The 71,868-nt window shown below is 54.5% G+C and overlaps 1 protein-coding gene and 1 pseudogene across 3 annotated transcripts; both read right to left on the minus strand.

Moving 5' to 3' along the window:
* Positions 1–11,718: 11,718 nt before the first annotated feature.
* LOC133358195 (frizzled-2-like) lies at positions 11,719–33,657 on the minus strand. 3 transcript variants are annotated; one of them, XM_061576418.1, is made up of 2 exons: positions 30,425–31,716; positions 11,719–19,700 (listed from the first exon to the last, which is right to left on the minus strand). In XM_061576418.1, exon 2 carries the CDS (start codon positions 17,195–17,197, stop codon positions 14,129–14,131), a length of 3,069 nt encoding a protein of 1,022 aa, XP_061432402.1. In that variant the 5' UTR covers positions 17,198–19,700; positions 30,425–31,716; the 3' UTR covers positions 11,719–14,128. The 3 variants fall into 3 exon arrangements, with proteins under 3 accessions (XP_061432402.1, XP_061432403.1, XP_061432405.1); XM_061576419.1 differs by lacking the exon at positions 30,425–31,716 and adding an exon at positions 20,360–20,900; XM_061576421.1 differs by lacking the exon at positions 11,719–19,700 and adding an exon at positions 26,206–29,486 and having other exon boundaries at positions 30,425–33,657.
* Positions 33,658–59,124: 25,467 nt separating this feature from the next.
* LOC133358220 (frizzled-2-like) lies at positions 59,125–63,703 on the minus strand (annotated as a pseudogene).
* Between the last annotated feature and the right edge of the window lie 8,165 nt (positions 63,704–71,868).

Consider the following 71,868-nt stretch of genomic DNA (forward strand, 5'->3'; position numbering starts at 1 on the left):
TTCACCCTTCTTTCTCATGTATGGCCGCGAACATGACCCACCTGTTCGGGCACAGCTGCAGATCCCCGCGCCGCTGGGTAAGACAAAATTGGACGAACACGTTAAATGTAACCTTGAAAAACTGACTGAGGCACGGGATGCTGCCATGCTAAATTCCGACAGGCGTCAAAAGGCGAATGAGCGCCTCAGACTGGCACGCGCGCACGTGCTGCAGTGGAAGCCAGGGGACAGGGCATGGCTGCACTGTCCCCAGGCACCACTCGCGACCTCCTCGAAACTGGTGCGGCCGTGGCGGGGCCCCGTCGAGGTGGTCGAGGTTTTGCGACCTCAATGCGTTCATATCAAGTGGGGGAAGCGCCGGTGGTTCGTTCACCCCTCTAGGCTAAAACCCTTCGTTGCGGTGCGAGGCCCTACTCCACACACGCAGGGCCAAACATGTGGGGGGTCGACCGACTCGGAGGGTCCGTCTCTGTTGCTCTCGCCTGACGTCTTGCCGGCTGTTCCGCCCCCAGGTACTTCAGGAATGACGGGCTCGCGCCCAACAACCCACACGGGGGATGCCGAGGGTCTCGCCACTCCAATCGCGGACTCACCTCGAAAGGGACAGCTGCCGCCGGATGGTCCGCCATCTGGGGTTGGCCCATGTGACGGGCTGCGGCAAGGATGCGCGCAAAAATGCGCAGACTCTTGTAATGCACAGAAAGAGGAAGAGAAATTTTTTTTTTCACGTGTTATGGTTACTGTGCGCTGCGTTGGTGGGGTGCTCCTGGCACGTTGTTGTTGTGTGTGGGTGTTGTGTGTGTGTTGTGTGTGTGTTGTGTGTGTGTTGTGTGTGTGTTGTGTGTGCGCTGGGGGTTCCTGGCGAATGTATATACTTTGCTTTTACGGATTTCGTATTTATTCGGGGGGGGGGGGGGGCGCGTTGGTTTATTCTCCCTTCGGGGGTATGGTTATTGTTGTTGTTCAATTCGCGTTCTGTTGAAAAAAATGAGGCACACACGAGGGTCAAGGGGTAAAGGTACCTTTATTGGAATTGTTGCAGCCGGGACGGCTGCGAGCTGTGCAGGGGGGGGTGATGTAGGGCTGTTATAAAGGGGCTGTTTGTACATAGGAGCAAACGGCGAACAAACACAGTGGGCGGAGCTCCGGGAGTAAACGGGGGGGGGGGGGTGCCCGCAACAACGTCCGCATCGGGCTGCCCGGCGGTTGTGATCCGGGAGGGGGTATAAAAGGGGATGACAGAGAGAGCTCGGGGCTCAGTATTAGAACGAAGAAGGGAAGACTGAAGACCCGGGTAGCTAGAGCCCTGGACTCCCCTGAGACGCCGCCCTTGTCAGGGCCGCGCAGGACCGAGCCAGCGGCGTGGTCCCGTGAACCAGAATCAGCACTCTGGGACTCCGGGTACCGTAGCCCGACTCACCAGTGTCGGGCCAGACAGCCTCCCCTAGCCCGTTAGTGGAGGACTCGGGGGTAGGTCAGGGATAGCTAGGGGTGTATCCCCAGTTATACGGGTGAGGGGGCCGATACCCCCTCCAGTGCTGTCCTGTCGTGACGACTTGTAAAATAAATACACGTGTGCCTCAACCTCGGTGTCAAGCGTCCTCACCGGTACTTCACCTGTATAAAATACACCTGTTCACAGAAGCAATCAATCAATCAGATTCCAAACTCTCCACCATGGCCAAGACCAAAGAGCTCTCCAAGGATGTCAGGGACAAGATTGTAGACCTACAGAAGGCTGGAATGGGCTACAAGACCACCGCCAAGCAGCTTGATGAGAAGGTGACAAGAGTTGGTGCAATTATTTGCAAATGGAAGCAACACAAAAGAACTGTTAATCTCCCTCGGCCTGGGGCTCCATGCAAAATCTCACCTCGTGGAGTTGCAATGATCATGAGAACGGTGAGGAATCAGCTCAGAACTACATGGGAGGATCTTGTCAATGATCTCAAGGCAGCTGGGACCATAGTTACCAAGAAAACAATTGGTAACACACTACGCCGTGAAGGACTGAAATCCTGCAGCGCCCGCAAGGCCCCCCTGCTCAAGAAAGCACATATACATGCCCGTCTGAAGTTTGCCAATGAACATCTGAATGATTCAGAGGACAACTGGGTGAAAGTGTTGTGGTCAGATGAGACCAAAATGGAGCTCTATGGCATCAACTCAACTCGCCGTGTTTGGAGGAGGAGGAATGCTGCCTATGACCCCAAGAACACCATCCCCACCGTCAAGCATGGAGGTGGAAACATTACGCTTTGGGGGTGGTTTTCTGCTAAGGGGACAGGACAACTTCACCGCATCAAAGGGATGATGGACAGGGCCATGTACCATGAAATCTTGGGTGAGAATCTCCTTCCCTCAGCAAGGGCATTGAAAATGGGTCGTGGATATGTATTCCAGCATGACAATGACCCAAAAAACACGGCTAAGGCAACAAAGGAGTGGTTCAAGAAGAAGCACATTAAGGTCCTGGAGTGGCCTAGCCAGTCTCCAGACCTTAATCCCATAGAAAATCTGTGGAGAGACCTGAACGTTCGAGTTGCCAAACGTCAGCCTCGAAACCTTAATGACTTGGAGAAGATCTGCAAAGAGGAGTGGGACAAAATCCCTCCTGAGATGTGTGCAAACCTGGTGGCCAACTACTAAAAACGTCTGACCTCTGTTATTGCCAACAAGGGTTTTGCCACCAAGTATTAAGTCATGTTTTGCAGAGGGGTCAAATACTTATTTCCCTCATTAAAATGCAAATCAATTTATAACATTTTTGACATGCGTTTTTCTGGATTTTGTTGTTGTTATTCTGTCTCTCACTGTTCAAATAAACCTACCATTAAAATTATAAACTGATCATTTCTTTGTCAGTGGGCAAACGTACAAAATCAGCAGGGGATCAAATATTTTTTTCCCTCACTGTATGTCTCAATAGCTTTTCGGTGATCGCTTGTCGTGAGGGTTCTCCCTTTGTCGTGATGGTTGTAAGTTGACGCCGAGGAGAGGGCAGGAGGCGCTTCGGCCCCCAATGTGGAGTGACGTCAGCCGCTAATTATTAGGAATGGGGAGGGTGTCCATTTCGAGGACGTCACCTTATAATGATTATTAATGAGGGGGGCTGTTCGATAAGGAGTTACGTCCCCTGCTCATGATTATTAATGAGGGGGGGGGGGTCCATGTGGAGGATGTAACCTGTTCATGATTATTAATGAGGGGGACTTGTCGACGGGGAGTGACGTCACGAGCGGTGCACACAGACATTCTTGGCTCATTATAGTGAATAATAATAATGAAGGGGGGTGTCCATTTGTAGGACGTCACCTGCTCATGATTATTAATGAGGGGGGCTGTTCGATGTTGAGTGACGTCACGAGCGTTAAGGACATTCTTGGGTGTAAGATTTCTCCAAAAATCTGGCGCCTGATGAAGCTAGTTGTAATTACTGGCGAAAGGTCGTACTCAGTTTTTAAATGTTGTGGCTTGGCTCTCCAACACACCGGTGTGCTGTACTAGTGACGACTTGGCATGTTCTGTTTACGTGACAACCCTGACTAGTTGGCTGTGTCAGGTGGTGGCGGGTTTTAACGACACATTTATATATTTACGTGATCTAACCCAAAAACCTCTATTATGGATGTCACGTATTGTTCCATGTGAAGTACCGTTGAGGACGCTTGGACACCGTTGTAAGGCACACGTATTTATTTATACAAGTAGTCGTACAATACTAGAGGGGTGTATCGGCCCCCTCACCCGGATAGCTGGGAATACTCTATTAGCTACCCCTGACCTATCCCTAGTCCTCCACTAACGGGGAGGCTATCTGGCCCGACACTGGTCAGTCGGGCTACGGTACCTGGAGTCCCAGAGTACTAACTCTGGTTCACGGGACCACGCCACTGGCTCGGTCCTGCGCGGCCCTGATAAGGGCGGCGTCCCAGGGGAGTCCAGGGCCTAGCTGGTCGATCTTCCATCTTCCTCCTTTTACTCTAAGACTCAACCCCGAGCTCTCTGGCTCATCCCCTTTTATACCCCCCCAGAGGATCACAACCCCCCCACGGGCAGCCCCCCCAAGCCGCCCGGTGCGGACGTCGTTGCGGGCACCTCCCTGTGTACTGACGGAGCCCCGCCCACTGTGTTTGTTACCCGTTTGATCCTATGCATACAGCCCTACACAAACAGCCCCTCTGTAACAGCCCTACATCACCCCCCCCCTGTACAGCTCGCAGCCGTCCCGGCTGCAACAACTTCAATAAAGGTTTATTAACCCCTTGACCTCCGCGTGTGCCTCAAAAAAACCATTTTAACCATAACGTGAAGAGAACAACAACAAGAACCAACAAACCCCGAAGGGAAAACAACCCGACGCACCCCCCCTGAATAAATACGAATTCCGTAAGAGCGACGTATATACAATTTTAGCAAAGAACCCCTAGCACACACGCAACACAACACAACACAATGTGGCAGGAGCACCCCACCGACGCAGCACCCCGCAACCATACACGAGAGAAATAAATTTCCTTTTAATGCATCACAAGAGTCTGCTCATTTTTGCGCGCGTCCTTGCTGCAGGCCCGTCACACGGGGCAACCCCGGATGGCGGACCGTCCGGTGGCAGCTGTCCATTCTGCAGTGAGTCCGCGCTTGACGTCGCGAGACCCTCGGCATCCCCCGTAGAGGTGGTTGGGTGCGAGCCCGTCAATCCCGGTGCACCTGTGGGCGGGACAGCCGGCAACACGTCAGGCGAGAGCAGCAGAGACGGATCCTTTGAGTCGGCCGACCCCCCACATGTTTGGCCACGCGTGTGTGGAGTGGGGCCTCGCACCGCAACGAATGGTTTAAGTCTCGAGGGGTGCACAAACCACCGGCGCTTCCCCCATTTGATGCGAACGCACTGAGGCCGCAAAACCTCGACCACCTCGACAGGACCCCGCCACGGCCGCACCAGTTTAGAGGATGTCGCGAGTGGTACCTGGGGGCAGTGCAGCCATGCCCTGTCCCCCGGCTTCCACTGCAGCACGTGCGCGCGACCCAGTCTGAGGCGCTCATTTGCTTTCTGACGCCGGTCGGAATTTAGCATGGCAGCATCCCGTGCCTCAGTCAATTTAGCAAGGTTGAATTTAACATGGTCAACCAATCTAGTTTTACCCAGCGGCGTGGGGATCTGCAGCTGCGCCCGAACAGGTGGTTCAGGATCGCGGCCATACATGAGGAAGAAGGGTGAAAATCCCGTTGCAGCATGGGGGGCCAATCTGTATGCTGCCAAGACCCCTTGAATTTGCAAGTCCCAATCGGTCTGTCAGTCCGAAACCTGCTGTGACAACATAGACGAGATGGTGCGATGCAGACGCTCGACCATCCCGTCAGTTTGCGGGTGATAGGGGGAGGTACGAATTTTTTTCGTTCCCAGGAGCTCACAGACCTGTTGGAGGAGTTTTCCGGAAAAAATTTTACCCTGGTCGGTCAGCAGCCGCTCCGGAGCACCTTTGTCCATGACATAACCTTGGACAAAGGCGTCGACGATGGCTGCTGCCGACTGATTGGCCAGGGGCCAGGCCATAGGCCAGCGCGTAAAGTACTCGACCCCGGTTAACAAATATTTATTACCCCTAGGGGTGGCGGGGAATGGGCCCAGAATATCCAGCGCGACAAGTTCGTTCACTCTGGAGACCCTGATAGACTGCAAAGGCGGGTTTGATTCCCGTGCTGGTGGTTTTCGCTGCGCACACCGAGGGCATGAAGCCAACAGATCTGAGACATCCCTTGTCATGCCTTGCCAAAAGAAATCACGCTGGAGCAAGGCGAGGGTCTTTTGGGTACCCAGGTGGAGGAGGCGCTCATGAGCAGCCCACACCACCCTACCCCGTAACCCAGAAGGGACCACCAGCCGGTGTCGGTGGGATTTTCCGTCCCAATGCATCAGCAACCCCGCGTGCATTTCCCATGCGTCGGCATCACCCGACCCCCGCCCCGCCTCCCCGGCGCGACGACGCAACGCGAGGAGGGAGGTATCCTCCATCTGGAGGCGCCCCCATTCCTGAATGTGCAAACCCAGCAGGGAATCTTTCCCCTGTTGTTCAATAGAATTTGGAACAACTGTCTCGCCGTCGGCGGCGGCCGCAAGGACCGGAACCGACATGTCCCCTGCTGGCTTGCAACGTCCCGACCCCAGGAGGCATGCACATTCGGAGGTGGTTGGCATGCGCGACAGAGCATCCGCGTTGGTGTGGCGAACGTCCTTACGGTAGGTGGTTTCGAAATCAAAATCCTGGAGGATCTCCAACCATCGGGACAATTGTCCCGATGGCTGTTGAACTCGCAGGGCGTACTGCAGTCCCGCATGATCTGTGCGGACGGTGAAATGCCGACCGTACAGATATGGGCGATACTGTTGGATGAAATAGACAATTGCCAACAGTTCCATGCGGGTGACACAATATCTTTGCTCCGCTGGAGACAACACCCGACTGCCGTACGCAACCACCCGTTCGACGCCGTCAACCACCTGGGAAAGCACGCCCCCAATACCCGTGTTGCTCGCATCGGTGTCGAGCAGAAACGGTTTTGAAAAATCGGGGTAAATCAAGGGAGGAGCTTTTACCAGGGCGTCCCGAAGGGAGCAAAAAGCAGCCTCCTCCTCCTGACCCCAGTGGAACCGAACCCCTTTAGATGTTAAGGCGTGTAGGGGTTTGGCAATCGTCGCAAAATCAGCGACGAACCGTCGGTAATACGACGCGAAGCCGATGAAACTCCTGACCTCTCCCACCGAGGTGGGAGTCGGCCAGGAGCTGACACACTGCGTTTTGGCGGGATCGGGAGCAATACCCGAGCGCCCTACGATGTGGCCCAAATAACGCACGGAATCGCGTAACAAATGACATTTTTGGGGCTTGAACTTCAAATTAGCAGCCCGCATCTTTAGGAAAACCGCCCGCAACCTCTGGAGATGTTCGTCAAAAGTTTTACCGAAGACGATAACGTCATCCAAATAAATCAGGCACGACTCCCATTGCAATCCAGCCAAAACCAATTCCATCAAACGCTGGAAGGTTGCCGGCGCTGAGTGTAAGCCCATCGGCAACCGGTTGAATTGGAACAGGCCGTGCGGTGTACGGAAAGCAGTTTTAGGTTTCGATTCATCATCCAGAGGAAGCTGCCAGAATCCCGAAAGTAAATCCAGCGTGGAGAAGAATCGCACTCCCGCCAAGGCGTCCAGCGATTCGTCCATCCGTGGGAGCGGGTATTCGTCGGCAACCGAAATTTTGTTAAGGCGCCGAAAATCAACGCAACACCGCAACGAGCCGTCCTGCTTTTTAACCAGGACGATCGGCGCTCCCCAAGGGCTGGTAGAGGGAGAAATAATGTCGGTGGCTAACATGTCATCAATAGCCGATTTGACATGGTCCTTTTCGGCGGGACTCAACCGAAACGGATTCTGGCGTATTGGCGCGCTGTCACCCGTGTCAATATGGTGACGCAGCAGAGGAGTGCAACCCAAATCGTATTTGTTCCGACTGAAAACGTCGGAAAATTCCTGCAGTAGCGCTCTAAGCTGTTGGCGTTCAGAATTTGACAGGTCCGTCGATCCCGCACAAAGCGCGTCGAGCCACCCTTCATCGCTGTCCGAACGTGGGTGCGGCCGGGGAGCAGTGCCGACATGATTTGCAACTGGTTCCTCGCAGGGCACCGGCGTCGCGTGCGCAAGCACCGTCCCTTGAGGAACTACAACAGTTTTCGATCCCACATTGAGGACCGCGATGAAAGGGTCCCCGTCCCCCCTCACGACGGTCAGGGCCGGAATCAAATGCGGTCCACTAACCCCGGCCCTAGACGGTCCTAACAGGATTCCCTGGGCCCCGATGCCCTCAGCGAAGGGCCGACGAAGTCTTAGAGGCACTAACATTTGAGCTCCCGGCGGCACACGAACCGTTTTAACGACGGACGCTGGTATAGTTATGAACGCCGTCCGAGTCGCAGTAGGAGAAGGCAGGAACGCCATGCGCCGTCCCGACGGGAGCTCAATGCATCCCTGGTCTATTAAAATACGAATCGGCATTTTACCCAAGAAGTCCGTCCCCAGCAGGCACGGAATCGCCAGCGAGGAGGAAACAAAAATCGGGCCCGACAATTTGATATCCCCGATACAAATTTGCGCTCGAATCTGTCCAATGATGCCAAGGGAGCCCCCGTTAGCAGCATAGAATGGGACATTAACTGGCAGTAAGGGACGGCTCTGGACAGGTAAAATGTTGTAAATTAGTTCGGAAATGATGGTCGCCGATGCCCCCGTGTCGACCAGGATGCGTACCTCAACCCCGTCAATGTGTCCCACGACGGCCGACGACCCCGACGACGCGGCCACAACGCGATGGGCCAACACGGACCACTGCCCGGGCTCGATTCGAGTCCCCACAGTGGTGCGCGCTGACCCATCGCGATGCAACGTCGGCCCCCCATTCGTTGTGGTGCGAGAGTGTGCGACAGGTATGTGCTTAGGCCAAACGTGTGGTGCCGCGACTCGCCGGATCATGTTGATGGAGCTTGGGAGGATGAGGAGGGTCGGCGTCCTGACGAGGCGTCGTCCCGCGCTGTCGAGGAGAGCGGCACCCCGAGGCGACATGGCCTCGGACGCCGCAGTTGAAGCAACGCGGGAGCGCCGGCGGCGATGACGGACGGTCGAAGCGGCTCGACCCATCCCGGCCCGACCGTGCTCCCGTCCCCTGCTGCCGACGATGGTCGACGGCGAAAACCTCCTCCGCCGGGAGGGTGGCTGCAGCCACCGCACGCCCGGCCGCTGCCCTGCTGGCTTTCCGCCGCTGTGACAGCAGGTTGGCGTGGAGGAGCCGCGCCGCCTGGAGGGAAGTCATCTCCGTGTCCTCCTGTGCAACGACGGCGATGTCCAGGTCGTCTGCCAGCAGGAGGATTTTTTCAGTCACCATGGCGTCGACGCCGTCCTCGTCCATGCGAGGGAAGGCTGTCTTGGCCAACGCCAGGAGACTCGTTCTGTATGCAAGGGGCGACTCCTTCGCGCCCCGCTGGCGGTCGTAAAACTGCTGCCTGCATTCCGCTGAAGGTCCGTAGACCCCGGCCAGCAGCTGCAGCGCCATCGGTAGCGTAGAGCGCTTCTCCCTCGGCGCCGATGTGAGGGCGGCGAGTGCGTCGCCGTCGAGGAGCGCCGGCAGCGCGCAGAGAGCTTCAGCATCCGACCATTTAGCCATTTCTTGGTGGGCGAGGAAGCGTCGCCGGAAGCCGCCCCAGTCGCCCTCTGCGCCAACAAACTCTTTAAGCGGAGGCAGTCTTTGGTGCAGCGCAGCGGTTGCTGTGGAACCCCGCAGGCTGTTGTCTCCACGACTCGGCTGTGTTTCGGCGCGAACGGCAGATGGTATCGCCTGTCGCAGCCGTGATGACGCGCCCTCCTCTGGCGCTGACGCGGCAGCCCCAGCGAGGCCGATGTCGGACCCGAGGTTCAGGCTGGCCACGCCCCGAGCAGTCGCCGCATCGATGGCGGGAAATTCAAAGTTTTAATCTTCGGAAATGGCGGGAAGGCGCTCCGGACGCCGGCTCCCCTCGCCCCGTGGTGGACCACCAGCCCCCAGCCGCGTGATGTTCTCCAGCGTGGCGGCAGCGGCGTAAAGCAGTTCAGCCAGCCTTTCGTGAGCCAGCCTCAACCCGTCTGTCTGCGGGCCCTCTTCATGCCGATGCCCCGGTAAGAACGCGTCCGGCCCTGGCTGCACGATGTCTTGTTGAGCCGTCTCGGGCTCGATAATTTCAGCGGCGTCCTCCATTTGTGGTACTTTGGCCCGAGCTGATTGGCGCGTGTCCATGTTCGTAGTTCTTCTGACACCAGATGAAGTACCGTTGAGGACGCTTGGACACCGTTGTAAGGCACACGTATTTATTTATACAAGTAGTCGTACAATACTAGAGGGGTGTATCGGCCCCCTCACCCGGATAGCTGGGAATACTCTATTAGCTACCCCTGACCTATCCCTAGTCCTCCACTAACGGGGAGGCTATCTGGCCCGACACTGGTCAGTCGGGCTACGGTACCCGGAGTCCCAGAGTACTAACTCTGGTTCACGGGACCACGCCACTGGCTCGGTCCTGCGCGGCCCTGATAAGGGCGGCGTCCCAGGGGAGTCCAGGGCCTAGCTGGTCGATCTTCCGTCTTCCTCCTTTTACTCTAAGACTCAACCCCGAGCTCTCTGGCTCATCCCCTTTTATACCCCCCCAGAGGATCACAACCCCCCCACGGGCAGCCCCCCCAAGCCGCCCGGTGCGGACGTCGTTGCGGGCACCTCCCCGTGTACTGACGGAGCCCCGCCCACTGTGTTTGTTACCCGTTTGATCCTATGCATACAGCCCTACACAAACAGCCCCTCTGTAACAGCCCTACACATGTAACTAGCGTGATGTAGTGTTTTCCATGTGTAATGTGAGCGTATGTGGGGGTTCGCCGCCCCAGCCCCTTAGCCAATCAGGTGCTACGAAGTATCGGGGGCAGGGTCTAAGGGCGGAGCCTGGGGCGTTAAGGGAGGGGTATTATCTGGAAGGTTCTTAAGGGGTGTGGCGAAGGGCGGAGTCTGGGTGATGTGGAAAGGGGATATAAGGGGGAGCCAGAAGGGGCTCGGGGTCAGTTGGTGGCAGCTGGAAGCTGGGCCACGTCGGGAGTCTCCGCGAGCCATCGGCCACGTGGCGGCACGGAGACGACTCCCAGCACGCCGTCTGCCAGCGGTGCGTGGGAGCGAAGGAAAGCGTGAGAGCGGCGCAGGAGCGGGACGTCAGTTCTGCCACGTGCCGCAGAGTGACCGGGAGAGCGGGACGCGAGCTGTCCATAACGAAGAATAAAAGAGATGGAACACAGTCGCTTGTCGTCGACCCGTATTATTACAATTGGGGTCAGAAGTGGAGATGTCCAAGCATCTCAAGAAAAAAATTGCGCCTACGCCGTCTTCTGACGATGACGAGCTCACGCAGGACCTGGCGGTCCCGGGAGCGGGGGGCCCGAACGGGGCGGCTACGGGCGGCTCTGCTAAGGTGCAAGAGGTGGTCGCCGGGGCCGGGCCGACTTCTTCCCCGGGCGTTGACAACGGCTGGCGGCACGTGGCGGAGCAAATCGACTCGCTGCGTGCCGTACTGCTCAACTTGGTGACGCTCATCGCGCCAACGACAGCACCGGGACGTCCGCATGGCGCGCTGCCGAGTGGGGAAGATCACTCGGGCAGGAATCTGCCGCCATTGCGGCCTCTGCTGGGCTGCCCGCCATTGCGGCCACGCGGCAGGATGACGCCATCTTGGGCGGGTCTGCGGGTGCGCGGCGGGAAGCCGCCATTTTGATGGCACCGCGTGAAACGCCAGTGTGGGGGGTTGGACCTGATGGGGGCAGCGGCGCAGGGGCGCAGCCATCGTCTTCCGAACTTGAAAAAATTCAGCGCAGGAGGGGACTGGAGAGTTTTCACGTGGCGCTTTGAGTCCGCTTTTTGCTCCATTCAGAGGACGGAGGGGGAGGCGTTAGAGGCCTTGCCTACATTCCTCGACGATGTTTCTCTCGTGGTGTTCCGCTCCATTCTTGCTGAGAAGAAGGCGATGCTACGGGAGGCATTTGCCGAAATGGCTGAAGTGTACGAGCCTCCGTCCGATACTCATCGAAAGTTCGTCCAGCAGCAGCGTGGGCCGAGTCGTCGAGGGAAAAGACGGCGTTTCGTACGCCTCAGGGGCTGTTCCAATTTAACTGTCTTCCCATGGGACTGAACGCCGCTCCCGCCACGTTCCAGCGGTTAATGGAACTGGTGTTGACCGGGTTACAATGGGACGCGTGCCTGATATACTTAGACGACGTCATTGTGTTCAGTCGTACGTTCGAGGAACACTTTCAGAGATTGCGGGCTGTGTTCGCCAGAATGCGTTCAGCGAATCTCAAGTTCAAACGCAAAAAGTGCCACCTCTTGCAACGCTCCGTGCGCTATTTTGGACATATTGTATCTCGGCCTCACTGTGCGCTGCGTTGCACTGCTAGTCGAGTAGATAACCTTGTGTTCAATAAACCCTCGGAGCCAGGATGAACGTCCAACTCCAATCGTCATTTATTGATTGTAACAAGGTAAAACTGGTGAGAAAACACAGATACAGCATCTGTTATAATCCGGAAACACCAACACAATAAACACCACAGCATCAGAACATTGTCTTATATAACAATAGATCTTGGACGGACCAGGCACCTACATTACCACTGAACAACTAGACAAAAGCACAAGCCGGTGGGTTGCATACAGGCACATCGTGTATTCATCCCACTGTACCCCAAAAGTACAGCATTACACATAACACTAAACTGTGGATGAGATACTTCATCATCTTTACTCTCAGGATCGCAACATAGGCACAAGTCTGACTCGACCTACTAAATCACAAGTAACATCCACAATAAGGAAAGTCGCAGGCTTCGTTACTAACTAGGCCTCGTATTTACTACAACAACTTAACGGCACCATAAAGGCATTTACATCACTATAACGGGCATTCCAACATTACAACAGCATTGTCAATATTATGGGAATATAAACAACTTACAGACAATGCTTCTTAAGCTCCCACAATGGACAAGTACGGCTGTGGTCTCACTGAGATGCGATGCGTGCCGCCATCTTGACTTATCTGTGTAATGGCCGACGCCTGCGTGGTACAGTGGAAATCTAAAATCGTAACTTCCTGGTCACGTGACCAAAATTAGCATAAAAAAACAGGAACTTCCTGTGAACGTACACTCCACATCTGCCATGAGGCAAGACACTCCCCGTCTGGTATCTTGGAGATACCACCATTTATTTCCTATCTCTTAACAACTTCAACGGGTCGACTTATTTGTCCATATCTTTGCGAGAGAGAAGTAGTACTATCTCGACTATGGGCCTGATGAAAGTTCTTGCGACACCTTGCTTCGCAATCATAACCTCGACCTTTCGAACTTTTCCATCGGCACTTAGAATCGACTTGAGGATGCGGCCCATTGGCCACTCATTCCGTTTGGCTTGGTTGTCCTTCAGTAGGACAAGGTCGCCTTCTTGGATGTCTGGTATGTTAGACTGCCACTTGTTGCGCACTTGGAGTGTCGTAAGGTACTCGTTTTTCCAGCGACGCCAGAACGTGTTCACGAAGCTCTGCACTTGTTTCCATTGACGTCTGTAGAGGTCTGCAGTGCTGGCCTCCTCGGGAGGTGCTGTGAGCACATCTGTCTTCTGGGTAAGAAGTGTAGCAGGAGTCAAGATGAATGGTGACTCCGGGTCTGTTGAGACGGGGATCAGGGGTATTGAGTTAATTATGGCTGAGACCTCGGCCATGAGAGTGGTCAAGACCTTGTGAGAGAGCCGTGTGGACCCGACATCACATAGCATGGAGTCGGGAATGCGTCGAGCAATCCCGATCATGCGTTCCCAGGCTCCACCCATATGCGAAGAGTGGAGAGGATTGAAGATCCATGTGCAGCCTTGATCACTAAGGTATTTCCTGACAGAATCATCTTCGACATTCTCCGTATTGATCTTAAGCTCTTTACATGCTGCTATGAAATTGGTTCCACAATCAGAACGGAGTTGCTTGGCTGGCCCTCTGATGGCGAAGAATCTCCGGAGTGCATTTATAAAGCTCGAAGAGTCCATGGACTCGATAACTTCGATGTGCACTGCTCGTGTACTCATACAGGTGAACAGCACTGCCCAACGTTTGCTGTTCGCGAGCCCTCCTCTGGTGCGGCGGGAGATGACTGTCCATGGTCCGAACACGTCGATCCCTACAGAGGTGAAGGGAGGCTCCACACTGAGTCGATCGGCTGGGAGGTCTGCCATTTTCTGTTCTTCCTGTTTTCCACGTAGCTTACGACACCGGATACACTTGTGGATTGTGCTGGCGATGCACCTCTTTGCTCCAACGATCCACAGCCCTGCAGACCGGATTGCTCCTTCTGTGAAGTGCCGACCTTGGTGCTTGACCTTCTCATGGTAGTAGCGCACAAGTAAAATTGCAATGTGGCTCTGGCTCTGGATTATGAGGGGGTTTCGTTCATTCTCATCTAATTTTGCATTCCCTAGCCGACCACCGATCCTGAGCAAGCCGTCTTTGTCCATCCTGGGGTTTAACTTCCTGAAGGAGCTGACCCTAGGAAGGTCCTCTTCCTTGTTGATGGATTGATCTCACTTGCATAAGCTGCCTGTTGCACACAGCAGAATATTGATTTCCTTGCTCTGGAAAGCTCATCTTCAGTACGTGGCACTGTGCAGTGATGCCACCCATTGCAGCTACCAGTGGTGCCTCTCATCGGGCGATGGAAGCAGTCTGCGATATGCGTTAGATGTGCTATCGCTCGCACGAGCGTCGTCCATTTCGAGAAATGTTCAAAATGGTGTGGACTCAGTGGACTTCTTGGTCGCACATTTGTTACGAAAGTTGTCACATGAGGACGAATCTCCTTGTCGGACTCGGGCTCTATGAGTCCAAAGGTCTCCTTGGTAGTACATGGGCTACCGTCACATCGTAACAGGAACGCTGGACCCGTCAGCCAGATGGTTTGATTCAGCAGAAATGCAGGGACAGACCTAGTTGCGAAATCTGCTGGATTCCGGTCAGTTGGAACGTAATTCCATTGCTCCGGCTGCGTCGATCTCCTGATGCGCCCCACCCGGTTGCTGATGTAGGTGTAAAACCTTCTGGTTTGGTTGTTTATGTAGCCTAGTACGACCTTACTCTCCATGTAGAACTTGACCGCGTCCAGTTTGACGTCAAATTCGTCTAAGATCAGTTCCGCCACCTCTGTAGCAAGAACCGCTCCACACAGCTCAAGCCTTGGGATGGTATGGTCCGGTTGTGGGGCCAGTTTGGCTTTGCCCAATATGAACTCAACATGCTGGATCCCTTCTGTGCTTGTGGTTTTTAGGTAAGCTACGGCTGCTACGGGCATCATAGAAGCATCTGCAAACACATGTAACTTCTTCCGTTGGGTTACGGAAAGGGATGTGGGCGTGTAGGAACGTGGAATCTGCAGCTGCTCAAGTGCCCGTAAGGAATTTCTCCAAGTTTCCCATTCTTGTCGCCGTTCCTCCGGCAACGGGCTATCCCAGTCTTGTGTATCAGCACAAAGGTCTCTGAGTATCCAACGGCCTTGAATGGTAACCGGCGCTACAAATCCCAGTGAATCGTACAGGCTGTTTACCATCGACAAGATGCCACGTCGTGTGTAAGGTTTCTCTCCAATTGATACTCGGAACGTGAACGTATCCGCTTTCAGGTCCCAACTCAGTCCAAGGCTGCGTTGGATTGGTGGTGTGTCGACATTAAGGTCCAAGTCTTTCAAGTCTTTTGAGCGATCGTCTGAAGGAAACGCTTTTATCACTTCTACGCTGCTGGACGCTATCTTGTGAAGTCTCAGGTTAGCAGTTGCTAACATTCCTTGCGTCCTTTGGAGCAGATCGATGGCTTTTGAGGCCGTGGGCATTGATTTAAGTGCATCGTCGACATAGAAATCTCGCTCTACAAATCTCTTGGCGTCTTTCCCAAATTCCCCTTCTCCTGCCTGCACGGTCCTCCTAAGTCCATAGGTGGCTACCGCTGGGGATGGGCTGTTGCCGAAGACATGCACCTTAATTCTGTATTCAACAAATCGATCATCGACGTTGTTATTGTGGTACCACAGAAACCTGAGGTAATTTCTGTCGTCTTCTCGGACAATGAAACAGTGGAACATTTGTTGAATGTCGGCTGTTACGGCGATTGACTCCTTTCTGAAACGGATGAGTAATCCTAGGAGACTGTTGTTCAAGTCAGGTCCGGTGAGCATTACATTGTTCAAGAAAATGCCCTTAAATTGAGCACTGGAATCGAACACCACTCTGATCTGATCCGGCTTCTTTGGGTGATACACGCCAAAGATTGGTAAGTACCAGCATTCCTGTCCTTCTTCTAGAGGGGCTGCTTCAGCGTGACCACTGTCAAATATGTTTTTCATGAAGGACGCAAAATTATTCTTCATCTCTGGTTTCTTGTCCAAGGTGCGGCGCAATGAGTTGAGCCGTGAGAGGGCTTGCTCTCTATTGTTGGGTAGTCGGCATCTGGGATTACGAAATGGCAGAGGGGCAACCCAACTGTTTGACTCATCTTGGAAGAACTCTCTGTCCATTATTTTAAAGAATTCTTTATCCTCTAGCGATGGAGCAGATTTGTCGTCGTCCTTCGTTGTCACGAACACCGTATGTCCAACATTCTCTTTCAGCATAGAGGTTTCTTCGTCAGCCTGTATGGTACAGCCTTGACTTCTATCGTCGAATTTTTCTTTCAGCGTGAAGTGGTTGGGGCACGGTTTGAAGAGCGACGTGCGTCCATTCGTGAGCACACTTGTTCTGAATGTGCTAATGCGGTCTGATTTGTGTGTTCCATCGAGACAAACGTCACCTACGATGACCCATCCTAGGTCAAGTCTCTGGGCGTAGGGAGCGTCGTGAGGTCCATTGCGTTGGTCGCGAACCTTGTGGACTCTCAGCATGTCCCTGCCGAGCAGAAGTAAAATCTGTGCCGCGTGATCCAATGGCGGGATGAACTTTGCTATGGGTTCCAGGTGTGGGTGGTGACGTGCAACTTCGGGCGTGGGAATCTCACTCCTGTCGTCCGGTATCTCGTTGCACTCTGTCACCGTAGGAAGGGCTAGCTTCATGGTGCTATCTATGGCTTCCACCATGAGGCCGCTCGCTCTTCTTCCCGCTGTCTCCATCAGTCCTGAGCATGTTCTGAGCGTGTATGGAAAGGAATTCCCACCTACACTTAGCTGATCAAAGAACTCTGACCTTGCCAAAGACCTGTTGCTCTGGTCGTCCATTATGGCGTACATCCTTACTGCCCTTACAGGATGTCCTTTGGGATAGATTCGGACGAGGCATATCTTTGAGCAAGATCTTCCTTTGAAGCCTTCTCCACAGATTTCTGTGCATTTGGTTGTGATTGACGAAGTGAGTGCGATGGTCTCGCCTTGCTCCCCGCCGTGCTCTGCTTCGGGATCGGAAGCCTTAGTGCCACTGGTTTTCGAGTAAAATGTGTGCAGAGCAGTTGCGTGTTTGTCGCTGCCACATTCCTCGCACTTGATATCTGCCTTGCAATTCCTTGCAAGGTGGTTTGTAGAAGCACAGCATTTGAAGCACACTCCTAATTCTTTCAGCATGTTCTTCCGCTCTTCCAATGGCTTCCTCCTGAACTCACGGCATTTCTGGAGGGAGTGAGGTTAATCATGCAATGGGCATTGCTTCTCTGGATCCTCTATCTTTTTCTTTGTGGTGGTTGCCTGGACGGAGTTTGCGAATGTCGCAGGAGAGACCTCAGTCTTGTGTACGGAAATTGGCACTCTCGCTGTTCCTCGTTTCGCTATCATTCTTTCTATTTTTGGGAGATCTGGACTGGAAATCCCCGTGGTACCAAACATGAAACTCGGGTCATTTCTAGTCTTAGCCAGGTTGCGGATAAACATTGAGAAAAAAGAGAATGGGGGGAATGCAATCTGATGCTCTGACTTGTATCTTGAACCCACTGTTCTCCATTTTTCCTGCACGTCAAATGGCAATTTCTCTACGATGGGGTTCACGCCATGGTAGGTATTCAAGAAAATGAGACCTGGTAAGTAGGGGTCAGCCTGGGCTGATTCAAGCTCCATGAAAAGATCTCCAAGCTCCCGTAACCTTTTATTGTCTCGACCAGAGATTTTTGGAAAGTTCTGCAACTTCTTGAAGAGAGCCTTCTCAATGGTTTCTTGACTACCATAGCACTCCTCGAGCCTCTCCCACACCGCATGCAGGCTTGAGGTGGGGTCGTCAATGTTTGCTGACCGGATCCTCTCTGCGTACTCTGCAGATTCAATTCCTAACTATTTCACCAACAGGTCGAGTTCTTCACTTGCAGAGATGTCTGCATTTAGGATTGCATTCCTGAAGGTATATCTCCAGGCTCGATAGTTCTCAGAGTGGTCATCAAACGTAACGAGTCCTGTGTTGATTAGTTCGCGGTGAGCCAGGTACCTAGCAAAGTCCCCTAGTCCTGCTGATCCAGGGTGTGTCCATACTGGCGCTTGTGAGGTGGCATTATTGTCTGTATTGTCTTGCATGCCGTCATTTGCGATGGCGTTAGACTGTGGGCCCAAAGGGTTTCGATCACGTTGGCCGGATCCCCTTATGTGACTGTCTGGAATGTGGGTCTGACTTGGTGCATCCACGTCTGACCCCACGTGTGCGACGCTGAGTCGGCGACTAACTGCCAGGGCAGGATATGCATTTCCACCATTCCTGTAGACAGCATTCATGTTCATTCGGTGTGGAGATGGCGATGCCTGAACGTCCACCCTTTGTTCAGTATCGTTTGGTGGAGGAGCATTGATGCATTGTTCAGACCAGTCCAAAATATTTTTTCTGGTGAGTTGATCACGGTCCTTGACAGGTATGAGTGCCAAACTCACTCCAATTCTCTTCCTTATCCAGGTTGGCTGCTGCCTCGAGCACCTCTGCCTGGGCCATTGCAGCAGCTGCTTCCCTTTTGAGTTGTAGGGTGCTTAACTTAGCATCCAGCTCAATTTTCTTCCGTGTAGCAGTAGCCTCTAATATACTCTCGTGCGGCAGCAGTTGCTAATATACTTTCTTGCTCTGCTTTCTTCCGTGCGGCAGCAGTTGCTATGGTTGCTTCTTCTTGTATGCGAGCCTTTTCAATTAGCATGGCTTCCTCTTCAGCCATGTAGGCGATACGGGCGTTTGCTGCTTCTGCTGCGGCGCGTGCCTGAGCTGCTGTCATACTAGCAGATGATATATGTGAGTGTGCTGAGGCTTTAGGTCTTGTGGTGGACCTGGATGAGACAGAGTGCTGAGATCGTGTCTCTCTTAAGCTCTCAACACGGTCCATTGCATCTTGTATCACTGCCTGCACATTATCATCGAGCAGTTCGAGGAAGTGCTCTTGTCTGCGCACTCCCTCAATGCCCTCATCTGTTTTCACCTTCATCAGGAGGGAGATGTATTTATTTGCCAGGAGCTTGTAGCTTGAGCTGCTCACCTTCACTCGCTGGATGGCCCGCTGAATTGAGGCCATTGTGTCTGAGGCGTTTGAAGCTTCAGATATATCTGCTTCAACCCGGTCCCATGCCCGTTGTATCCTGGCATCAAGGTCCTGTTTCTCAGCATCATAGCTTTCCAAGGCCCGTTGTGTCAACCTGACCTCTCTTTGGGGCCTTGAACTCCCTTGGTCCTCTTGAGGCAGGATGGGAGGTCTTGGATTGCTTAAATCATCTTCTTCAGCATCTCTCCCTGCTGAACTGTGGCTGTCCATGCTGCGATGCTTGCAACACGATTTTAATGTAGACTCTTTGCCGAGCTGGTTGCTTGCTGCAGGCTGACTGCTTGAGAGCGCCTTTGCTTGCTGCAGGCTGACTGCTTGAGAGCGCCTTTGCTTGCTGCAGGCTGACTGCTTGAGAGCGCCTTTGCTTGCTGCAGGCTGACTGCTTGAGAGCTTCTTGCTTGCTGCAGGCTGACTGCTTGAGAGCTCCAAGAAGAGTGTCTTTTACTATCTCGGCCTCGCTGTGCGCTGCGTTGCACCGCTAGTTGAGTAGATAACCTTGCCTTCAATAAACCCTCGGCGCCAGGATGAACGTCCAACTCCAATCGTCATTTATTGATTGTAACAAGGTAAAACTGGTGAGAAAACACAGATACAGCATCTGTTATAATCCGGAAACACCAACACAATGAACACCACAGCATCAGAACATTGTCTTATATAACAATAGATCCTGGACGGACTAGGCCCCTACATTACCACTGAACAACTAGACAAAAGCACAAGCCGGTGCGTTGCATACAGGCACATCGTGTATTCATCCCACTTCACCCCAAAAGTACAGCATTACACATGACACTAAACTGTGGATGAGATACTTCGTCATCTTTACTCTCAGGATCGCAACATAGGCACAAGTCTGACTCGACCTACTAAATCAAAAGTAACATCCACAATAAGGAAAGTCGCAGGCTTCGTTACTAACTAGGCCTCGTATTTACTACAACAACTTAACGGCACCATAAAGGCATTTACATCACTATAACGGTCATTCCAACATTACAACAGCATTGCCAATATTATAGGAATATAAAGAACTTACAGACAATGCTTCTTAAGCTCCCACAATGGACAAGTGCGACTGTGGTCTCACTGATATGCGATGCGTGCCGCCATCTTGACTTATCTGTGTAATGGCCGACGCCCGCGTGGTACAGTAGAAATCTAAAATCGTAACTTTCTGGTCACGTGACCAAAATTAGCATACAAAAACAGGAACTTCCTGTGAACGTACGCTCCACATCTGCCGTGAGGCAAGACATTGTCAGCTCAGACGGTGTAGCCACGGACCCGGACAAGACGTCGTGCGTCCGGGACAGGCCGGCCGCCACCTCGGTGGGGGAGGTGCGTCGGTTTGTCGAGTTCTCGTCCTACTACCGTCGATTCGTACCTAATTTCGCCACCATCGCAAGACCGCTGCACCTCCTCACGACAAAAAAATCAGTGCATTTCATGCAGCTATTATAATTTGACGAATTGCGTTCCATGCAGCTATTATAACGTAACGTATTCTTCCACGTAGCTATTATAACGTAACGTAGTGAGTTCCATGCAGCTATTATAACGTAACGTATTGCGTTCCATGCAGCTATTATAACGTAACGTATTGCGTTCCATGCAGCTATTATATCATGTAGCTATTTTATTTAACGTGTTGTTTCCATGTAGCTATTATAACGTAGCATATTATTATTTGGTTCTTTCGGTAGTCACGTAGAAAAAAAAATAATAATAAAATACGACGTTTCCATTGCAACACAAGCAATCGTCATCAGGTAGAATGCATTTGAGAGAGAGACAAAACACAAACACGGAGACACACAGACAGACACACAAGCAGAGATAGACCACAGAGACAGAGAGACACAGATTACATATTGTGTGTCTATGTTGTATCTCTCTCTGCTTGTGTGTCTGTCTGTGTGTCTCCGTGTTTTTTTGTCTCTCTCTCAAATGTGTAGGGGTGTTAAAGAGAGGGCCCGTTATGCAGGCAGCCTATGGAAAACAAACACAGTGGGCGGGGCTACGTAAGTGCACGAGGAGGTGCCCTCTACGACGTCCGAGCCAGACACCCTGGGGGGGGCTGGTTCGAACGTTATGATCCCCCGGGGCCCCACCCCTCAGGGAGGGGTTGGGTATAAAAGGGGATGTTCAAAGGGCTCGAGTCAGTTATGTTTAAGCTAAGGGAAGAAGACTGAAGACGTCTTAGATAGAGCCCTGGACTCCCCTAGTTCGATGTCCTTTTCAGGGCCGGACAGGACTGAGCCAGCGGCGTGGTCCCGAAAGCCAGAGCCGGTGCTCTTGTAAGAGCTGGTCTGGAACTCCGGGTACCGGGCCCGACTTACCAGTGTCGGGCCAGTTAGCCTCCCCTAGCCCATTAGTGGAGGATTCGGGGCTAGGACAGAGTTAGCTAGGGGTGTATCCCGAGTTATACGAGTGAGGGGGCCGATACCCCCTCGAGTGTGTATATGCCCACTGTCGTATTGTGAAATAAATATACGTGTGCCTCAACCTCGGCGTCAAGCGTCTTCACTGGTACTTCAACTGGTGTCAGAAGTAATTCGAACATGGACACGCGGAAAACAGCGCGGGCCAAAGTACCGCAGGAGGAAGACACTGCCGAGATCGTCGAGCCCGAGACGGCTCCACAAGACAAGGTGCAGCCGGGGCCTGACGCCTCCTTACCGGGGCATCGAAATGAAGAGGGGCCGCAGCCAGACGCGTTACGGCTGGCTCACGGGAGGCTGGCGGAGCTGCTGTATGCCGCTGCCGCCACGCTGGAGACCATCACGCGACTAGGGGCCGGTGATCCAACACGGGGCGAGGCGAGCCAACGACCAGGGCGCCTTCCCGCCATTTCGGAGCAGTCCGAATTTGAAATTCCCGCCATCGACGCTACAGCTGTTCGGGGCGTGGCCAGCCTAGACATCTGCTCCGACATCGCTGTCGCTGAAGCTGCAACGTCATCACAAGCGCGACAGGCGATCCCATCGGCCGTTCGCACCGACGCACAGCCGAGTGGTGGTGACATCAGCCTGCGGGAGTCCACAACGACTGCTGCGCTTCATCAGAGACTGCCCCCGCTGAAGGAGTTCATCGGCGCGGAGGGGGACTGGGCCGGTTTTCGCCGACGTTTCCTCGCCCATCAGGAGATGGTGAAATGGTCCGATGAGGAGGCTCTCTGCGCGCTGCCGGCGCTCCTCGACGGCGATGCGCTCGCCGCCCTCACATCGGCGCCGAGAGAGAAGCGGTCTACGTTACCGATGGCACTACAGCTGCTGGGCGGGGTCTATGGACCATCGGCTGAATGCCGACAGCGATTTTACGACCGCAAGCGGGGTGAGAAGGAGTCGCCCCTAGCATATCGGACGAGCCTCCTGGCGATGGCTAAGTCGGCCTTCCCTCGTATGAACGACGACGGCGTGGACGCGATGGTCACGGAGAAGATCCTCCTCCTGGCAGACGACCTTGACATCGCGGTCGTCGCCCGGGAGGACGAGGAGATGACATCGCTCCAGGCGGCGCGGCTCCTCCACGCCAACCTCCTGTCACTGCGGCGGAAAGCCAGCAGGGCATCGGCGGGGCGTGCGGTGGCTGCAGCCACCATTCCGATGGAGGAGCTCTACGCCGTCGACCACCGACCGCAACAGGCGACAGGAGCACGGTCGGGCCGGGACGGGCCGGGCCGTTTCAACCATCCGTCTCCTCCAACGGCGCTCCCGCGGTGTTTCAACTGCGGCGTCCGGGGCCACGTCGCCTCGGGGTGCCGCGCTCCTCGACAGCGCGGGACGACACCTCAACGGGACGACGGGCCTCATCACAAGCTCCACCATCATAACCCGGCGAGTCGCGGCACCCCACATGTTTGGCCCACGCACACACCCGTCACGCACTCAAACACCGCAACGAGAGGGGGGGCCGATATCGCGCACCATCGCACCATCACGCACCACCCCGGGTACTCATATCGAACCCGGCCAGTGGTCCGTGCTGGCCGATCGTGTGGTAGCCGCATCGTCGGGGTCGTCGGCCGTTGTGGGGCACATCGACGGGGTTGAAGTGCGCATCCTGGTCGATACGGGAGCATCGGCGACCATTATTTCGGAGTTGATTTACAATATTCTCCCTGTCCGGAGTCGTCCTTTGATGCCTGTTAACGTACCATTCTATGCGGCTAACGGGGGCTCACTTGGCATCATCGGACAAATTCGTGCCCAAATTTGTATTGGGGATATTAAATTGTCTGGGCCGATTTTTGTTTCCTCCTCGCTGGCGGTTCCGTGCCTGCTGGGGACGGACTTCCTGGCCAAAATGCCGATTAGGATATTGATCGACCAGGGATGTATTGAGCTCCCGTCGGGCAGACGCATGGCGTTTCTGCCATCGCCTGTTACGACTCGGACGGCGTTCGCGACGGTGCCGGCATTCGTAGAGAGAACGGTGCGCGTACCTCCGGGGGCGCAAATGTTGATTCCCTTGAAACTTCGGCGGCCCTTCGCTAAGGGTGTTGGGGCCCAAGGGGTTCTGCTGGGGCCGTCTAGGGCCGGGGTTAGTGGACCTCATTTACTTCCGGCCCAGACCATAGTAAGAGGGGACGGTGAACCCTTCATCGCGGTCCTCAATGTGGGCTCGCAGACGGTGGTGGTCCCACAGGGGACCGTGCTTGCTCACGCAACGCCGGTGCCATGTGAGGAACCCGTCGCAAATCACGTCAGCGTTGTCCCTGCGCCGCGACCGCATTCGGACAGCGATGAAGGGTGGCTCGAGGCGCTTTGTGCGGGATCGACGGACCTGTCAGATTCAGAGCATCAACAACTTAAAACACTACTGCGGGAATTTTCCGACGTTTTTAGTCGGAATAAATACGATTTGGGTTGTACTCACCTGCTGCGTCACCATATTGACACGGGTGACAGCGCGCCAATTCGCCAAAATCCGTTTCGGTTGAGTCCCGCCGAAAAGGACCATGTCAAATCGGCTGTTGATGACATGTTGGCCGCCGACATCATTTCTCCTTCCACCAGCCCTTGGGGAGCGCCGATCGTCCTGGTTAAAAAGCAGGACGGTTCGTTGCGGTTTTGCGTTGATTTCCGGCGTCTTAACAAAATTTCGGTTGCCGACGCATACCCGCTTCCTCGGATGGATGAATCGCTGGACGCCTTGGCGGGAGCGCGATTCTTTTCCACACTGGATTTACTTTCGGGATTCTGGCAGCTTCCTCTGGACGATGATTCAAAGCCTAAAACTGCTTTCCGTACACCGCATGGCCTGTTCCAATTCAACCGGTTGCCGATGGGCTTACACTCAGCGCCGGCAACTTTCCAGCGTTTGATGGAATTGGGTTTGGCTGGATTGCAATGGGAGTCGTGCCTCATTTATTTGGATGACGTTATCGTCTTTAGTAAAACTTTTGACGAACATCTCCAGAGGTTGCGGGCGGTTTTCCTAAAGATGCGGGCTGCTAATTTGAAATTCAAGCCCCAAAAATGCCATTTGTTGCGCGATTCGGTGCGTTATTTGGGGCACATCGTGGGACGCTCAGGTATTGCTACCGATCCCGCCAAAACGCAGTGTGTCAGCTCCTGGCCGACTCCCACCTCGGTGGGAGAGGTCAGGAGTTTCATTGGGTTCGCGTCGTATTACCGACGGTTCGTCGCTGATTTTGCGACAATTGCAAAACCCCTGCACGCTTTAACATCTAAAGGGGTTCGGTTCCACTGGGGTCAAGAGGAGGAGGCTGCTTTCTGCTCCCTTCGGGACGCCCTGGTAAAAGCCCCTCCCTTGATTTACCCAGATTTTTCTAAGCCCTTTTTGCTCGACACCGATGCGAGCAACACGGGTATTGGGGGTGTGCTTTCCCAGGTGGTTGATGGCGTGGAACGGGTGGTCGCGTACGGTAGTCGGGTGTTGTCTCCTGCGGAGCAAAGATATTGTGTCACCCGTAGGGAACTGTTGGCAATTGTCTATTTCATCCAACAGTATCGCCCATATCTGTACGGTCGGCATTTCACCGTCCGCACAGATCATGCGGCACTACAGTATGCCCTGCGAGTTCAACAACCATCGGGACAGTTGTCTCGATGGTTGGAGGTTCTCCAGGACTTTGATTTTGAAACCACCTACCGTAAGGGCGTTCGCCATACGAATGCGGACGCTCTGTCGCGCATGCCAACCACCTCCAAATGTGCATGCCTCCTGGGGTCGGGACGTTGCAGGCCTTCAGGGGACGCATCGGTTCCGATCTTGGCAGCCACCGACGACGACGAACCATTGGTTACTAATTCGATCGAACAACAGGGAAGAGATTCCCTGTTGGGGTTGCCCGTCACTGAATGGGGGCGCCTCCAAATGGAGGATACCTCCCTCCTCGGGTGGCGTCGTCGCGTCGGGGGTGCTGGGCGTGTGAAGGGTGATTCGGATGCATGGGAAATGGTGCAAGATCTGCTGATGCATTGGGACGGCAAATCCCAGCGACATCGGCTGGTGGTCCCTTCTGGGTTGCGAGGCAAGGTGGTGTGGGCCGCGCATGAGCGCCTATTACACCTGGGGACCCAAAAGACTCTTGCACTGCTACAACTTGATTTTTTTTGGCCTGGCATGACGAGGGATGTTGGGGATCTATTGGGATCATGCCCTCGGTGTGCGCAACGGAAACCGCCGGCGCGGGAGTCTAACCCGCCCTTGCAATCGATCAAAGTGTCCAGAATAAATGAGCTTGTCGCGCTGGACATTTTGGGCCCATTTCCCGCCACCCCCAGGGGCAATAGGTATTTGTTGACTGGTGTCGAGTATTTTACACGCTGGCCTATGGCCTGGCCCCTGGCCAACCAGTCGGCAGCAGCCATCGTGGAGGCCTTTGTTCAGGGATACGTCCTGGACAAAGGTGCTCCGGAGCGGCTGCTGACCGACCAGGGCAGAAATGTTTCCGGTAAATTACTCAAACAAGTCTGTGACCTCCTAGGCACGAAGAAAATGCGTACCTCCCCGTATCACCCGCAAACTGACGGGATGGTCGAGCGCCTGCATCGCACCATTACGTCAATGATGTCACAGCAGGTCTTGGACTCACAGACTGACTGGGACCTGCATATTCAAGGGGTCTTGGCGGCATACCGGATGGCACCCCATGCAGCTACGGGATTTTCCCCCTTTTACCTCATGTACGGTCGCGAACCCGACCCGCCTGTTCGCGCCCAGCTGCAGATCCCCGAGCCGCAAGGGAAAACTAAATTGGCTGACCACGTCAAATTTAATCTGGCCAAATTAACAGAGGCGCGGGATGCTGCAATGCTAAACTCGGACCTCCGTCAAAAGGCGAATGAGCGCCTCAGGCTGGGTCGGGCGCACATGATACAGTGGAAGCCGGGGGACAAGGCATGGCTGCACTGTCCCCAAGTGCCACTGGCTACCTCCTCTAAGCTGGTGCGGCCGTGGCGGGGCCCTGTGGAGGTGGTCGAAGTTTTGCGACCACAGTGCGTGCGCATTAAATGGGGGAAGCGGCGATGGTTCGTGCACCCCTCTAGTTTAAAAACCCTTCGTTGCGGTACACAAACCCACTTCACACATGCGTGGCCAAACGTGTGGGGGGTCGACCGACTCATTGGGTCCGTCTCCGTCGTTCTCACCTAATGCCTTGCCGGCCGTGCCACCTCCAGGTGCATCAGGACTGACGGGCTCACGCCCGACCACCCCTCCTGGGGATACCGACGGTCGCGCGGCATCGGATGAGGACTCACTCCGGGACGGACAATTGCCACCTGACGGTCCGCCACCCGGGGTTACCCCGTGTGAGGGGCCCGCTGCAAGGACGCGCGCAAAAATGCGCAGACTGTTATGAGGCCGGAAGATGTGTACATAGGTTGTGTTCATCGTGTGTTGTGTGGGTGGTGTGTTCCCTGCCCATTGAATGTACATACGTTGGGTTCACCTGGTGTTGTGTGTATGGTGGGTTCCCTGCAAATTGTATATAGGTTGTTTTTTTTTACGGAATTCGTATTTATTCAAGGGGGGGTGCGTCGGGTTGTTTTCTCTTCTTGCTGTTGCATTTTGTTGTGTTCTTGTTGCTGTTCTTGTTATTGTTGAAAAATAGTGAGGCACACGCGCGGTCAAGGTGTAAATGCACTTTTATTGTCATTTTTGTATGTTGGCAGCCGGGACGGCTGCAAGCTATGCGGGGGGGGGGGGGGTGATGTAGGGGTGTTAAAGAGAGGGCCCGTTATGCATGGCAGCCTATGGAAAACAAACACAGTGGGCGGGGCTACGTAAGTGCACGAGGAGGTGCCCTCTACGACGTCCGAGCCAGACACCCTGGGGGGGGCTGGTTCGAACGTTATGATCCCCCGGGGCCCCACCCCTCAGGGAGGGGTTGGGTATAAAAGGGGATGTTCAAAGGGCTCGAGTCAGTTATGTTTAAGCTAAGGGAAGAAGACTGAAGACGTCTTAGATAGAGCCCTGGACTCCCCTAGTTCGATGTCCTTTTCAGGGCCGGACAGGACTGAGCCAGCGGCGTGGTCCCGAAAGCCAGAGCCGGTGCTCTTGTAAGAGCTGGTCTAGAACTCCGGGTACCGGGCCCGACTTACCAGTGTCGGGCCAGTTAGCCTCCCCTAGCCCATTAGTGGAGGATTCGGGGCTAGGACAGAGTTAGCTAGGGGTGTATCCCGAGTTATACGGGTGAGGGGGCCGATACCCCCTCGAGTGTGTATATGCCCACTGTCGTATTGTGAAATAAATATACGTGTGCCTCAACCTCGGCGTCAAGCGTCTTCACCGGTACTTCAAATGTATTCGCCATGTTGACGATTGCTTGTGTTGCAATCGAAATGTCGTATTATATTATTAAATTTATTTTATTTCTACGTAACTTTACCGAAAGAACCAAAGAGTAATTCCTGCAGTCACGAAAGCTTAAAATCAAGTTCATAACGTATTATGTCCCATGTAACTGTTATAACGTAACGTATTCCGTGTAGCTATTACAGACTGCCACACACTCCCACTCACGATCAGAGAGACAGAATGCCACACACTCCCACTCACGACCAGAGAAACAGACTGCCACACACTCCCACTCACGTCTAGAGAGACAGACTGTCACACACTCCCACTCTCAGAACGCGACTCGCACGAAGTAGCTCGGGTCTATTTGAGTAACTTCTATCAGCGGATCCGCTCGCTCCCGTTGTCATGAACGTTTACAAAAATAGGCAGGTAGAGTCTTATCGTTCATCATCACCATTACTTGGTGTCCACGAAAAGCGACGTATTATCATCTTACCTAGGTATAAATTGTTGTAGTTGATAAGGTACCGACAAGCAGCGTGTACGGGAAAGTCCGTGACACCGCTGCAAGCTCTATGAGCATACCAACAATCTTTATAGCACGAGGGGGTGGTGGGGGGCGTGTAGACACTTCCCGACCGGCCTGAGGCGCTTTCGCACCGCCAGTGGCAGACGGGTTGGGGTGGTAGCCACTGCGTGAACCACAGCCCCGCGTGCTCGTCACAAGCACGCAGCTCGCACATGGCTCGGAGCCGCCCCGTGCACGACTCACACACGGATGAGCGCGTACACACGGCTCGTAGACGCCCGCGTCTCCAGCCAGGACCACGAGATGACAGCTCCTGCTGCTCCTCATCTTGATGCCCGCGTGCACGGTGCAGCAGGGGCCCACTTGTAAACCATCGAGATTGAAATCGAATGTCTTTAGAACTGCTTTTTGCGTTTTTAGTTTTTTGTCCTTCACCCCGCACCTCCGATTAGCACGGTTGGTTACGTACGATGCGAAAGAAGTTCAGCACAAGTACACAGAGGTTGTGCACACCGCGCGCAGACGTGGAGAGGCGTGCGTCCAAGGCTCTCTGCGCAATTAATGTACAAATAACAACAAAACAAACGTTTCAATAACACTGCCGACGTGTCGGACAACGGCCCTTCTAAATGATAGCTCCATGAATAAAGACTGTTGCCCAAAACATCGCTTAAAATGTATAATTGTCCTTGTTAAGCCCACACACTGTTATGGACAAACGCGTATGTATGTTGAACTTGTTTCGCACCTCATATGCCAGGGCTCCCGACAACCCCAGTCCGCGCTCACCAGCAACCTCACCTCCACCGTCCGACGATCAATATAGTCCTTGCACGCTGCACGTGCCGCATGATTGCTAAACGCGTCCAACTGGACGTACGGTGCTCCCGATGGAAATTGAATAGCGCTCTATACGTCACACGGGGAACGCGTGTGGTGCACACACCGGAATCTTAACTTACACATTCCTGCGGAGGGAGCTGATAAGAACGTTGGGTTGCTCGGTCAATGGCAGGGTCAACGGCGGCGTGGTGTATTCCGCAAATATGGCCGACTGAGGGAATGCACAAGCCGGCGTGAGTAGGTTAAACGTTGCGTTTTATAAAGGCACCACGGGGTGACTAGCCCCTCCCCACCCAGCCCCACCCCTCCCACCCCCCACCCAGCCCCACCCTCCCTACCCTGCCCCTCCCCACCCCACCCAGCCCCTCCCCACCCTCCCCTCCCCACCCAGCTCCTTCCCACCCTCCCCTCCCAGCCCCTCCCCACCCTCCCCACCCAGCCCCTCCCCACCTTCCCCTCTCCACCCAGCCCTACCCCTCCCATTTTTGGATGCACGACGGACACAATAATCCCGGGGGCTGGTGTAACCAGGAGGTTCCTACCAGTATCAAGAAACTCAACACATTTGTCAATAACACTGCCTTAAAAGGGAAGAAAAAAAATTGCGACGTTTCGAGAAAATTTTTCTTTTTGAGCCGGGAAGGGCCATTTCCCGAATCGTCGCCCTTGTTTCCCATCAAGGCCACAGTGGTATTGACGAATCTGTTGAGTTATGTTATTTGTGCTCCATGCGTAACGGAGCAGCAGCAGCATCAGGAAATGATCATATTTAATTTCAATCACGGCTCCCTCTCTCTCTAGGACACGCGAGGCGTGTTTACCAATCATCAGCCAGTGCAGCGCGAAACGAATCTGATTAGCACGGGCACAAAGGGTTCGGGCTGGTTTGGGGGGGACGCACAGCGGAGGGTTCCGAGCGCTGGAGCGTGGGGAAACTCAATCCGTGAGCCCCCCCCCGGGGCGAGACATCTCACTCCTCGGTACCACCCCCACACCCAGAGGGTAGCGTCACATTAGAGATTCCAATTTCTCTATGCGGCCAATCACTGCCCTGGAGGGTGTGGTGGCTACCGCTGCTGCCTGTCAACCCAGTGATGTGGAGGCAGCAGCGAAGGGTTGGTGGATCACCGCAGATGTCATGAAACTTACCTATCCGTGGGGTGTCTACGAGGTTCCGTATCCGCCACCCCCATCCATCCGTCTCAGCAGAAGGCAGTACAGCGAGTGGATTAATCTCCATCTGATGCAATTTTCACGATGAAAACCACACGTTTTATTTTACAAGATAAGGCCCACTGAGCTCTTTTTAAGAAGCGACCTGGCCATCACAAATGACACCTCTCTTTCCCGTGTGGCCAGGCCGAGTCGGCAGCTCACTTCCAATCGTGCAGGGATACGATAAAGACAAAGATGCCCCCCGTGTAGCCTTCAACATGTTACGGTTGAAGGCCTGTACGTCACCACCACGCCCTTGCCACCTTTTACCGCTACAATGCTGATGTTGACACACGCAGCACCAGGTACAGTGCTCATTTGAGGCTGAGTCGACCTAGGGGAGGCCCGGCACCGGTTACAAGATATTCGTCACCAGTGTTGGTGGCCGTAAGCAAACTAGGGTTTTCTTAGCGCGGCCGTGCTAACCGCTGCGCCATCGCTCCCCTCCACGCGTGTGCATCGCATACGGCACACAGTATACCGCCACCAATACCACCACCAACACCATCAACAACACGGCAACACGCCTACACGCGGATGACACATCGCGATGCGCGTGCACAACGACCAGCGAACACCGATCCGCCTGCGTTTCTGTTTGTCTCTGTGTTCGTCTCTGTTTGTCTCTGTGTTTGTGTGTTTGATGGGGAGTGGTAGTGTAGTGGTTATTGCACTGCGCTGCGACGCCGACCACTCGAGTTCGATTCCCGTTCACGGCCAACACCAGTGACGATTACATGAACAGGGTCATGGGCCTCTCCTAGGTCGACTCCGCCTCAAATGAGTACCTAGTGCGGTGTGTAAATATTGCCACTGTGGAGACAAAGGCGGTCGGGCGTGGTGCTGGTCACCCACCCGCTCGTATGCCGTTCCGACCTTCATAGGTGTTACTCGTTTGCAGCACGTGCCCCAACAGTCCGTTCAGGTTACACGGGCGAACTTTGTTTGTATATGTCTGTATGGATGTGTGTCTCTCTACGATGCGTGTCTCTCTACGATGTGTGCGTATGCGCGCCTGTTTGTTTGTGTGTGTGTGGCACTTTATAAGTGCTCGCGAACAGCACTTGCCCCAACAGTCAAAGTCTATGGATGGGAGGGGGATAACTTTTGTGTGTTGTGTGCAAGCCTCTCTGTAGGAACACATCCGCGTGTCTGTGTGTGATGCTGTCTCTCAACAGTTCATGCTGGCGGTGATCTGTCTTCTGCCTGTGTGTGTGCGGGCACGCGTGGGAAACTTCTCTCCGACGTGCGCTCAAACCGGGGTCTCCTCGCCCCCGCCGCGTCTGCAGACCCTCGTGTAGAAGTTGCGCCACGACTGCGTCTTGCCCGACCAGATCCAGAAGCCCGAGGTGATGCCCACCACGAGCGTCATCAGGTACTTGATCATGAGCACCGCGAAGTGGGGCTTCATCGGCGGGTACGGGCGCAGGGGGCACGCGACGCCCAACTCGTGGCAGCTGCAAGCCGCCCAGCTGCGCTCCCACTGCGCGCGGAACGCCAGCTCGTAGAAGTAGCAGGCGATGAGGACGGTGGCGGGCATCGTGTAGAGCACGCTGAACACCCCGATGCGCACCATCAGCTTCTCGCGCTTGCCGTCGTCGTCGTCGTCCTTCATGACGGTGCGGGTGCGGAAGAGGCACACGAAGCCCGCCAGCAGGAACGCGGTGCCCACGAGGAGGTAGACGAAGAGGGGCGCCAGGACGAAGCCGCGCAGCGCGTCCACGCTATTGAGGCCCGCGAAGCAGACGCCCGTCAGCACGTCGCCGTCCACGTGGCCCGTGGCCAGGACGGTGATGGTCTTGACGGCGGGCACGACCCACGCGGCCAGGTGGAAGTACTGCGAGTTGGCCTCGATCGCCTCGTGGCCCCACTTCATGCCCGCGGCGAGGAACCACGTGAGCGAGAGGATGACCCACCAGATAGAGCTGGCCATGCTGAAGAAGTAGAGCACCATGAAGAGAATGGTGCAGCCCTCCTTCTTGGTGCCTTGCACCACCGTGCGGTAGCCGCCCTCGTGGAACCGCTCGTTGCACACCACGGCGTCCTCGAGCACGTAGCCCGCGATGTAGGCCACCGAGACGGCGCAGTAGCACCCCGACAGGAAGGCGATGGGCCGCTCCGGGTAGCGGAACCTCTGCAGGTCCACGAGATAGGTGAGCACCGTGAAGAGGGACGATGCGCAGCACAGCATGGACCACACGCCCACCCAGACGCGCGCGAAGCGCAGCTCCTGCTGCCCGAAGAACATGAGGCCGTGCGGGGTGGCGGACGTCTCGCAGGGCGCGCCGCAGTCCGCCTCGCCCAGGAAGCGGTAGTTGAGGTAGCTGGGCACCGCCAGCGCGGCGGGGCACGCGAAGCCCGGGGAGTCGCCCGGGCGCGTCGAGGCGCCGCCGTGCGGGGTCGCGCTCGGCTGCTCCTTGTGGCCCGCGCGCGCCGTGGCGGACGGCTCCGTGGCGGACGGCTCCGTGGGGTGTGCGGCGCCGTCGCTGTAGATCGGATGGACGCACAGCTGCTCGGTGCCCTGCACGGGGAAGTTCTCGCAACGGAGCCGCTCGGGCCACTGGAAGCCGAACTTGTTCATGAGCGTCTCGCAGCCGTGGCGCGCCCTGTCGCAGAGCGAGCGGCACGGCGGGATGGCCCTCTCGAGCACGGTGCACACGGGCGCGTACATGGAGCACAGGAAGAACTTGAGGTCGGCCGAGCACTGCACCTTGACGAGCGGGTAGAACTGCTGCATCTCCAGCCCCGCGTCCTCCTGGTTGGTGTGGCCCAGTAGGTTGGGCAGGATGGTCTGGTTGTAATTGATGTCCGCGCACAGTGGGATTGAGATGGGCTGGCAGGACTCGGGGTCGGGGAAGGTGATGCCCCGTTGGTCAATCGTGCCTGGCTGCTGCTGTTGGTTCTGCTGCTGCTGGTGCTGGTTCGGCTTCTGCTGCTGGTTCTGCTGCTGGGGGTACTGAGCAAAACTCTGCCGAGTAGCGAGGGCGAGGGTCGCGGCTGTCGCCAGGATGAGGAGAAACGCCGAGCGGCGCGGAGAGAATCGGCGCCAGATCGCGTGCCCACCGCTGCCCCGGGCGCGTCTATTCCTCGCCATCGCGTTCACCAGGGGAACTTTTCACTCACCCTCTCACTCACTCGATCACCAACCCACCGACGAACTCACCCACCCGCCCACTCACTAACTCATCCACCCACCCGCCCACTCATTAACTCACCCACCCACCCGCCCACTCACTAACTCACCCACCCACCCGCCCACTCACTAACTCACCCACCCACCCGCCCACTCACTAACTCACCCACCCACCCGCCCACTCACTAACTCACCCACCCACCCGCCCACTCACTAACTCACCCACCCACCCGCCCACTCACTAACTCACCCACCCACCCGCCCACTCACTAACTCACCCACCCACCCGCCCACTCACTAACTCACCCACCCACCCGCCCACTCACTAACTCACCCACCCACCCGCCCACTCACTAACTCACCCACCCACCCGCCCACTCACTAACTCACCCACCCACCCGCCCACTCACTAACTTACAGCGTGGAGTGTGAGTGTCACAATGTGCAATGTGAGTGTAAGAGCGTGGGGTGTGAGTGTCAGCGTGGAGTGTGGGTGTCACAGAGTGCAGAGGCGGTCTAGCAGGGCTCGCGGTGAGCAGAGCACTGAGAGAAAGTTTGGCGATCTGTCTCCCGTGCTCCCAGCGCCTCCTCCTCCTCCCTCTTCAAGAGCAGCGCTGGGCGCGAGGCTACAGCGCCGCAACCCCACTCAGCTTCACCACCTCCAACCCTCACCACCCCCACCCGCCCCGCCCCTCTCCACCCCCACTCCTCACCACCCCCACTCCTCACCACCCCCACTCCTCACCACCCCCACTCTTCACCACCCCCGCCCCGCCCCGCACCACCCCAACCCTCACTACCCCCGCCCTGCCCCGCACCACCCCCAACCCTCACCACCTCCACCCCTCACCACCGCCACCCTCACCACCCCCGCCCCTCACCACCTCCACCCCTCACCACTCCGCCTCTCACCACCCCCGCCCCTAACCACCTCCACCCCTCACCACCGCCACCCTCACCACCCTCACCACCCCGCCTCTCACCACCCCCGCCCCTCACCACCTCTACCCCTCACCACCCCCGCCCGTCACTACCCATACCCCTCAATCCACACACAACGCAAACAGTGCAACCGCACCCTCTGCATCTCACTGCATCGCGTGTTTGGCTGCTGCTTGCTCATCCCGGACAGAGCTCGCTCGCAGGGTGAACATGGGGGAGCGGCAGAGTGCGATGTCACAATTGTTAATTTATTTTCCCGATATTTAAAACAGATGCGGTGGTCATGCTGGGACACGCGCGCGCCAAGCCACGGTACTTACCGGGACGCGGTGGTTGTGTTACCCCCGTCTCGAACCCGCCGAGGGGAGGGGGCTGTAGGGTGTGTGTATGATCAAACAGAACCCCGACCCTCGATGGAGAGCGGTATAAACTGGTGCGGACCAGTTGGGTTATGTGGCACATGAGGAATGGATCACTCTTTTAATTATATCCTTGTGCAGCAAGGGAGTAAAGTGTGGTTCTGTGAAAGTGTGTGCTGTGCAGTGCACCAATGCATGTGTGTGTAGTGCTGAACTTTACGCGGACATCTTATTTTTTTTCCGTCGTCACTTTATTTTATCTACTCAGCACATTCTGCCACCCACTCTCCAGCGCGTTCTCCGCTCGCTCGCCGCACTCCGCCGGCCTCACTCGCTCCGTTCGTCCCTCTCTCTCTCCGTCTCTCCTTCCCCCGACTCTCCTCTCTGCTTCGCCCGTCTCGGCTTCGATCGTCTCGCTCTGCCTCGGCTTCTCCGTCTCACTCCAGCTGTCGCTCTCTCTCGGCTTCTCCGTCTCACTCTGACTGTCTCTCCCATTCCCGTTCCACTGCTAGTCTATCCTTTCTCTCGTCTCCTCTTCTTTTCCTGCTCCACCGCTACCCTATTCTATCTCTCATATCTTCTTCGTCTCCGTCTATACTTCTACCTTCTGCTCCACTGCTACCCCATACTTCTTCTTCTGCTCCACTGCTACCCTATTATATCTCTCATTTCGTCTTCTTCTGCTCCGACCGTCTCCGTCCAGCTCCCAGCACAACTCCCTGTCTCACTCTTATGCTCCCGTATTTTTCCCCGTCCGTATTAATTTCCAATTAATTAACCGACGTCCCCCCGACGCCCTGCGCCCGCGGCCCCCGCCGCCACCTGCTCCCATTCCCAGACTTACTGGCGCCACCTCGTCCCTGACAACAACAACCGGCCAATCACTGTGTAATAATCTTCCAGGAGACGGCTTCGGAATCAGTCCTTTTATTTCCACTCCACCATACACTTTTCTTACTCACTCTCCGTTGCTGGCAGACAACGGAGAGAGAGGACAGACTCCACACGCAGTTCCCTTCGCGCACGTGGCAACCCGAGGCTCCGTCCGCACGTGACCCTGCTTCTGTTATTTTCCGTCTGCCCTCGATCGTTCCCTCTCGCTCGCTCTTAAGACCCCCGTCACGTGGTTCCCCCAGCCAATCATGTATGGACAGCTCACACCATTCTCGATGGTTCCCTGTCAATCCCGGGACCACGCCCCTCATCCGGCTCCCCATTCGCTGGGGCCCGAATGGCTAGGCCAATCACTTCCGATGACCTGTCGTGATGACGCATGGGCCATGGTCCCAATCTCAACCCTTATTGGCTACGAGCAGGACCGGCAAGCCAATCCCCACGTGAACCCTCTATGGCTGTTATTACATCACCCCCCCCCCCCCGGTGAAAAAATTTGAGCCGTCTCGGCTGGGAAAGGGGTGAAGAACCAATTCCGTAACATCTTATTAGGGCACCAAGGTGCGTTTAACAATCAGAGGGTGAACAGGCGTTCCCGCGCCTAACAACATATAAAACAGTCACCCATAACAATTTTTTAAGAAAATCACAACATACATTAGGGCGCCCCTGCAGCGCGGTAATGACAGGACCTAAGCAACCGATCAAACGTTAGCGAAACGGAAGAGATTTCGACCGCGTACGCGACGCGGGACCCTCTCCGCTCCCAGCGCAAGGTCGCTTCGCTTCCGGACGAATAGGAGGTGGCAGGCTTGAAGGAGAGGTTGGTTGTTGGTGCACGGTCACGTCCAGGGCGGGCCCCGTTCGAGGGGGGGCAGCGGGGGCTTCCTCAGCCCTCAGAACCTGTTCATCTGCAGGAGGCACAACACAGTCCCCCTTGGGATCAACGGGCATGTCAAGCGGCGCGGTCGGCTCGGCAGAACCCGGCAGGTCAGCTATTGGGGATGAAGGACCGACACGCGCGTCAACATAGGGTTTTAGTCGTGAGGAATGAACATACCAACGACGTTTGCCGTATTGAACACGGATACTCTGCAAGTTCCGAACATCCACGAGCGTCACGGGCCCCCGCCATGGCCTGTGCAGCTTAGGGGATGTGCCCGCCGGTACATGGGGGCAGTGGAGCCACGCCCGGTCTCCCACTGACCAAGGCATGCGGGAATGCGATCGACGCGCGTACCGTTCGTTCCTCGCCTGAGCACGGGCCGTCGCACACCGGGCAGCCTCTCGCGCCTCCGTTACCCATTCAAGCGAGTCACGCACGTGGTCGGGCAGGGAGCGGGACGGTTGTTTACTCGGCGTACCCAGTTGCACATCGATGGGTGGGACATTTTCACGGCCATACATAAAAAAAAAACGGTGAGTATCCCGTGGACGTGTGCGGAACCATGCGGTATGCCGCCAAGATGCCTGGTATGTGCAAGTCCCAATCGGTTTGCTTTTCACTGACCGTGTGACAAAGCATAGCGGAAAGGGTACGGTTGAATCGTTCCACCATACCATCTGTTTGTGGATGGTATGGGGAGGTGCGAATTTTCTTTGTACCTAGTGCATCACAAACTTCCCTAAGCAATTTGGAGGAGAAATTTCGGCCCTGATCTGTGAGCAGCCTTTCAGGTGCTCCCTTATCCATGACGTACCCGTTCAAGAAAGCGTCGGTGATAGACGCTGCCGTTTGGTCGGGCAGAGGCCAGGCCATCGGCCATCGAGAAAAATATTCCACCCCGACCAGAAGGTATTTATTGCCCCTAGCCGACGGGGGAAACGGGCCCAGAATGTCGAGAGCAACTTATTCGTTGATACGGGACACTTCAATGGAACGCAACGGTGGAACATAGTGGTTCCGAGGTGGCTTCCTTTTCGCACAGTCATTGCAGGAGCGGACGAAAAAATCCTTTTGCATTGCGGCAACAGTCTTTTGGACGCCGAGATGCATCAACTTATCAGCGTGCAAAGCACGGAGCAGGTCGTAGCGAAGCGAAGTAGGTACCACCAAGCGTGGTCGGTCAGACACCCCGTCGGTACACATTAGCAATCCCGACTTACCCCGGAGCATCTGCCACTTCCAGCCCGCCAATTGCGATTTCTGTTTTCCAATCAATTTACGTAGAAGAGACAGCGAGGCATCAGCCTCCTGCTCGCGCAACCAGACCGCGTGCGGCAGCCGTAAGGTATCATCGGTGTCCACCGACACCTGCTGGTCATCCTCTTTTGCTTTCGCCCCTGCGTCGTCCTCATTCGCTATCGCCCCCATAACTGGGCAGGGCGACGTAGGCGGTGCGGCGCAGCGGTGCGTGCCCTTCAGGCAAGTGCACGGAGGAACGGGCGGCAGCCTTGAGAGCGCATCAGCGTTCGCATGACGGGCCCCCTTTCGGTATGTTATATCGAAGGAAAATTCCTGTAATGATTCCAACCACCGGGCCAATTGGCCTGACGGCTGATCCAATTTGAGGGAATATTGCAACGCCGCGTGATCAGTGCGGACCAAGAATTTCCGTCCATACAGGTACGGTCGGTATAATCGAACAAAATGGACAATGGCCAAAAGTTCCCGCCTTGTCACGCAATATCGCGTTTCCGCAGGGGATAGAACCCTGCTGCCGTACGCCACCACCCTCTCAACACCGTCCTTACGCTGCGACAAAACGGCCCCAATGCCGATATCACTAGCGTCCGTATCGAGGATGAACGGCTGCGAAAAATCTGGGTAATCTAACGTAGGCGCCGTGGCGAGGTGGTCCCGAAGTGCCATGAAGGAACTTTCTTCCTCCGTCCCCCATTTAAACCTCTGATTTTTGCCAGTCAGAACGTGTAATGGTTTAGCCAACGTCGCAAAGTTCTTAACGAAGCGGTGATAATAAGAAGCGAATCCAATAAACCGCCGGACATCACCCACCGAAGTGGGTGTGGGCCACTCGCGTACACACTTCGTTTTCAGAGGGTCAGTGGATACGCCGTCCGAACTGACAATATGACCCAGGTAACGGACGGAGTGTTGCAGGAGGTGGCATTTCCTCGGTTTAAACTTAAGGTCAGCCGCACGCATCCTTTGAAAAACTGTCTCAAGACGTAGGAGATGTTCCTCGAACGTGCGGCTGAAGACAATTATATCGTCCAGATATATGAGGCACGTTTCCCACTGCAGTCCCGTCAATACCAGTTCCATGAGCCGCTGAAACGTGGCCGGAGCCGCGTTCAGGCCCATCGGCAACCGATTAAATTCAAAGAGGCCTTGCGGCGTGCGGAATGCCGTTTTGGGTTTCGACTCATCATTGAGGGGAAGCTGCCAAAAGCCCGAGGATAGGTCGAGGGTGGAAAAGAATTTAGCACCCGATAAAGCATCCAAAGAGTCATCCATCCTTGGTAAGGGGTACGCGTCCGCTACCGAGATTTTGTTCAGCCGACGGAAATCAACACAAAACCTCGTACCACCATCCTCTTTCTTAACCAGAACGACGGGTGCGCCCCACGGACTATTGGATGGTGAGATAATATCCGCCGCCAGCAATTCATCTACAGCGCCACGCACGTGTTCCCTTTCCGCCGGGCTCAAGCGGTGAGGGTGCATACAGACAGGCGGCGACGCACCCGTTTCAATATGGTGCGACAAAAGCGATGTGCGTCCGAGATCCAAATCACTTTTGCTGAACACATCAGTGTACTGCAGCAGCAACGAACGCAATGCGTTCCTATGTTCATTTGACAAGGAAGAATTCTCTCCGCATAAATCGGCGATCCAGCGTTCTTGTGAACGATCATGCGGAGGCCCAACCGCGGCCATCCGAGCACGCGGCGGTTTTTCACAAGAGGCGAAATCGGTAGTGGCGTGAGCCAGCACCGATCCCTCCGGGACAACGACTCGATCAGGTCCCCCATTCAAGACCTGTATGAAAGGTGCCTGACCCGGGCGCACAATCGTTTGTGCCGCCGCCAAAGAAAAAGATTTCGACACGGAATTCGACGGGGATAATAGCACACCCTCCGCATCCCTTCCCACTTGGAGTGGTTTTCGGTAACATAGCGGGATAAGCATTTGTGCTCCCGATGGAACCTCCACCGTAGCTGCAACTACAGCAGTAACTGCGTTACCTGTAGGCGCTTTGGCCAGCAGGGAAGGCAGGAATGCCATCCTACGACCCCCCGGCATTTCTAAACAGTCCTGGTCGACCCGTATCCGCAACGGCATCCGACGCAGAAAATCAGTACCCAACAAGCATGGAACAGCTAGCGAGCGAGAAATTAACACTGGGCCTGCGGCGGTAATATTTCCGATAGTGATGCTCACATCCACCTGTCCGCAGATACCCATGTTCCCCCCATTGGCGGCCACACAAGCATCATTAACTTTGCGTATCTTCGACGCAGGAATGGACAACAAATGAAAAATGACATCCGAAATGATGGTAGCCGATGCGCCAGTGTCCACCAAAATACGGACGTCGACGCCGTCGATGGTACCACGTACCGTCGACGAGCCCGACGCCGCGGCCACCACCCTGCGAGCCAATTTCTTCCACTGAGTAGCAGAGCGTGTCAATGGAGCAGGAGAAGTAAAATTACCCTGAGGAGTGTAAGAATGAGTGCGAGTGGATGAGTGATGTGGCACGACCTGCCGGGTGTCCGATTTGTGCCGACTCGCCCGAGGTTGTTGCAGCTCCGCGACAGGTAGAGGAGATAGAGGTCCCCTCGGCGGAGCAGGCGACAGCAGAGGTCGGCAGCGGCAGTCACGGGCGAAGTGGCCCCGTCTGCCGCACTTGAAACACGCGGCCGACGTCGGCCGGTGGTCGGACGACCCGGCCCTTGCACGCGGTCGGCCCGTGTAGTCGCCCCGTTGGTCGCGCAGCCACCGGCCCGGAGCTCTATGCGGGACAGCAGCAGCCAGCATGTCGTCGTCGCCCGAGTCGTCGGAGCAGTGGACCACCAGTCGCGGAGACCACCCCAGAGGCGGCCCGTCGATCTCAGGTTTCGCCGTCCACGCCGCCATCTGGTCCCACCGCTTGATATTAAACTTACCGTCCAGGCAGCGCGCCACCCGACGAAAGCGGTTCGTGGCCGCACACCGGTAGAGAGATGTTGAGCTCCTGAGACAACTCCAGCATGCGGGAAAGGATGAGAGGATCCAAATGCTCGGCCGTCGCGTCGGGGTAGGCGGCCATGGCCATAGCCATCAGTGCCCCCCGATAGGCCAACGGCGATTCCTCCGGTGCCCGGCGACGCGACATGAATTTTCTGGTGGCCGATGTCGGCGGGTCGTAAAATTCCGCCATTTCAGTGAACGCCTCCCGCAGTGTCTTCTTCTTGGACGCCGGGATGGAGCGGAAGACACCTAGAGACACATCGTCGAGCAGCGTAGGCAGCGCTTTCAGCGCTTCTTCCTCCGTCCAGTTGACAGATCTGAAAGCTGACTCGAAACGCCACGTGAAAGCACTCCAATCGCCCCCAGCGATAAATTCTTTCATTTGCGGAAGGCGATGCCCGCGATGGCAGGCACGCGCCGCGGGCGTCTCCGGCCCTCGTTCCCGCTCTCCGCCCGGTGCAGACAAAATGGCGTCCGGCGGCCGCGTGGTGGCAGGCGCGCCCAAAATGGCGGCCGGCGCCTCCGGCGCAGCCGCCTCTCCCAAGACGACGCCGTCCATCCGTGTGGCAGGAGCAATGGCGGGTCCTGCTTCCATAGCAGGACCCTTTCCCGCGGCGTCTAGCTGATCAGCGATCTGGCGACCCACGGCTGGTGAGGATGCCACCGCGGTCACCAGGCTGAGCAGAATCGCGCGCAACGACTCAATCTGCTCCGCCATCAGCCGCCATTCGTCTCTCGGTCCTGCGGTGTTCGCGTCCTCTCCCGGTCGATGCTGAGAGGCGTCGAGGCGGGCGCCGTCAGCCGGCGGCACCAGGGCTGTAGCTCCCAATAGCTCATCTTCATCCGTCTCGACCTCTTCCTCCGACAGAGGCACGGGCAGGTTCTTTTTTCTGAGGTGCTTGGACATCTTGACGATCGTCCAAACAGTCGCAGAATGACTTCTGACACCAATGTAATAATCTTCCAGGAGACGGCTTCGGAATCAGTCCTTTTATTTCCACTCCACCATACACTTTTCTTACTCACTCTCCATTGCTGGCAGACAACGGAGAGAGAGGACAGACTCCACACGCAGTTCCCTTCGCGCACGTGGCAACCCGAGGCTCCGTCCGCACGTGACCCTGCTTCTGTTATTTTCCGTCTGCCCTCGATCGTTCCCTCTCGCTCGCTCTTAAGACCCCCGTCACGTGGTTCCCCCAGCCAATCATGTATGGACAGCTCACACCATTCTCGATGGTTCCCTGTCAATCCCGGGACCACGCCCCTCATCCGGCTCCCCATTCGCTGGGGCCCGAATGGCTAGGCCAATCACTTCCGATGACCTGTCGTGATGACGCATGGGCCATGGTCCCAATCTCAACCCTTATTGGCTACGAGCAGGACCGGCAAGCCAATCCCCACGTGAACCCTCTATGGCTGTTATTACAACTGCCCTGCATCCCATAATTACCTAACAAGCCATCTCCGTTCGGCCGTTGTCCCCCAGCAACACCTGCTTGTCCTGATACGACCCCACTGTCCACAACCCACACGTGTTTACAATTCCCCCCCTTGGCGTGCGTTAAACCACTACATCACCCCCCCCCGCCCCCCCGTGATAAAGAATTAGCCATCCCGGCTGAGCACAAGCAACGTAACGCGTGACCAGTGAACGGGTGACAACCTGCAACAACCAACAACACATTTATAAGAGTCCCACCAAGGAAAGATTCAGTACAATAGCGCTTCAGTCGAATTCAATGGAAAGTCCTTCCTCAAGAGCGGGTTCTAGCAGCCGGTCCATCACCTCTGCCTGGATGGACAGGGGACGAGGGTGGGGAACGCTCCCTTGTTGACACGGGGCTGCGTTCCGCCATCGATGCGTGCCTGCCCTCGTGACAGCGGTTATCAGCTGGCGTGACCGCATCCCGCTCCCATGTGTCCCGGCTCACGAGGTCGCGGCTGGCCAACCGGCACGCGGCCAGAGAGCCTGCCAGAAAGCCTCTCGCGAGTCAATAGCGACGGTCCTGTAGGCGTGTCCAACGAGCCAGCGACAACCCCAGTAAGCCAGACCCCTCGGCGGGGACCCCATCAGCTGAGCCCAAATCGGCTGCGGCGGCCATAGCCGGAACGCCCTCAGAACGGGGGAAATCCGCGGTTGTAGTCGCTTGGCGCCCTTGGAAAAGCGCCCTTGCATCGCCAGCAGTCCGGTGCTAAATGTCCTCGCCGCCTGTATTCGTAGCACGTCCGCTGCGCGCCACCTCCAAACATCTCGGGGCGACGGGGCAGGCTCGCGAGCGGCAATCCAGCTGCTGCTGCAAGCGACTCCGGCTCCTCCAACTCCGCCGGGCACCCGGCCGTGCCGGCGCACACCACCAGAGGCTGCGCCATCACCACTGTCGGTTCGTCGCGAAGATCCAGGCTGGTTTGAATGTTTCTGACTATCTGCAAAGACGACATGTCATTGTTGCTGTTGCTGGGAAGAGAAAGAACGACCCGCAGCTCCTTTGCCATCAGCAGCAGCTTCTCCTGGGCCAGAGAGTAAAGAGTGGCTTGGTCCATTGCCGGGTAGGCAGCCTGGCCGAGCACCAACAGTGCGCTGCGGTAAGCGAGGGGAGACTCCGTGTCCGCCCGCTTTCTTAACTGAAATTTCTGCTTGGCAACTGACCGTGGCTCGTAAATGTCCTGCATTGCTGCAAATGCCCCCGCCAGCGATGAGCGGTCATTAGCAGGGATGACGTAGAATGCCGCCAGCGCGTCGTCATCCAGGGTCGTTGGCAGGGTCCGTAGCGCGTCGCTCTCCACCCAGGTGAGCGATTGATACGCCGTTCAGAAGCGCCGCGTAAATGCCGTCCAGTCGTCGACTTTTGCCTTGAAGCGCTCCACATGTAGCCAGCGCCGTGAACCCGAGGGTGGCTACCCCGGCGCCTCAGCGGCGTCCGGCTCCGTCCGCGGCGTGGTGGTAGTCGTGGCCGTGTCGTCGACCACCACCGGTGGCACAGGAGCGGGCGGGAACTGGCCCGACACCGTCGGCGACACTTGTTCCATCACCGTGAAGCAGTCGAATGCCTCCGCGAGCATCTCCTGCTTGGCCTCCCACTGGGCCATGACGTCCCTCCATTCTTGAGCTGGGCACGGGGGTCTCTGCATCGCCTGGTTCGCCCTCCTGCCCCAGAGGCAATCAATCGTCCAGGTCCACTGGGGAAGCGGCAACCTCTTGCCCCGACGGCGGCACCACGTCTGAATCGCTGCTGTCGTCCGACAAGTCCGCCGGTACATTTCTCCGTTTAGCCAATTTCTTTGACTTGTCGGCACAGTTCAGCAATCACTCCTGACACCAGATGTAGTGCTGAACTTTACGCGGACAACTTCTTCTTTTTCCGTCGTCACTTTATTTTATCAACTCAGCTCATTCCGCCACCCACTCTCCAGCGCATTCTCCGCTCCCTCGCCGCACTTCGCCGGCCTCGTTCACTCCGTTCCTCCCTCTCTCTCTCCGTCTCTCTCTCCCCCGACTCTCCTCTTTGTTTCGGCCATCTTGGCTTCGATCGTCTTGCTCTCCCTCGGTTTCTCTGTCTCACTCCAGCTGTCGCTCTGTCTCGGCTTCTCTGTCTCACTCCGACTGTCTCTCTCTCACCTCCGTCTCACTCCAGCTGTCGCTCTCTCTCGGCTTCTCCGTCTCACTCCAACTGTCTCTCCCGTTCCCGTTCCACTGCTAGTCTATCCTTCCTCTCGTCTCTTCTTCTTTTCCTGCTCCACCGCTACCCTATTCTATCTCTCATATCTTCTTCGTCTCCGTCTCTACTGCTACCCTATACTTCTACCTTCTCGTTCAGTGCTACCCCATACTTCTTCTTCTGCTCCACTGCTACCCTATTCTATCTCTCATATCGTCTTCTTCTGCTCCGAACGTCTCTGTCCAGCTCCCAGCACAACTCCCCATCTCACTCTCACGCTGCCATATTTATCCCCATCCCTATAGAAACCTGTGGATCCCTCAGCCCGACGTCCTTTTAAGGGCCATGTCTGGATGGACCAGTGGTCAGGGACCCACCAAGCCAGTGGTGGGTCAGCCTCCCCTAGGTCCAGCTAGCTGGAGGGCCATAGGAGCAGTTAGCCCGGTGGCTAGGGTACGTTAGCCCAGAGGCTGTACCTCCCTAGGTTGTGGGTGGAAGGGACCATTACCCCTTCATGTTAGGGACCTAGTTGTGTTACTGTGATAATTATAAATAAACGTGCTGCCTCCTATGACGATTCTGTCTCCATACAAGACTAATACAACTGGTGACAGAAGTGGCCAAGTACTTCACCTATATGGAGACCAGACAGAAAGCGCTCACCAGGGCTTCGGACAAGGAGGCCGATGAAGATGCAGCTCCAGAGGTGGCGGCGCCGCCCCAGGAAGGCGGTTCTTTCACGGCGGACCTGTAATCTCCTGGGCCGTCAAGGAGCTCACCACCAGCGGGAGGGGTGCTCCAGTCAGCACACTCCCACCTCGCCGACCTCCTGCATGCCGCCGCTGCCATCCTCGATGAAATCATATGGGGTGGACCGGCAGTGGAGGGTGTGGGGCCGGACCGGCTGGCGGGTACCACTCCCACCATCGCCCCGGGGTTCCCGCGCTTATTTTTGAAGATTCCGCCAGTAGTGACGTCACTTCCGGCTGAGATCACGTCACTGCCGCTGGAAGCGCCATAACCAGAAGTGACGTTACTTCCGCCAAAGGTTTCGTCACTTCCACCGGAGATGACGTCATCCGCACCGGAAGTCACGTGCGCCATGGCCCGCACGTCAATCAGACGTGGCCGCATCATCAGCGATGCGACCGCCGTTTCTGGCGTACATTCCTGCGTCCGGCGCTCCTGAAAACGCCGCAGCTCATACGCAAATAAATTCTACTGAGGACTGGATACCTGCTCTACAACAGCACTTGCCGGCCCTTCAAGTATTCTCGGCTAGAGGTGGAGACTCGGCAGCTTTCGCTTGTCGATTCGTCTCCAACAGCGAGACGCCGCCCTGGCTACCTTCCTCACGATTCTACGGGGAGACTGCTCCACGTTGCATCAAGCCCTCAACCAGATGGCTATGGTGTACGGGCCCCCGTCGGAAACCAGGCATCGCTTCACAACCCGGAAGAGAGAGGCTGATGAACCCCCCTCGCCTTCCGAAGCGCGCTGCTGGTGTTGGCCAAAGCGGCCTACTTTCGTATGGACGACGTGGGCATCGACGCCGTTGTACTTGAAAAACTATTGGCGCTGGTATGTGAGTTGCGCATTGCTATTCACGTCACGGATGAAGGCGATCTCTCCTCACTGCGCAGTGTACGTTACCTGCATACGGAGCTGCTCCTCCAACGCAACAAGCCGGTGGCGGCATGTGCTGCACACGCTGATGGTTCGGTGGACGAGGCCCTGGACAACCAGGCCTTTGAATTGCACCACGCTTTGAGCTGGAGGGCGAAATGCTTCCCCGCGGACTGGAGACCGCGTCACATGCTACAACTGTGGACAGCAAGGACATCTGTCATCAGGCTGTCCAGCTCCTCGATGCCGCGCTCGGGTCATCCGCCACCATCTCACCGCATGTCTACAGCTTCACAAAAGCCGCAGGCGAGTCGCGACACCTCACGCATTCGGCCCCTGCCCTCATCTCATACTCCTCATTCAGCTGCACTGTTCGATCACGTTGCTTCAGGGGTTCAGGGCCGGAATGTTGTGGATCCTGGATGGCCACTCCGACTGGGTCAATGGTCGGAATTGGCTCATAGGTTCGTCCCCGCGACCACGGGCTCCTCCGTTATCATCGGCACCATTGAAGGGATTGAATTTCGATTACTGGTCGATATATGGGCATCAGCAACCATAATTTCGGACCTCATCTACAACGTGCTGCCCCAAAAGTGTCAGTCACTGACCCCTGTCACAATTCCTTGCTTCGCTATGAACGGTGGTTCCCTGGGAATAATTGGTCAAATTAATGCCCAAATTTGTATTAGCGATATTAAATTGACGGGTCTTATTTTGGTTTCCGTGACCCTTGCCGTTCCATGTCTACTGGGTACAGATTTCCTTGGTAAAATGCCCATTAAAATTGTGATCGACAAAGACTGTATTGAGCTTCCTTCTGGCCGCCGTATGTCGTTCCTGCTTCGGCTGTGTAAACCATTCGAGTCAGGGGCGTCGTCGGGAATTTTGCTGGCTCCATCCAACACTGGGGTATGGGGATTGGAGCTGGTGGGCGCACAGACAATCATGCCTAGTGACGGCCAACCCTTCATCCAGGTGTTGAATGCGGGGTTGCGAATGAGGGTCGTGCCCCAGGGGGCCGTGATTGCTCATGCGTCACTGGTGCTCCGCGGTGACTATGTTGTGGGTCATGTGGATGATACGCCTCAGTCCGACACGCATTTTGAACTCAATGAGGATTGGATGGATTCCCTTTGTTCAGCGGCTGGCAAACTCTCTGATTCCCAGCGATCTCAATTGCGCGTGTTGCTCCGTGAATTCGCCGATGTTTTCAGTAAGCACAAATTTGATATGGGATGCACTAACCTGTTGAACCATCACATTGATATGGGCAATTCCGCTCCAATTCGGCAGAATCCATTTCGGTTGAGCCCGGCTGAGAAGGAACATGTCCGGTTGGCTGTCAACGACATGCTGGCCGCAGGACATCATCTCTCCATCCACCAGCCCATGGGGAGCCTCAATTGTACTTGTCAAAAAACATGATGGCAGTTTACGCTTTTGCGTTGATTTTCGGAAACTCAACAAATTTAGCTTTCAGACGCATATCCACTTTCTCGGATGGACGAGTCACTGCCTGCCTTGGTGGGGGCGCGGTACTTTTCCACCTTGGATCTTTTGTCCGGATTTTAGCAACTGCCCTTGGACGAGGCGTCCAAACCAAAGACCGCGTTCCGCACGCCATAGGGCTTTTTCGAGTTTAATCGGTTTCCCATGGGCCTGCACTCGGCCCCAGCGACGTTCCAGCGACTCACAGAGCTGGTCCTCGCTGAGCTCCAGTGGGACTCATGTCTCATTTATCTTGACGACGTAATTGTTTTCAGTCGTACATTTGAAGAACACTTGCATAGGTTGAGGGCTGTGTTTTTCAAAATGCGTGCTGCTAATCTCAAATTTAAACCCAAAAAGTGTTTTCTCTTGCGTGAATCGGTACGGTATCTCGGACACATTGTCAGCCATTCGGGCATCGCCACCGACCCCGAAAAAAACGATTACGTGAAAACATGGCCAACGCCTACGTCTGTGGGCAAGGTCCGCAGCTTCATAGGATTCGCGTCCTATTATCGCTAATTCGTTGAGGGCTTTGCGTCAATAGCCAAACCCCTTCATGCTTTGATGGCTAAAGGTGCTAAGTTTCAGTGGGGGGAAGTCGAGAACGGGGCCTTCAAGGCTCGCAATGCTTTTGTCAACGCCCCTCCCTTGTGCTACCCTAACTTCACCTTGCCGTTCATTCTAGACATTGATGCCAGTAACACAGGCATTGGTGGGGTGCTTTCATAGGTCATTGATGGCGTCGAATGCGTAGTCGCCTATGGCAGTAGGGTGCTGTCCCTGGCGGATGCAGCGCTATTGAGTTTCCTGCCATGAGCTGCTGTCTATTGTTTTCTTTGTACAGCAGTACCAGGCCGTACCTGTATGGTAGGCACTTCACTGTTCGCTCCGATCATGCAGCATTACAGTACGCACTGAAAATAGACCAGCCGTAGGTCCTACAGGACTATTAATTCACGGTGATCTACAGTAAGGGCATGCGGCATTCAAACGCGGATTGTCTGTCGCGCCTTCCCCCACGGGAGGGATGCGTGTGTTCTACGGGCTCTGGGAGGTGCAAGTTGACCACTGTGGCTGCACCTACCTCTCCCCTTGTGGCAACAGCTGAGGTTATCAACCCGGAGAATGTCTCCCCTGAGGGACCGCATGATTTGGTTGCCCATGACTCACTGCTCGAGCTGGCCCTTGACGAATAGGGACGCCTCCAGATGGAGGATGCCTCCTTCTTCAGGCTACGCCGCCGTGCCGAAGGTGCTGGGAATTGCCGGGAAAGTGTTGTGGCAGTCATTTTGCGCAATGGTCTCCTCATGTCATGGGACGCCAGCTCTCGCCGTTACAAGATTGTTGTCCCTACTGCTCTGCGGGGCAGGGCCATGTGGGCCGCACACGAATGGCTCTTACACTTGGGTATTCATAAAATGCTCAGCACTCTGCAGTTGGATTTCTTTTGGCCAGGGATGGCAATTTTTTAAAAAGCTGCACACAGTGTGCACTGGCAGAAGCACCCAGCTAGGCCAGCATGTCCGCCACTACAGTCGATTCGGGTTTCCCTCGTCAATGAGCTCGTGGCGCTGGACATCCTCGGACCTTTTACGGTCATCGCCCACAGTAATAAGTACCTACTGGTTGGGGTGGAGTATTTTACCAGCTAGCCTATGGCCTGGCCCCACCCCCAACCAGTCGGCAGCAGCTGTTGCGGAGGCCTTTCTCACGGGCTATGTCCTGGATAAGGGCGCTCCGGAACGACTGCTGACCGACCAGGGAAATAACTTTTCATCTACCCTTCTGCGGAAGGTCTGTGACCTTCGAGGTACTCAGAAGGTGTGCACCTCCCCGTACCATCCACAAACCGATGGTATGGTTGAGCGCCTGTGTAGTGGGTTCTCAGCGAGACAGACGAAGGAGTTGAGGCACACTCGTTTACTTAACCCAAGGGCGGTAACACAACACTGAAGGGGTAACGGCCCCTTCACCCGTACACAATGGGAACACCCCTAGCTCTAACCCCTGACTGTCCTAGTCCCAGTCCTCCACTTAGAGTGCTAGGGGAGGCTATCTGATCCGGCCCTGGTTAGCACGGATCCCGGCACCCAGTCAACCAGTCCGTGCTCTTACAAGAGCATCGTTCCTGGAGCTCTTGGGGCCGCGCCACTGGCTTGCCCTGCTCGGTCCTGAGAAGGACGGCGAGCCAGGGGAGTTCCAGGGCCTATTCTGCCGGTCTTCAGTCTTCACTGGTAAAGCTTCTAACACTGGCCTCGAGCCCACTGGCTCCCCGCCTTTTATAAGAATCCTCTCCGAGGGGTGGGGCTATGGGGGATCACAGCGCCACCCATGGCCCCTCCAGGGTTAACCGATGCGGACGTAGATGTCGACACCCGTGTGTGGGTGTAGACACCCTTGTGTTTCTGTCCGCCTTCCTTCCTGTAACCACCCCTACATCACCCCCCCCCCCCCCCTGTATAGCCCGCAGCCGTCCTGGCTGCAAAAAAAAACCAACAACAATAAAGATGTAATGCAGTCAACATGTGTGTGCCTCATAACAATAACAAGGGTAACAAAAACAACCGACGGTCCCCTATGAATACCCCAACCCCAACATGCAAAAAAAACATATGTACAGAGGGAGTGAGCTCCATGGCAGCGGAACTCGTGCAATAAGCAACTCACAACAACCGGCGCGTTTTGGCACGTGTCCGTGCAGCGGGCCCGTCACAAGGGCCCGACCCGGTCGGGCCGGCGGTGGGTGTTAACAGTTCAGGTGCACGGCCGCCCGGCTTCTTGGACGAGCCTGCGCTGACCCCCTCGGGGGAGGCTGTGGCAGAGAGGGCGTCAGTCTCTGGACACCTGAAGGTGGAACAGTTAGCGGCAGATCAGTGGCTGGCGGTGAACCCGCCCTCCAGGAGTTAGTGGACCCCCCATATGTTCGGCCATAGTTGTGAGGAGAGGAAGCATGTGGTGCAAAGAACGGCTTCAACCGTGAAGGGTGGACGAACCACCGGCGCTTCCCCCACTTAATGCGAACACATTGGGGCCGAACAACCCGCACAATTTCCATGGGGCCCCTCCATGGTCGCAACAGCTTAGACAAGGTAGCCAATGGCACCTGGGGACAGTGTAGCCGCGCTCTGTCGATATTCGTGCATGTGCGCCCGGCGCAATCTCAACATTTCATTCGCCTTCTGGCGAGAGTCAGAGTTTTGAATAGCCACCTCCCGTGCCTCAGCCAACTTGAGGATATTACATTTAACATGGTCAGCCAACTTAGACTTAGCATGTGGTGTGGAAACTCACAGCTGGGTCACGACAGGCGGGTCAATTTCGCGGCCATACATTTAAAAAAATGGTGAGAATGCGGAGCCATCCTGTAGGCTGACAGAACCCCCGGGATCTGAAGGTCCCAATAGGTTTGGGACTCAGATACCTGGTGGGACAGCATGTATGTAATAGTCCTATGTAGGCGTTCTACCATCCCATCCGTTTGTGGGTGGTATGGGGAGGTACGAATTTTCTTTGTACCAAGGAGCTCGCACACCTCGTGTAAAAGGGAACTAGTGAAGTTCTTTCCCTGATCGGTCAACAACCATTCCGGAGCGCCCTTGTCGAGGACATAGCCCTGGACAAAAGCCTCAGCAACGGCTGCTGCCGACTGGTTGGTGAGGGGCCAAGCCATAGGCCATCGCGTGAAATATTCCACGCCAACCAGTAGGCATTTATTACCCCTAGGCGTGGAAGGAAACGGCCCTAAAATATCAAGAGCGACGAGCTCATTAACCCGGGTGACAGAAATAGACTGAAGCGGCGGGCTGGCTCCCCTTGCTGGTGGCTTCCGTTGAGTACACTGGGTACAGGACTTCAAAAGATCGTCCACATCCCTTGCCATGCCCGGCCAAAAGAAATTAAGCTGGAGCATGGCAAGGGTTTTGTGGGTGCCCAGGTGCAGGAGCTGCTCATGAGCAGCCCACACAGCTTTACCCCTCAACGTGGAAGGCACCACCAGCCTGTGGCGGCAGATCATCCCATCCCAATGCATGAGGAGGCCCTGGTACAACCCCATGAGTCAACGCCCGACCTCCCCTGACCGGATTCCCCTGCGCGACGCCGTAGCGCCAGGAGGGAAGTGTCCTCCATTTGGAGGCGCCCCAACTCCGCACCCGACAACCCCAGTAGGGAATCCTTCCCTTCCATTTCAATAGGGCCAACGCTCGAAGGGGCCTCAGTGGCGGCAGCAAGGACTAGATCATGGCCGTCGCTCGTAGATTTGCAGTGCCCCGAGCCCAGGAGACAAGTGCAATACGAAGTGGCTGGCAGACGCGACAGAGCATCGGCATTAGTTTGGTGAATCCCCTTGCGATATGTTGTTTCAAAATCGAAATCTTGAATGATCTCCAGCCATCGGGACAATTGCCCCGATGGCTGTTCAACACGCAAGGCATACTGCAATGCCGCATGATCTGTACGGACGGTGAAAGGGCGACCGTACAGATATGGCCGGTACTGTTGAATAAAGAACACAATAGCCAACAGTTCACGGCGGGTGACGCAGTAGCTTTGCTCGGCAGGAGACAATACTCTACTGCCGTAAGCCACTACACGCTCCACGTCTCCAACAACTTGGGAAAGCACACCCCCAATGCCCGTATTGCTCGCGTCCGTGTCGAGCAAGAAAGGTTTAGAAAAATCGGGGTAACTCAACGGCGGGGCCCCCACCAAGGCGTCCTGAAGAGAGTTAAAGGCGGCCTCCTCTTCCGGCCCCCAATGAAACTTCACCCCCTTTGCCGTTAGAGCATGTAACGGCTTAGCGTTGGAAGCGAAATCTGTGACAAACCGCCGGTAATATGACGCAAAACCGATGAAATTCCTAACCTCCCCCACCGAGGTGGGAGTCGGCTAGGAGCTGACACAACGTGTTTTGGCGGGATCGGTTGAGATACCTGACCGTCCGACGATGTGACCCAAATATCTCACAGATTCGCGGAGCAAATGGCACTTTTGTGGTTTAAACTTCAAATTAGCGGTGTGCATTTTGAGAAAGACGGCCCGAAGCCTATCAAGATGTTCCTCGAATGTCCTACTAAATACGATCACGTCGTTTAGGTAAATCAAACAGACGTCCCATTGCAAGCCAGCGAAAACCAATTCCATTAGGCGCTGGAAAGTTGCAGGAGCTGAGTGGAGCCCCATAGGCAAACGATTAAATTGGAAGAGGCCGTGCAGGCGTTCGAAAGCCGTTTTCGGCTTCGATTCGTCATCCAAATGGAGTTGCCAAAACCCTGAGAGCAAATCCAAGGTGGAGAAGAATCGTGATCCAGCCAGGGCATCCAGAGATTCATCCATTCGAGGAAGCGGGTAAGCATCGGCCACCAAGATTTTATTTAAGCGCCGAAAATCAACGCAGAACCTTAAGGACCCATCGTGCTTTTTGACTAACACTATGGGTGCACCCCAAGGGCTGGTCGAGGGCGAAATAATGTCAGCAGCCAGCATGTCATCTACAGCTAATTTGACATGATCCTTTTCGGCGGAACTTAACCGAAAAGGATTTTGGCGGATAGGAGCGTTGTCACCGGTGTCAATATGGTGGCGCAGCAGATTTGTACATCCCTCGGATGCCACAGGTGTGAGTTCACCGAGGGTAGCTACGCCGACGGATCACTGTGCTGCTCGACCACCCGTACAGCAGGCCGGTAAACTAAAAACTGAACTTTTTTATTTTAGTTTACTAGGTAAACCCCCCCACCCCCCCTCCAACAACAACGGAGGGCAGAGGAGCGACGCTCACAACAACGAGCGGAGCGCTGTGTGGATCGTATACAGTGCATTGGCACAGTATGGGACACAGCTGGTGCATTTGCCAGTTATCTCAGTCAACCCATGGCACCTGGATCTGGACCGCGACCTCCTGTCAGCAGCGAGCCATTCGACACTTCACGTGGCCTCAAAGTGCACCTCGCCTGGCACGGGTGCCATGGTGACGTGACCGTCGCTTAGTGGCGAACGGTGGCTGCATTGGTATGTATGTTGAGCTTCTTTCGCACCGTACGCGGTCAACCGTGCCCATCGGAGGTGATGCTGATGTAGAGCGAGGGGGATTCTGGCGTCGCGCGTCGTTGTTCACGGGGCGACGGTGTCCGCGGAGGCAGTGAGCCCAGTAGCAACCTCCTGGGGGCATCGCCGCAGGAGCGCGTGCCCTGTCGGGAGTAGCGAACGCCACCCATAGACTAACTCCCTCGGCCACCCACTCCCTCAGTCATCCACGAACCACCCCCCCTGGCTCTCCTTCGCGTGGCCACCCAGGGGTATGGCACCTCCTCGACGCCCACCCACGGTGTAGGGGAGTTTCGCAATATATTGTTTTATTTCACCAGGCAAGGCCCCACCGAGCGATATAATGTATAAGCTCTTTGTCAGAAGCGACCTGGCCATCACAAATGATGAAAGCTCAACGGAGTGGGCTGATATCATTGTGCGGAAATTTATAACAGCTGCCAAATATTGCAAACGCGTGGTGATGTTGATTCTAAATTTGGAGGGGGGAAGCCCGGAAGACCCGGAGAAAAAAATCAACGCGACCACGGGAAGAGAGAGAGAGACACGCAAACTCCAAATATACAGCAGCAGGCATCAGGGTCGAAATCAATCCCACAACTTCCTGCATACCAGGCGAGGGAGTTAACATCTCCTAGCCCACGTGATGATGATGACAGAAAGAGACACGCACACTCCAAATATACAGCAGCAGGCGTCAGGGTCGAAATCAATCCCACGACTTCCTGCAAACCAGGCGAGGGAGTTAACATCTCCTAGCCATCGTGATGATGATTAGAGCGAGAGACACGCAAGCACCAAATATACAGCAGCAGGCGTCGGGTTCGAAATCAATCCCAAGACTTCCTGCATACCAGGCGAGGAAGATATAACAAAAACAAGAACCATTTTTTTTCGAATTCGGTAAAAAAAAGCTCTTTCAAGAGCCGCAATGCCTTATAAAAAACGTCACGAAGCAGTTCCTTAAAGAGCCGCGGGTGACCGGCCACTGCCCCAAGACCACGAGAGGCGCATCAGGGCTGTTGAGAAAATCCTGACCGCGTGCGTGCCGAGCTCTCGGCGGTTTCAATTTAAATCTCCTCGCCGCACCATGAACAGATGCTGAGCTCAGGACCAGAAAGACAGACTGCCACACACTCCCACTCACGACCAGAGAGACAGACTGTCACACACTCCCACTCTCAGAACGCGACTCGCACAAAGTAGCGCGGGTCTATTTGAGTAACTTCCATCAGCGGATCCTCTCGCTCCCGTTGTCATGAACGTTTACAAAAATAGGCAGGTCGAGTCTTATCGTTCATCATCACCATTACTTGGTGTCCATAAAAAGCGACGTATTATCATCTTACCTAGCTATAAATTGCTGTAGTGTGGACGGGAAAGTCCGTGACCCAGCTGCAACCTCTATGAGCATACCAACAATCTTTATAGCACTAGGGGGTGGTGGGGGGGGCGTGTAGACACTTCCCGACCGGCCTGAGGCGCTTTCGCACCGCCATTGGCAGACGGGTTGGGGTGGTAGCCACTGCGTGAACCACAGCCCCGCGTGCTCGTCACAAGCACGCAGCTCGCACATGGCTCGGAGCCGCCCCGTGCACGACTCACACACGGATGAGTGCGTACACACGGCTCGTAGACGCCCGCGTCTCCAGCCAGGACCACGAGATGACAGCTCCTGCTGCTCCTCATCTTGATGCCCGCGTGCACGGTGCAGCAGGGGCCCACTTGTAAACCATCGAGATTGAAATCGAATGTTTTTAAAACTGCTTTTTGCGTTTTTAGTTTGTTGTCCTTCACCTCGCACCTCTGATTAGCACAGTTGGTTACGTACGGTGTGAAAGAAGTTCAACACAAGTACACAGAGGTTGTGCACACAGCGCGCAGACGTGGAGAGGCGTGCGTCCAAGGCTCTCTGCGCAATTAATGTACAAATAACAACAAAACAAAAGTTTCAATAACACTGCCTTCACGTTTTAAAAACACTGCCGACGTGTCGGACAACGGCCCTTATAAATGATAGGTCCATGAGTAAAGACTGTTGCCCAAAACATCGCTTAAAATGTATAATTGTCCTTGTTAACCCCAACACTGTTATGGACGAACGCGCCGAGTTGTATGTACAATGAGGGAAAAAAGTATTTGATCCCCTGCTGATTTTGTACGTTTGACCACTGACAAATAAATGATCAATCTATAATTTTAATGGTAGGTTTATTTGAACAGTGAGAGACAGAATAACAACAACAAAATCCAGAAAACGCATGTCAAAAATGTTATAAATTAATTTGCATTTTAATGAGGGAAATACGTATTTGACCCCCTCTCAATCAGAAAGATGTCTGGATCCCAGGTGTCTTTTATACAGGTAACGAGCTGAGATTAAGAGCACACTCTTTAAGGGAGTGCTCCTAATCTCAGCGTGTTACCTGTATAAAAGACACCTGTTCACAGAAGCAATCAATCAGATTCCAAATTCTCCACCATGGCCAAGACCAACGAGCTTTCCAAGGATATCAGGGACAAGATTGTAGACCTACACAAGGCTGGAATGAGCTACAAGACCATCGCCAAGCAGCTTGGTAATGAGGTGACAATAGTTGGTGCGATTATTCGCAAATGGAAGAAACACAAAGAACTGTCAATCTCCCACGGCCTGGGGCTCCATGCAAGATCTCACCTCGTGGAGTTGCAATGATCATGAGAATGGTGAGGAATCAGCCCAGAACTACACGGGAGGATCTTGTCAATGATCTCAAGGCAGCTGGGACCATAGTCACCAAGAAAACGTTGGTAACACACGACGCCGTGAAGGACTGAATCCTGCAGCACCCGCAAGGTCCCCCTGCTCAAGAAAGCACATATACATGCCCGTCTGAAGTTTGCCAATGAACATCTGAATGATTCAGAGGACAACTGGGTGAAAGTGTTGTCGTCAGATGAGACCAAAATGGAGCTCTTTGGCATCAACTCAACTCGCCGTGTTTGGAGGAGGAGGACTGCTGCCTATGACCCCAAGAACACCATCCCCACGGTCAAACATGGAGGTGGAAACATTATGCTTTGGGGGTGTCTTTCTGCTAAGGGGACAGGACAACTTCACCGCATCAAAGGGACGATGGACGGGGCCATGTACCGTCAAATCTTGGGTGAGAACCTCCTTCCCTCAGCCAGGGCATTGAAAATGGGTCGTGGATGGGTATTCCAGCATGACAATGACCCAAAACACACGACCAAGGCAACAAAGGACTGGCTCAAGAAGAAGCACATTAAGGTCCTGGAGTGGCCTAGCCAGTCTCCAGACCTTAATCCCATAGAAAATTTGTGTAGGGAGCTGAAGGTTTCTAGTTGCCAAACGTCAGCCTCGAAACCTTAATGACTTAGAGAAGATCTGCAAAGAGGAGTGAGACAAAATCCCTCCTGAGATGTGTGCAAATCTAGTGGCCAACTACAAAAAATGTCTGACCTCTGTGATTGCCAACAAGGGTTTTGCCACCAAGTACTAAGTCATGTTTTGCAGAGGGGTCAAATACTTATTTCCCTCATTAAAATGCAAATCAATTTGTAACATTTTTAACATGCGTTTTTCTGGATTTTTTTGTTGTCATTCTGTCTCTCATTGTTCAAATAAACCTACCATTAAAATGATAGACTGATCATTTCTTTGTCAGTGGGCAAACGTACGAAATCAGCAGGGGATCAAATACTTTTTCCTCACTGTATGTTGAACTTGTTTCGCACCGTATATGTCAGGGCTACGCCAACCCTAGTCCGCGCTCACCAGCAACCTCACCTCCACCGTCCGACGATCAATATAGTCATTGCACGCTGCACGTGCCGAATGATTGCTAAACGCGTCCAACTGGACGTACGGTGCTCCCGATGGAAATTGAATAGCGCTCTATACGTCACACGGGGAACGCGTGTGGTGCACACACCGGAATCTTAACTTACACATTCCTGCGGAGGGAGCTGGTAGGAACGTTGGGTTGCTCAGTCAATGGCAGGGTAAACGGTGGCGTGGTGTATTCCGCAAATATGGCCGACTGTGAGGGCGTGCACAAGCCGGCGTGAGTAGGTTAAACGTTGCGTTTTATAAAGGCACCACGGGGTGACTAGCCCCTCCCCACCCAGCCCCACCCCTCCCACCCCCTACCCAGCCCCACCCTCCCACCCAGCCCCTCCCCACCCTCCCCTCCCCACCCAGCCCTTCCCCAGCCTCCCCACCCAGCCCTCCCCACCCAGCCCCTCCCCACCCTCCCCTCTCCACGCAGCCCCACCCCTCCCATTTTTGGATGCACGACGGACGGACGGACACAATAATCCACTGTGGGCTGGTGTAACCAGGAGGTTCCTACCAGTACCAAGAAACTCAACACATGTTTCAATAACACTGCCTTAAAAGGGAAGAAAAAAATTGCGACGTTTTTCGAAAATTTTACTTTTTGAGCCGGAAAGGGCCATTGCCCGAATCGTCGCCCTTGTTTCCCATCAAGGCCACAGTGGTATTGATGAATCTGTTGAGTTAAGTTATTTGTGCTCCATGCCTAGCGGAGCAGCAGCAGCAGCATCAGGAAATTGTCATATTTAATTTCAATCACGGCTCACTCTCTCTCTAGGACACGCGAGGCGTGTTTACCAATCATCAGCCAGTGCAGCGCGAAACGAATCTGATTAGCACGGGCACAAAGGGTTCGGGCTGGTTTGGGGAGCACGCACAGCGGAGGGTTCCGAGCGCTGGAGCGTGGGGAAACTCAATCCGTGAGCCCCCCCCCGGGGCGAGACATCTCACTCCTCGGTACCACCCCCACACCCAGAGGGTAGCGTCACATTCGAGATTCCAATTTCTCTATGCGGCCAATCACTGCCCTGGTGGGTGTGGTGGCTACCGCTGCTGCCTGTCAACCCAGTGCTGTGGAGGCAGCAGCGAAGGGTTAGTGGATCACCGCAGATGTCATGAAACTAACCTATCCGTGGGGTTCATATTCTTAGGTTTTTTCGGTAAAGTCACGTAGGTAAAACATTAAAATTAATGAAAGTAAAATAAAATAAAAATCACGACGTTTCGGAGGCAACACAAATCTCCGTCATCAGGTGGGACCGTTACAGCCAGATTTGCTGCATCAAGTGAGGCAATGATTCAAGATGTAATCCCTTAATAGCAAGTTGAGGTGGGGGAGGAGAGGGGGGCGGAGCTCATCAGAATGTGGTAGCCAATGAATGGAACGTATCGGGAGGGAGGGGGGCGGGGCTCAAAGACGGCACGACGTGCCACGTAGAACGCATCAGGAGGGGGAGGGGGGGCGGGGCCAAAAGAATGGACGACGTGGTACACGTCGGCGGCGTGGACGTGGTTGTGCGCAAGCAACTACTGCTGCACACGCCAACGCACTTGATGCAGCAAATCTGGCTGTGACGGTCCCACCTGATGACGGAGACTTGTGTTGCCTCCGAAACGTCGTGATTTTTATTTTATTTTACTTTCATTAATTTTAATGTTTTACCTACGTGACTTTACCGAAAAAAACCTAAGAATATGAATCCTTGCAGTCACGAAAGCTTCAAATCTAGAAATATCCGTGGGGTGTCTACGAGGTTCCGTATCCGCCACCCCCATCCATCCGTCTCAGCAGAAGGCAGTACAGCGAGTGGATTAATCTCCATCTGATGCAATTTGTACGATGAAAACCACACATTTTATTTTACAAGATAAGGCCCACTGAGCTCTTTTAAAGAAGCGACCTGACCATCACAAATGACACCACAAATAGGTGGCTTGTCGCGTGGAAATGTACTGCAGCAAAGTACTCTAAACGCGTGTTTAAAAACGTGGAGGACTCGGAGATAAATCCACGCGACTACGGGGAGAGAGACACGCAAACTCCCAATATAGAGTAGACGTCAGGGTCGGGATCGAACCCACGACCTCCTGTATAACAGGCGAGGTAGTTAACATCTCGCCACAATTATTTTTAGTGCCACTCATTGGAGTGCCATGGTGGCGAGATGTTAACTACTTCGCGCGTTATACAGGAGGTCGAGAGTTCGATCCCAACCCTAACGCCTGCTGTGTATTTGGAGTTTGCGTGTCTCTCCCCGTGGCCGCGTGGATTTATCTCCGGTAATCAACATGCGTTTAGAGTATTTGGCTGAAATAAATGTCCACGTGGTAAGCCACTTCGTTGAGCTACCAGGTCGCTTAAAAAAATAACTATATAGCTCAGTGGGCCTTAACTGGTATAATACAAATTAGTTTCCAGAGTATAATAAAAAATTCGATGCAAGAGCCGAATGGCTCACAGGGCTATACCTAATAAATGAAACTTAAAACTGAAATTAGTGTGGCTAAATAAGTAAAGTTCGCCCTACTCAACTTGTTTTTCAGAAAATGTATATTGATAACCATTTTCAATGAGTGATGCTCTCAAAGACATCACTCTGCAGTCTTATTATCCGTATAAATAGATCTGTATGGATAAAAAAGAGGCTTTGCTGTCTTAGGGGGGGGGGGGGTAACCAATTGTTGTTACTCTGGCCTGGGGGGGGGGGGCGGCTTGCCCGCGCCTCTCTTCCCCGTGTGGCCAGGCCGAGTCGGCAGCTCACTTCCAATCGTGCAGGGATAAGATAAAGACAAAGATGCCCCCCGTGTAGCCTTCAACAGGTTACGATTGAAGGCCTGCACGTCACCACCACGCCCTTGCCACCTTTTACCGCTACAATGCTGATGTTGACACACGCAGCACCAGATACAGTGCTCATTTGAGGCTGAGTCGACCTAGGGGAGGCTCGGCACCGGTTACAAGATATTCGTCACCAGTGTTGGTGGCCGTAAGCCGGAATCGAACTCAGGTCACCGGGTTTTCGTAGCGCGGCCGTGCTAACTGTTAACACCACCACCAACAACGCGGCGACACCTGCACGCGGATGACACATCGCGACACGCGTGCACAACGCCCAGCGAACACCGATCCGCCTGCGTCTCTGTGCCTCTCTGTGCTTGTCTCTGTGTTTATGTGTTTGATGGGGAGTGGTAGTGTAGTGGTTAGCGCACTGCGCTGCAACGCCGACTACTCGAGTTCGATTCCCGCTCATAGCCAACGCCACGGTGACGATTATCTGAACAGGGTCCTGGGCCTCCCCTAGGTCGACTCCGCCTCAAATGAGTATCTAGTGCAGTGTGTAAATATCGCCATTGGGGAGACAAAGGCGGTCGGGCGTGGTGCTGGTCACCCACCCCCTCGTATGCCGTTCCGGCCTTCATAGGTGTTAATCGCTTGCAGCACGTGCCCCAACAGTCCGTTCAGGTTACACGGGGGATCTTTGTATATGTCTGTATGGATGTGTGTCTCTCTATGATGTGTGCGTATGCGCGCCTGTTTGTGTGTGTGTGGCACTTTATAAGTGCTCGCGAACAGCACTTGCCCCAACAGTCAAAGTCTATGGATGGGAGGGCGACAACTTTTGTGTGTTGTGTGCAAGCCTCTCTGTAGGAACACACCCGCGTGTCTGTGTGTGCTGCTGTCCCTCAGCAGTTCATGCTGGCGGTGATCTGTCTTCTGCCGGTGTGTGCGCGAGCACGCGTGGTGCAACTTCCCTCTCCTCTCTCCGACGTGCGCTCAAACCGTGGTCTCCCCGCCCCCGCCGCGTGTGCAGACCCTCGAGTAGAAGTTGCGCCACGACTGCAGCGTCTTGCCCGACCAGATCCAGAAGCCCGAGGTGATGCCTACCACGAGCGTCATCAGGTACTTGATCATGAGCACCGCGAAGTCGGGCTTCATCGGTGGATACGGGCGCAGGGGGCACGCGACGCCCAACTCGCGGCAGCTGCGGGCTGCCCAGCTGCGCTCCCACTGCGCGCGGAACGCCTGCTCGTAGAAGTAGCAGGCGATGAGGACGGTGGCGGGCACCGTGTAGAGCACGCTGAACACCCCGATGCGCACCATCAGCTTCTCCAGCTTCTCGCGCTTACCGCCGTCGTCGTCCTTCATGACGGTGCGGATGCGAAAGAGGGACACGAAGCCTGCCAGCAGGAACGCGGTGCCCACGAGGAAGGTAGACGAAGAGGGGTGCCAGAACGAAGCCGCGCAGCGCGTCCACGCTGTTGAGGCCCGCGAAGCAGACGCCCGTCAGCACGTCGCCGTCCACGTGACCCGTGGCCAGGACGGTGATGGTCTTGACGGCGGGCACGGCCCACGCGGCAAGGTGGAAGTACTGCGAGTTGGCCTCGATCGCCTCGTGGCCCCACTTCATGCCCGCGGCGAGGAACCACGTGAGCGAGAGGATGACCCACCAGATGGAGCTGGCCATGCTGAAGAAGTAGAGCACCATGAAGAGGATGGTGCAGCCCTCCTTCTTGGTGCCTTGTACCACCGTGCGGTAGCCACCCTCGTGGAACCGCTCGTTGCACACCACGGCGTCCTCGAGCACGTAGCCCGCGATGTAGGCCACCGAGACGGCGCAGTAGCAGCCCGACAGGAAGACGATGGGCCTCTCCGGGTAGCGGAACCTCTGCAGATCCACGAGATAGGTGAGCACCGTGAAGAGGGACGATGCGCAGCACAGCATGGACCACACGCCCACCCAGACGCGCGCGAAGCGCAGCTCCTGCTGCCCGAAGAACATGAGGCCGTGCGGGGTGGCGGACGTCTCGCAGGGCGCGCCGCAGTCCGCCTCGCCCAGGAAGCGGTAGTTGAGGTAGCTGGGCACCGCCAGCGCGGCGGGGCACGCGAAGCCCGGGGAGCCGCCCGGGCGCGTCGAGGCGCCGCCGTGCGGGGTCGCGCCCGGCGGCTCCTTGTGGCCCGCGCGCGCCGTGGCGGACGGCTCCGTGGGGGGTGCCGCGCCGTCGCTGTGGTTCTGCCCGACGCACAGCTGCTCGGCGCCCTGCACAGGGAAGTTCTCGCAACGGAGCCGCTCGGGCCACTGGAAGCCGAACTTGTTCATGAGCGTCTCGCAGCCGTGGCGCGCCCTGTCGCAGAGCGAGCGGCACGGCGGGATGGCCTTCTCGAGCACGGTGCACACGGGCGCGTACATGGAGCACAGGAAGAACTTGAGGTCGGCCGAGCACTGCACTTTGACGAGCGGGTAGAACTGATGCACCTCCAGCCCCGCGTCCTCCTGGTTGGTGTGGCCCAGCAGGTTGGGCAGGATGGTCTGGTTGTAGGCGATGTCCGCACACAGTGGGATTGAGATGGGCTGGCAGAACCCGTGGTCGGGGATGGTGATGCCCCGTTGATCAACCGTGCCCGGCTGCTGCTGCTGCTGCTGGTTCTGCTGCTGGGGGTACTGAGCGAAACTCTGCCGAGTAGTGAGCGCGAGGGTCGCGGTTGTTGCCAGGATGAGGAGAAACGCCGAGCGGCGCGGAGAGAATCGGCGCCATCCCGCGTGCCCACCGTTGCCCCGGGCGCGTCTCCTTCTCGCCATCGCGTTCACCAGGGGAACTTTTCACTCACCCTCTCACTCACTCGCTCGCTCAGCCTCTCACTCACTCGCTCACCCTCTCACTCACTCGCTCAGCCTCTCACTCACCCTCTCACTCACTCGCTCGCTCACCCTTTCACTCACCCGCTCACCCTTTCACTCACCCGCTCACCCTTTCACTCACCCGCTCACCCTTTCACTCACCCGCTCACCCTTTCACTCACCCGCTCACCCTTTCACTCAGCCGCTGACCCTTTGACTCAGCCGCTGACCCTTTGACTCACCCGCTCACCCTTTCACTCACCCGCTCACCCACCTACTCGCCCGCTCACCCACCTACTCGCCCGCTAACCCACCTACTCACCCACCTACTCACCCAGCCACTCACCCACTCACCCACTCACCCAGCCACTCACCCGCTCACCCAGCCACTCACCCACTCACCCACCCACCAACTCACCCACGTACCCACCGACCGACCAACTCACTAACTCACCCACTCACCCACTCACCCACCCACTAACTCACCCACCCATTAACTAACTAACTCACCCACCCACCCACTAATTCACTAACTCACCCACCCACCCACTTACTAACTCACCCACCCACTCACTAACTCACCCAACCACTCACTAACTCACCCACCCACTCACCAACTCACCCACCCACCAACTCACCCACCCACCAACTCACCCACCCACCAACTCACCCACCCACTCACTCACTAACTCACCCACCCACTCACTAACTCACCCACCCACTCACTAACTCACCCACCCACTCACTAACTCACCCACCCACTCACCCACCCACCCACTCACTAACTCACCCACTCACTCACTAACTCACCCACTCACTAACCCACCCACCCACCAACTCACTAACTCACCCACCCACTTACTAACTCACCCTCCCACTCACTAACTCACCCACCCACTCACTAACTCATCCACCCACTCACCCACTCACTAACTCACCCACTAACTCACTCACCCACTCACTAACTCACCCACCCACTAACTCACCCACCCACTAACTCACCCACCCACTAACTCACCCACTCACTCACCCACCCACCCACGAACTCACTCACACACTCACTCACTAACTCACTCACGCACCCACGAACCGCCCAATCACTCATTAACCCACCCACACACTTTCTGACTTAGTAAATTACTCAATTGCGAACCTATCCACCCATTAACGCACTCACTCCCTCTAACCAACCCACTCACTCGAACCCACTCACTCGAACCCACTCACTCGAACCCACTCACTCGAACCCACTCACTCGAACCCACTCACTCGAACCCACTCACTCGAACCCACTCACTCGAACCCACTCACTCGAACCCACTCACTCGAACCCACTCACTCGAACCCACTCACTCGAACCCACTCACTCGAACCCACTCACTCGAACCCACTCACTCGAACCCACTCACTCGAACCCACTCACTCGAACCCACTCACTCGAACCCACTCACTCACTCCCTCTAACCCACTCACTCCCTCTAACGAACCCTCAACTACCTCTCTCACTAATTCATGAATCCATCCACCTAAACATTTAATATATCACCTCCATTCGCGAACCCCCTCACTAATTTACTGACTCAATTACCCAATCATTGACTCATTCACTATCCCATCCACACACTGACACAATTACAAAGGCGCTCACCAACTCACTTACCCTATCACATACTAACTCGCTAAGTCACGGATTCGTTTATGTTCTAAATAACTCAGCTAATCACTCACTCACTCATTAACGTACTCACTAACCTGGCCGCGCCTGCCCACCAGGTGGGGTGATGATGACATGAGCCTGATGTGAGTGTTACAGCGTGCAATTTGAGGTGTCACATCGTGCAGTGTGAGTGCCAGCGTGCAGTGTGTCCCAGCGTGCAGTGTGAGTGCCAGCGTGGAGTGTGAGTGTCAGCGTGGAGTGTCACAGCGTGTGTCACAACGTGCAGTGTGTCAGCGTGGAGTGTAGGTATCACGGAGTGCAGAGGCGGTCTAGCAGGGCTCGCGGTGAGCAGAGCACTGAGAGAAAGTTTGGCGATCCGCCTCCCGTGCTCTCAGCGCCTCCTCCCTCTCCTCCTCCTTTCCCCTTCCTCCTCCTCCTTCTCCCCTCTAGTCCTCCTCCCCATCTCCTCCCCCTCTTCAAGAGCAGCGCTGGGCGCGAGGCTGCAGCGCCGCCTCCCCACTCAGCCCCACCACCTCCAACCCTCACCACCCCCGCCCCTCACCACCCCCACTCCTCACCACCCCCGCCCCGCCGCCCCTCACCACCCCGCCCTTCACCACCTCCGCCCCTCACCACCCCCGCCTCGCCCCTTACCACCCTCACCACCGCCACCCTCACCACCCCCGCCCCTCATCACCCCCCCTCATCACCCCCCCCCGCCTCTCATCACCCCCGCCCCTCACCACCCCCGCCCCTCACTACCCATACCCCTCGCAATCCATACACAAACAACACAGTGCAACCGCACCCTCTGAATCTCACCGCATCGCGTGTTCCGCTGCTGCTGCTGGATCATCCCGGACAGAGCTCGCTCGCAGGGTGAACATGGGGGAAGGGGGAGCGGCAGAGTGCGATATCACAAATATTAATTTATTTTCCCGATATTTAAAACGGACACGGGTTGGTGCGTCTCTCTGCCAGCAGGCGACGTTAACTGCAGTGCACGTGGATTCACGCGTGAGCGCCTGTGTGCTTCTGGTTGGCGGGTCAAGTTTCAAGTTTCATTTATTAGGTATAGCCCTGTGAGCCAAGCGGCTCTTAAGTCGGGTGCAACCGCAACAAACAACATATGAACACAGAACATCCCAAAGCGATGACACGCAACAGAAACATCCTAGAATAAACCAGCAAATATTCTAAAAAATAAAACTTATTAAAACGCTGTGTGTAAAAATCACAATGTGGTGCAAGCCAACATCAACCATAAGACAATTTTGATTAACCATGTTTTCGAATCACCAAGATAAAGCTATAAAAACAATGTAACAACAGTAATCATAGCAACTGTGATTTAAATTTAACAATAAACGATATACATAACACATACGACCAAACCTGCAGCCATAGCTGGCAGCACGACACTCCCAGTGTATGATGTGTGAGTGAGTCAGTGGCAGCGTGAGTGAGTGTATGATGTGTGAGTCAGCGTATGATGAGTGAGTCAGTGTATGATGTGTGAGTGAGTCAGTAGTAGCTTGAGTGAGTGTATGATGTGTGAGCCAGCGCATGATGAGTGAGTCAGTGCATAATGTGTGAGTGTCTCGGCCTTGCTGTGCGCTGCGTTGCACCACTACCCGAGTAGATAACCTCGCATTCAATAAATCTTCAGAGCCAGGGTGAACATCCGACTCCAAACGTATTTAATGAATTGAACGAGGTAAAACTGATGGAAAAACAGCACAAATACAGCATCTGTTAATACTTGGTAACAGTGGCGGCTCCTGCAAAATCTCTCAGGGGGGGCAAATGTCTGGATGATTAAGGTCCACCCATGCAATGAATAAATTAACAGCTTAAGCATGTAAAGGCAACTTCACTTCTTTAATATTAATGAAAAATAAAGTGACTCTTACAATACATCTTGTTTGTTTATATACTCACTATTAAAACAAACCACTCAAGTTTATTTTATTAAAGATTCCACTCGGTAGCGATAAATTATATTGTTGGATGAAACGTGCTTACGTATGATGACGTAAGCACGTATGATGACGTAAGCACGTTGGGGCTTGCCCTCCCGGAGCCATAGAGAATGCATTGCAGCGCCCCCGTTCGAAAAAAAACATCTTTCAAGTTAAGTGGGGCCACTCGGGGCGATTCTCAGCCGGAGTGAAATCGCCCAAAAAGAGGCGGTACTCCACAGAACGTGACATGACGCTGATTGGACTATATCCAGAGGCTGCAGTGACGGCTAGCGTGACTGTGGTTGAATGACATTGGTGGTGCGTCGCCCAATCGCCCTAATCAAGAAACCGCCCCTGCTTGGTAATATCAATACAATGAATGAACACTACAGCATCATAACATTGTCTTAGATAACATGAAACTCAACAATATATCCTGGATGGACTAGGCACCTACATTAGAACTGAATAGCTATACAAGAGAATAAGCTACTGTGTTATGTAAGGGCACATCGTGTGATCACCATGCTGCAGCCTAAATGTACAGCACTACACATAATACTGAACTGTGGATGAGATATTTTGTCATCCTTGCTCTCAAGACCGCAATAAGGTTACATGGGTACGAGTTTGACTCGACTTATTCAATTACAAGTAACATTTACAATAAGGCAAGTGGCAGGCTTCGTTGTTAACTAGGCCTCGTTTTTATCATAACAATGTAACAGCATTATAAAGGCATTTACAGCATTATAACGGTCATTTTAACATTATAACATCATTCCCAGTATTATAAGAACATAAACGAACTTACAGACAATGCTTCTTAAAGTCCCACAATGAACAGATGCAGCTGCCTTCACTGAGACGTTATACTGGTAGGAACGAAGTGGACCAGCCTACAATAGATTATATCGTCCGTCCGTCCGACCGTGTAGCAACATCGTCCCCTACTGCAAACACTTGGCATGACCCTACAAAAACCTTTAGACTCAGTGACGCTTTCCTGGCTAAACAAGTGTAACATTCCCTTATAATTCTCTCAGATAGCTTTTAAATAAAACATCAACATTAATGAGGCTTTCCTGGCTAAACAAGTGTAACATTCCCTTATAATTCCCTGAGATAGCTTTTAATTAAAACTTTGAAATTAAAAAATAATATCGTCCGTCCGTCCGTCCGATGTCCGATTACGTGTAGCAACATCGCTCCCTACTGAAAACACTTGGCATGACCCTACAAAAACCTTTAGACTCAGTGAGGCTTTCCTGGCTAAACAAGTGTAACATTCCCTTATAATTCCCTGAGATAGCTTTTAATTAAAACTTTGAAATTAAAAAAATAACTCACAGCGCCCTAAAGCCTACAGCTAGGCCTAAAGCCTCGAACTATGCCTATCACTCTCCCTTCGTATCGTACCCCCGCGTGTGTGCAAGGGAGTTAATGTTTAACAATGTTACATTCCCTGATGCTTTTAAATAGAAACATTTAAATTGAAAGCTTTTACTTTAATAATAAAAACAGTTAATTTTCAAATTAACTTCACGGCGGCCTAAAGCCTACAGCTAGGCCAAAAGCCTAGAACTAGGCCTCAACCTCTCCATTCGTATCGTACCCCCGCGTGTGTGAAAGGGAGTTAATGTTTTACAATGTTACATTCCCTGATGTTTTTAAATAGAAACATTTACATTTAAAGCTTTTACATAAATAATTAAAACATTAAAATTACAAATTAACTCACAGCGGCCTAACGCCTATAGCTAGGCCTAAAGCCTAGAAGTAGGCCTCACTCTCCCTTCGTATCGTCCGATTCGGTGTAGCAACATCGCCCCCTACTGCAAACACTTGGCAGGACCCTACAAAAACCTATAGACTCAGTGGGGCTTTCCTGGCTAAACAAGTGTAATAATACATTATGTTCATATTCTTTGGTTATTTGTTCCTACCAGCCCACCCCGCAGGGTCCTGTTTTGTGCCTCCATTTTGTACTCTGTGCAATGGCTGACACCCGCGTAGTTGAGAGGGAATCTTAAATCGTAACTTTCTGGTCATGTGACAAAACTCAACTTCAATTCCTGTTTACCCACACCCCCACTCCTGCCGTGGAGCAAAACACATGCCTGACACTCCCATCTGGTATCTAGGAGATACCACCATTTCTTTTCTATCTCATAAACAAATGTATAACAACTTCAACGTGTCAACTTATTTGTCCATATCTTTGCGAAAGAGAAGTAGTACTGTCTCAACTATGGGCCTGACGAATGTTTTTGCGACACCTTGCTTCGCAATCATAACCTTTCGAACTTTTCCATCGGCACTGGGAATCGTCTTGCGGATGCGGCCCATTGGCCACTCATTCCGTTTGACTTGGTTGTCCTTCAATAGGACAAGGACACCTTCTTGGAGGTCTGGTCTGTTCGACTGTCACTTGCTGCGCACTTGAAGTGTCGTAAGGTACTCGTTTTTCCAGTGACGCCAGAACGTGTTGGCGAAGCTCTGCACTTGTTTCCATTGATGTCTATAGAGGTCTGCAGTGCTGACCTCCTCGGTGGGTGCTGTGAGCACGTCCGTCTTCTGGGTAAGAAGTGTAGCAGGAGTCAAGATGAATGGTGACTCCAGGTCGGTTGAGACAGGGATCAGGGGTCGTGAGTTAATTATAGCCGAGACCTCGGCTATGAGAGTGGTCAAGACCTCGTGAGAGAGCTGTGTGGACCTGACATCACACAGCATGGAGTCGAGAATACGTCGAGCAATCCCGATCATGCGTTCCCAGGCTCCACTCATATGCGAAGAGTGAGGAGGATTGAAGATCACTGTGCAGCCTTGGTCATTAAGGTATTTCCCTACAGAATCATCTTCAACATTCTCCGTATTGATCTTAAGCTTTTCACATGCTCCAGGGAAATTGGTTCCACAATCAGAACGGAGTTGCTTGGCTGGCCCTCTGATGGCGAAGAATCTCCGGAGTGCATTTATAAAGCTTGAAGAGTCTATGGACTCGATGACTTCGATGTGAACTGCTCGTGTACTCATACAGGTGAACAGCACTGTCCAATGTTTGCTGTTCACGAGCCCTCCTCTGGTGCGGCGGGAGATGACTGTCCATGGTCCGAACACGTCGATCTCTACAGAGGTGAAGGGAGGCTCCACACTGAGTCGATTGGCTGGGAGGTCTGACATTTTCTGTTTTTACTGTTTTCCACGTAGCTTGCGACACCTGATACACTTGTGGATTGTGCTGGTGATGCACCTCTTTGCTCCAACGATCCACAACCCTGTAGATCGGATTGCTCCTTCTGTGAAGTGCCGACCTTGGTGCTTGACCTTCTCGTGGTAGTAGCGCACAAGTAAAATTGCAATGTGGCTCTGGCTCTGGATTATGAGGGGGTTTCGTTCATTCTTATCTAATTTTTCATTCCCTAGCCGACCACCGATCCTGAGCAAGCCGTCTTTGTCCATCCTGGGGTTTAACTTCCTGAAGGAGCTGACCCTAGGAAGGTCCTCTTCCTTGTTGATGGATTGATCTCACTTGCATAAGCTGCCTGTTGCACACAGCAGAATATTGATTTCCTTGCTCTGGAAAGCTCATCTTCAGTACGTGGCACTGTGCAGTGATGCCACCCATTGCAGCTACCAGTGGTGCCTCTCATCGGGCGATGGAAGCAGTCTGCAATATGCGTTAGATGTGCTATCGCTCGCACGAGCGTCGTCCATTTCGAGAAATGTTCAAAATGGTGTGGACTCGGTGGACTTCTTGGTCGCACATTTGTGACCAAGGTTGTCACTTGAGGACGAATCTCCTTGTCTGACTCGGGCTCTACGAGTCCAAAGGTCTCTTTGGTAGTACATGGGCCATTGTCACGCCGTAAGAAGAACGCTGGACTCGTCAGCCAGATGGTTTTCTTTAACAGAGATGCAGGGACGGACCTAGTTGCGAGATCTGCTGGATTCTGCTCAGTTGGAACGTAATTCCATTGCTCCAGCTGCGTCAATCTTCTGATGCGTTCCACCCTGTTGCTGATGTAAGTGTAGAACCTTCTGGTTTGGTTGTTTATGTAGCCAAGTACGACCTTACTGTCCGTGTAGAAATTGACCACATCCAGTTTAATGTCCAATTTAACTAAGATCACTTCTGTAGCTAGAACAGCTCCACACAGCTCGAGCCTTGGGATGGTATGTTCTGGTTGTGGGGCTAATTTGGCCTTGCCTAATATGAACCCAACATCCTGGATCTCTTCTGCGCTTGTGGTTTTTAGGTAAGCTATGGCTGCTACGGCCATCATAGAAGCATTTGCAAACACATGTAACTCCTTTCGTTGGGTTACGGAAAGGGATATGGGCGTGTAGGAACGTGGAATCTGTAGCTGCTCAAGTGCCTGTAAGGAATTTATCCAAGTTTCCCATTCTTGTTGCCGTTTTTCCGGCAACGGGCTATCACAGTCTTGTGTATCAGCACAAAGGTCTCTGAGTATCCAACGGCCTGGAATGGTGACTGGCGCTACAAATCCTAGTGGATCGTTCAGACTGTTTACCATCGATAAGATGCCACGTCGCGTGTAAGGTTTCTCTCCAATTGATACTCGGAATGTGAATGTGTCCGTTTTCAGATCCCAACTCAGTCCAAGGCTGCGTTGGATTGGTGGTGTGTCGACGTTAAGGTCCAAGTCTTTCAAGTCTTTTGCGCTTCTGGACGCTATCTTGTGAAGTCTCAGGTTAGCAGTTGCTAACATTCCTTGCGTCCTTTGGAGCAGATCGATGGCTTCTGAGGCCGTTGGCATTGATTTAAGTGCATCGTCAACGTAGAAATCTCACTCTACAAATCGCTTGGCGTCTTCCCTAAATTCCCGTTCTCCTGCTTGCGCGGTCCTTCTAAGTCCATAGGTGGCTACCGCTGGGGGTGGGCTGTTGCCGAAGACATGCACCTTAATTCTGTATTCAACAATTCGATCATCAACGTTGTTATTGCGGTACCACAGAAATCTTAGATAATTTATGTTGTCTTCTCGAACAAT

This window comes from Lethenteron reissneri, chromosome 61, assembly GCF_015708825.2.
Source record: "Lethenteron reissneri isolate LAM-NWPU_2019-01 chromosome 61, ASM1570882v1, whole genome shotgun sequence".
Classification (NCBI taxonomy): domain Eukaryota; kingdom Metazoa; phylum Chordata; class Hyperoartia; order Petromyzontiformes; family Petromyzontidae; genus Lethenteron; species Lethenteron reissneri.

Excerpts from the sequence above, each read along its gene's own strand:
- LOC133358195 (XM_061576418.1), bottom strand. The coding sequence starts at position 17,197 with ATGCTGAAAGAATTAGGAGTGTGCTTCAAATGCTGTGCTTCTACAAAC.